This window comes from Phragmites australis, chromosome 17 (assembly GCF_958298935.1).
Source record: "Phragmites australis chromosome 17, lpPhrAust1.1, whole genome shotgun sequence".
NCBI lineage: Eukaryota > Viridiplantae > Streptophyta > Magnoliopsida > Poales > Poaceae > Phragmites > Phragmites australis.
Genome location: NC_084937.1, coordinates 11,690,722 through 11,762,810, shown reverse-complemented (window position 1 = coordinate 11,762,810; position 72,089 = coordinate 11,690,722). Strand labels below are relative to the sequence as shown.

The 72,089-nt window shown below is 48.1% G+C and overlaps 1 pseudogene; it reads right to left on the bottom strand.

Moving 5' to 3' along the window:
• Nucleotides 1-16,605: 16,605 nt before the first annotated feature.
• LOC133896865 (obtusifoliol 14-alpha demethylase-like) lies at nt 16,606-68,024 on the bottom strand (annotated as a pseudogene).
• Between the last annotated feature and the right edge of the window lie 4,065 nt (nt 68,025-72,089).

Genomic DNA, 72,089 nt, shown 5'->3' with positions numbered 1-72,089 from the left:
AGAAGGGAGACGGTGCGGGCGAGAATGTGACCAAGAGTCCTCGCGGTCCGGTGGTGCCCGGGCTTGAAACGGGCCGGACCGAGCACTGACAGCCTGCCCCCGAGACCTGAGCTCCGGACTACTCGAGTAGCTCGAGCGATAGGATTACCCAGGGTACCCGAGGACTCGGTAGTGCTCGGGGTCCTTAAAAGCGGACCGAACACCACGACCACCACGAAGGGCTTCGATCAGACATTATCGCAAGCGTGCTACTCTTTTCTGCAAACCGCTCTGTCATTCTGGGAAAAAGTAGACACGCGGCAGGGTTTTTGCGTGCGAGGAAACCACCTCACCGAACAGATTAAGGTGCGAGAGCCCCCGAGAATGACTCGAGAACATAAATTTACTGAAAGCAGACTTGTCTGAATATAACCACTCACCGGACAGCTGTCGGCCCTCTGGCCCACCGATCTTGGAGGGATGTGCTTTCGAGCTCGGGTGCCCGGGAACTTAATTCTTTTAATGGGGCGCCCGAGCGTCCGGAGGCGCACGAGGCTCCTAGGGTCGGGTGATCTCGACCACCCATGCCTAAGTGGTAGGACCACCCGAGGACCCTTGGGGCCGACTAGGGACCGGGGCATTGAAGCCCTCGCGGCCGAGCTGCTAGCGATCGCCAGCCTGTGACTTAAGAGAAAAATGGGATTTCTTTGTCTGGTGCGCTCTGTTAGTGCGGTACTTGCTATAGACTGCTCTCGTTTTCAACCCGAGACCTCTTGAACACCCAAACCGGCGGACAAGAGCGGGCAGAGGCATAACCCAGAGGTCCTATGGTTTGGTGGCGCCCGGGTATGACAAACCAGACCGAGCACCGACAGCCCGCTCCGGGGGCCCGAGCTCCGGACTACTCGAGCAGCTCGAGCGATGGGATTACCCAGAGCACCCCGAAACTTGGTAGTGCCCGGGAGCCTGTCACGACACCGAACACCACAGCCTACCATGCCGGACGTAAGTTAGCGGCGACTGCTCGCATGCATACCGATCGGGATTCTTTTATCAACGGGAAAAAAGAGAGAGAGTGAACTTTTTCTCGCACAACCGAGCACCTCACCAGACAGATTAAACATACGGAATCCAGAAAAAATATTCTGACACAGCGATTGCTTATTGAAATACTGAATGCGTAATATTTACAAGGTTGGGCGACAGCGACTTACCCAAGGGGCGAAGCCCTCGGACTGCTTGGGCGGGGAGAAGCCTCCGGCCTTGCTGACCTGAGCCGCGAGCACGACCATCTACGGGTAGAAGCGTCGGAGATGCTCGATGTTCCATGGATTCGGGAGGGGCTGTCCTTCCTCCATCGCCAACCTGAAAGAACCTGCCCGCGGGACCGCGATCACGGTGAAGGGACCTTCCCACACAGGGGATAACTTATTCATTCCTTCACGCGACTGGACGCGTCGGAGAACTAGGTCCCCCACCTCGAGAGACCGGGCCCGGACATGGCGCAGATGATAACGCCGCAGACTCTGCTGGTACCGAGCCGCGCGGACAGCGGCACGCTGCCGGCGCTCTTCCAGGTAATCCACGTCGTCACGTCTTTGCCGCTCCTGCTCACCCTCAGAGTATGCATGCACTCGAGGGGAGCCCAGAGTGAGCTCGGAGGGGAGGACTGCTTCGGCGCCATAGACGAGGAAGAACGGAGTCTCCCCGGTGGCGCGGCTTGGCGTAGTCCGATTGGCCCACAGCACGGCTGGCAGCTCGTCTACCCATCCCTTCCCGTGTTTAGCGAGCACGTTATAGGTTCGGGTTTTGAGGCCCTTCAGTATCTCCGCGTTGGCGCGCTCGACCTGCCCATTACTCCGAGGATGAGCGACGGAAGCGAAGCAAAGCTTGATGCCGAGATCTTCACAATAGTCCCCGAACAAGGCACTAGTGAACTGGGTGCCGTTGTCGGTGATGATCCGGTTGGGGACGCCAAAGTGGCTAGTGATGCCGCGGATAAACTGGAGCGCCGTGTTTTTGGTCACCTTGATGACTGAGACCGCCTCCGGCCACTTGGTGAATTTGTCGATAGCGACATATAGGTATGCATAGCCCCCGACTGCTCGGGGGAATGGACCCAGAATGTCCAAACCCCAGACCGCGAAAGGCCATGACAGGGGAATGGTGTGGAGAGCCTGAGCTGGCTGGTGAATCTGCTTTGCATGGAACTGGCACGCCCTGCAGCGCCGAACCAGCTCGGAAGCATCCTAGAGAGCTGTAGGCCAGTAGAAACCTTGCCGGAAGGCCTTCCCGACCAGCGTGCGGAACGATGAATGGCCACCGCACTCGCCCTCGTGGACCTCAGCGAGAAGATCGCCGCCTTCTGCCCGGGAGATGCATTTCAGGAGGACACCTCCTGCGCTACGCCGGTAGAGATCCCCATCTACTATGGCATAGCGTCTGGACTGCCGAGCAACCCTTTCGGCAGACGCCTCATCCTCGGGTAGGAACTTTTCTTTCAAGTACCCTCGGATGTCAGACATCCACGAGGCATCTTGAGAACATTCGGCGAGCACAGCGCACTCGTCGGACGGCGGCGCCCTGACGGGGCTTCCCACTGAGGGCACCGCCGGGGTCCCCTCAATTGAGTTCGAGGTTTCCCCTTCATCCTGTTCGGCAGGCAGGACGGAAGGCCGTGCGAGTCTTTCTTCAAAGACTCCGGCAGGGACACGCGCACGTGAGGAGGCCAGGCGAGAGAGCTCGTCGGCCAGAGCATTGTCGTGGCGAGGGATATGCCGCAATTAGAGGCCGTCGAAGCGTCTCTCGAGCTTCCTGACTGCAGCCACGTACGCCGCCATTTGAGGATCTGTGCACTGGTACTCCTTGGATACCTGGTTGACGACCAGTTGGGAGTCCCTTTTGACCAGGAGGTGACGAATCCTGAGCCCCACCGCAGCCCGGAGGCCGGCGATGAGACCTTCATACTCCGCCATGTTGTTGGATGCGCGGAACTGCAACTGTACGACGTACCGGAGCTCTTCACCCGTTGGGGAGGTGAGAACCACTCCGGCCCCTACGTCTTTCAGCGAGAGGGAGCCATCGAAGTGCATAACCCAGTACCCGGGCGCGTCGTGCCCAGAATAGGCAGAGACCTCTTCTGGGATGACGCAGGGGACGGGCGTCCACTCTGCCAAGAAGTCGGAGAGTGCCTGGCTTTTGATTGCCTGGCGACAGACGAAGTGTAAGTCGAACTCCGCCAGCTCAACCGCCCATTTGACAACGCGCCCGGTGCCCTCCCGGTTCCGGAGAATGGGTCCCAGTGGATAAGTGGTAACCACCGAGATCTTGTGCGCCTGGAAGTAGTGGCGCAGCTTCCGGGAGGCGATGAGCACGGCATAGAGTAGCTTCTGCGCCTGGGGATACCTTGTCTTGGCCTCCCGGAGGACTTCGCTGACGAAGTACACCGGTCGCTGCACCCGGTGAGCCCGGACGGCGGCTCCACCCGGGGGGCTACCGCAGCCCCCAGGGTTGGCGGCACGGTCGGGGCTGGCCGGGCACTCGGGCTCGACTCCTTGGCTGGGAAGAGCAGTGTGCTCGGGCTCGTCCCCTTGCCCAGGGGGAGCCACGAGGACAAGTGAGTGGTCGGGGGACTCTGGGAGCTGGGACCCAGCAGCCAGCCCCGAACATTCGTCGCGCTCCACCACCAGCACTATGCTCACGACCTGTGGAGTGGCTGAAACATAAAGTAGTAGGGGCTCACCTTGGGAGGGAGCCACCAACACGGGTGGCGAAGTAAGGTACTTCTTTAAGTCGCGGAAGGCCTGCTCGGCCTCCGGCGTCCAGTCAAAACGTCCGGATTTCTTCAGAAGCTTGAAGAGGGGGAGCCCTCGCTCCCCGAGCTTGGAGATGAAGCGCTCGAGGGCTGCCATGCAGCCGGCGAGGCACTGGACCTCCTTGAGTCGAACCGGGGGTCGCATCTGCTTGATGGCCCGGATCTTCTCTGGATTGACCTCGATCCCTCGGCCAGAGACCAAAAAACCAAGGAGCTTGCCCGCTGGCACCCCAAAGACACATTTCTCCGGGTTGAGCTTGAGGCGGGTAGAGCGGAGACTGTTGAAAGTCTCGGCAAGGTCCTCGAGCAGGGTGGCGCGGTCTCGGGTTTTGACCACGAGATTGTCGATGTAAGCCTCGACGTTGCGGCCAACCTGCGAGTTAAGAGTGATACGAATAGCGCGCTGGAAAGAGGATCCAGCGTTGCGCAGGCCGAAAGGCATTGACATGTAGCAATAAGTCCCCACCGGGGTGGTGAAAGCAGTTTTTTCCTCGTCCCCTATGGCCATGCGAATCTGGTGATACCCAGAGTTTGCATCTAGGAAGCATAAAAGATCACATCCCGCAGTTGAATCTATAATTTGATCAATGCGAGGTAAGGGGAAGGGATCTTTAGGGCAAGTCTTGTTAAGGTCGGTGTAGTCCACGCACATGCGAAGCTTGCCGTTGGCCTTCGGGACGATGACTGGGTTTGCTAGCCAGTCGGGGTGGAGGACTTCTCAGATGAATCCGGCGTCGAGGAGCTTGCTGACCTGCTCGTGGATAAACTCCTGGCGCTCTGGCGCCTGCCGCCGGACCTTCTGCTTCACCGGGCGGGCGTCCGGACGCACGGCCAAGTGATGCTCGATCACCTCCCTAGGGATCCCGGGCATGTCGGACGGTTGCCAGGCAAACACGTCTATGTTAGCCCGGAGGAAGGCGACGAGCGCGCTTTCCTATTTGCTGCCCAGGTCGCTGCCGATACGGACAACCTGGGTAGCATCTTCGCCCACCACGACCTCCTTCGTTGGAACAGAGGTGTCGGCGGCGAGTCGGGGTTTGGATGAAAAGGGTCCCGGGCCCCCTGTAGAGCCATCGACCTCGGCCTGCGCTGAGACCAGAGCCATGTATGATTGTTCAGCGCAGGAGACGGCGCCGCCGGAGTCGGCGATCACAGAGATAGAGCCTGCGGGGCCGGGCATCTTAACCGTAAGGTATGCATAATGCACGGCCATCATAAACTTTGCAAGCGCCGGACGCCCGAGGATGGCGTTGTAGGGGAGAGGGAGTTCCGCGACATCGAAGAGGATGCATTCCGTGCGGAAGTTGTCCCGGCTCCCGAACGTGACAGGCAACTCAACCTGCCCGAGGGGCAGGGAGTGCCCAGGGGTCACTCCACAGAAGGGGAGCGACGGCTTTAGGCGTCGGGAGGACACCTGCAGCTTCTCAAAAGCCTCTTTGGAAAGGAGGTTGAGGCCGGCACCACCGTCGATCAGCAGTCTGCCGACCTTAACATTGCAGATAGTGGGGTACACTACCAGAGGTAGCCGTCCCACGGCTGCAGTACTGGCGGGGTGATCAGCCATGCTGAACGTGATCGGAGCGTCCGACCACCTCAGGGGTCTTGTGGCCTCCTCGCTCGGGGTTGCCGAGCACACCTCGCGTCGCATGACCTTGATGCCATGACGCGAGCAGGGTGTGTAAGCGCCCCCGTCGATGAAGGCGACGGCATGCTCGGGCTCCTGGAAGCCGAGCTCGGGGTTGTTGGGGGCGACCTCAATATCGCCTCCTCCGCGGGACTCGTCGCGCTCCCTCTGGCACTGCTCCACGAGTCCTTTGACCGTACGACACTCCGTAAGGTCGTGCCATCTGGTCTGGTGTATGGGACACCATTTACCTGGCTCGGGCCCCGCGGGAACGGGGGCCCTCGCTGGAACAGGAACTCGGCCGGGGGCCGGGGCTCTTGCTGGAGCCGGGGCCCTTGCTGGAGCCGAGTTCCTGGTGGGTACGGAGGCCCAGGGAGGAGCCCGAGCAGGGGCCCTGGTGGGGCGTCGATCGACACCCGGCCGGCGCTCTTGCCAGTGGTCGGGCTCTTGCGGCTCCCTATGAGCAGGGATCTGGGCTGGCTCAATGGGAGCGGCCTCACGCTTCCTCCTCTTCTTCTTTTCCCGCTTGTCGGAGCGGGAAGAACTTGGCTGGTCGGAGGTGGGGCGAGGAGCATGCCACGCCCTGGGGTCTCAATCTCGTGCGTACCTAGCTTTTCGAGCATCCGCTCATCGCGGACGCCCTGCCGGAAAGCAACAATAACAGCATGGGGGGCCACTCGAGGAATGGTGTTGCGAACCTGGCTGAAGCGCTGTATAAAGTGCCGTAGCGTTTCCCCCTCCTGCTGTTGGACGGCGTGAAGGTCGCACTCCAAACCGGGGCGCGTAAACGTGCCCTGAAAGTTGGCCACGAACTGGTGGCACAAGTCATCCCAGGAGCCGATAGACCCTGGGGGTAAGTTCATAAGCCAAGAGCGGGTGGAGCCCCTCAGGGCAACATGAAAGTAGTTTACCATCACCTTTTCGCTGCCTCCGGCCGCTTGGACGGCCGTCGTGTAGATTTGGAGGAACTCGACGGGGTCGATGGACCCGTCGTACTTCTCCGGCAGCTCGGGGCGGAACTTGGAAGGCCACCTGACCCGGCGGAGCTCGGCGGTGAAGGCACGGCAGCCGGTGCCGTACCCCGCAGCGCGAGCGGGGGTCCTTGGTGGCGAGTGGCGATGAACCGGGGATCCCCGGTGGCCTTGGGCCGGGAGAGAGGAAGCCTGGTCCTCTGCCCCGACCCCCTGCCGGGTCTCCCGCTGACGCTCGAGAGTAACCCGGGCATCCTCGCGGCCCCTGCGCTCGTCAAGGTGCAAACGAAGGTCCCGGGCTTCAGATACGGCCAGGGGGATGGCACTCCGCCTAGAGACCCCTTGGCCCGTGCGGGTGTTGCCCGTTGAGGAGCCGACTCTGGCGGCACCATGCTGGGAAGTGGTGCGAGGACTCCCGGCCTGTACCTGACGACGAGCAGTGCCGACCAAAGCAACGACATCTTGGATCCACCGACCTTCCGGAGTGTTCGGCGTGGCCTGAACGGGCGGGTGCCTAAGGAGAGCATGTGCTGCAAGCAGCGCGCTCCCTAGGCTGGCCTCGCTGAAAGCGAGCCTGCACCGAGGCGGCACCCGACGTGGTCCAGAGGCGGACCTAGCGGCCGGGGTCCCGACCACCTACTGGGGGTCGGAAAGTGAGTCGGCAGCGGCTGCGGTGGCCCTGAAGGGCCCAGCGCCTTGATCCCCTTGAGCGGGAAGAACTGCGCCCGCGGATGGCGGCTGCTGCTGGCATGCAGCAGCGACTGGGCTCCTTCTGACGTTGGGCAGCGCTCCGTCACTGGAAGTGGAGCCGGAACGCTGGAGACGGTGCCCACCGGCCATCTTTTCCTGTGGAAAAAAGTGAAACAAACAATCCAGGGATATTCCCCCCTACCTGGCGCGCCAGCTGTCGGAGGGTGAGCTCCTGTCGTAGGGATCCCGAGAGACCCCTTTTTAGAGATTCAGCCGGGGGGATGATCCTGGATAAGCTTGTTTGGGAAATAAGCGGGAACGGAAACAAATGCAATGGCTGGTGGGAGATGATCGCCCTGATGCGAGAAAAATGGGTGCACTGGGGTTTAGATAGGTTCGGGCCGCACGGAGGCGTAACACCCTACTCCTGTGTGAGTGTTATATCTGCCCTTGAAGGGAATTCTTCAAGGATGTATCTGATTACAAGAGAGAGCCACTTACTGAGAGCTTGAGGCTCTCGTGTTCTAGCTTGGCTTGAGCTGGTTTGAGCGTCTACGTCCTCTTCTTCACATACCCACCGTCTTTACGTGTTCTTCATTCTTTCCTTTTATAGGCGCGCCGACCTCGACATATCCTGAATGGGAAAGAGGGGATGCGAATGCCAAGGTGCCACGGAGAAAGGCGTCATCATTTTGTCTTGGCGAAGTGACAGGGGCGGTGGAGAAATGCGGCGCGCATCCGACCACCCGCCACTGTGGAAGCCTCCGGGCGCCACAAAGGGGGCCCACCGGGCAGCCTCAGAGGTGCCCGGTGCGTCCACCCTGTCTTGTCTTTCTACCAGGGCAGGGTGGCCGGCGGAGCGCTTCGATTCTGGCAACGTTATCCCGAGGCACCCGGGTGAAACAGGACGGGACCCGTGCATTTAATGGACCCACGCCCCCCTGCCAGTGCATGGCAGGGTCTGACACTGGGGCGTGGGCAGCTGAGAATGTCAGGATGTCAGGATGTCAGGCCGCGCGTGCCTATTAAATGCGGCATTGGGCCTTTGACTGGATGACACCCCGACGATGGGACCCTTCGGGTCGTCGGATGACCTTGCGCGAACCTTCGGGGAACCGAGTCCTCGCGGGCCGCCACGCGCAGCCCCGAGCACTCTCTCCCGAGCACTTCGGTGGGACCTTCGGGGCACCGAGTCCTCGGGGGCTGCCACGTGCAGCCCCGAGCACTCTCTCCCGAGCACTTGGTGGGACCTTCGGGGCACCGAGTCCTCGGGGGCTGCCACGTGCAGCCCCGAGCACTCTCTCCCGAGCACTTGGTGGGACCTTCGGGGCACCGAGTCCTCGGGGGCTGCCACGTGCAGCCTCGAGCACTCTCTCCCGAGCACTTCCTTCCCGGTATTTGGGCTCTGCGGATCATCGGGGAGCTAGGGTGCTCGGGAACCAGAGGCGGCGGCCCCGAGCACCTTCTCCCGGGACTTAGCTTCTTCTTACCTTACAGGGTGGTGACATGTGGCGGATGGCCGGCCTGGTCTCGGGACTTAGGGACCCCTGGTTCCGAATACACCGACATCCCTACAATGAAGAAGAATCTAGTTAGCGGCTCCCTTTTCTGTAGAGACGGGTTTAAGGTTGTGTTCGAGTCCAATAAAGTAGTAGTGTCAAAGCATGAACAATTTATTGGTAAAGGCTATGAGTGCGGAGGCTTGTTCCATTTTTTCTTTTCTAATTTCAGCAGTAAATCTGTGAACCATATTTGTGGCAATGTTAATGATGATGCTAGTGTTTGACATTCACGGTTATGTTATTTAAATTTTGGTTCTATGACTCGACTTTCCAGCATAACTTTAATTCCAAATTTTTTCATAGTCAAAGGTTCTAAGTGCCATAGTTGCGTGCAATCAAAACAACCTTATAAGCCTCACAAGGTAGCTGAGGAGAGAAAGTTGGCACCTCTAGAACTCATACATTTAGATCTATGTGAAATGAATGGTGTATTAACAAAGGGTGGAAAGAAGTACTTCATGATGTTAATTGATGATGTGACTAGATTTTGCTATGTATACTTGTTAAAAATGAAAGATGAGGCCCTAGATCACTTTAAAATTTATAAAGCAAAAGTTGAGAAGCATCTAGAAAGAAAGAGCAAAAAAATTAGGTCGGATCATGGTGGAGAGTATTTCTCTAGTGATTTCGACTTATTCTGTGAGAAACATAGGATTATTCATGAGAGGACACCTCCCTATTCACCTCTATCAAACGGGTTTATCAAAAAGAAGAATCACACACTGACTGACTTGGTTAATAACATGTTAGACACTATAGGATTATCTAAGGTTTGGTGGGGAAGGCTTTGTTGACTTTGTGTCATGTCCTAAATAGAATTACTCTCAAGGATAAGGAGAAAACCCCATATGAAGAATAGGAAGGGAGAAAACCATCACTTTCTTATTTGTGCACTTAGGGATGCTTGGAAAAAGTCAAAGTACCAATAACTAAAAAGCGCAAGCTCGGACCTAAAATAGTGGATTGTGTCTTTCTGGGATATGCTCATCGGAGCATTGCTTATAGATTTTTAGTGGTTAAATCTGAGGTACCTAACGTGCATGTTGATATAATGATGGAGTCTCATGATGTAACATTTTTTAGCACATATTTCCTATGAAAGATTTACATAGCATGCCTAGATTATCATCTGAGATAATTCTTAAACTCACTCCACCTCTTGAGATTATTGAACAAACACATGAGCAATAGCCTGAGGAGAATGACAGTGATGCTCCTAGGATGAGTAAGAGATAAAGGACTGCAAAGTCTTTTGGTGATGATTTCACTGTGTACCTTATGAATGACACTCCTATGTATATTTCAAAAGCATTTGCAAGTCCAGATACAAACTACTAGAAGGAGGTTGTTCAAAGTGAAATGGATTCCATCCTAGTAAACGGGACTTGGGAGGTCACATAACGACCATGTGGTTTCAATCCTGTGAGTTGCAAGTGGGTGTTCAAGAAGAAGCTTAGGCCTGACAGTACTATTGAAAAGTACAAGGTTTGGCTTGTGGTCAAGGGTTATACCCAAAAGGAAGGCGAAGACTTCTTTGACACTTATTCACATGTTTTGAGATTGACTACTATCCGAGTGCTACTTTCCTTAGTTGCCTCACACAGTCTTATCATTCATCAGATGGATGTTAAGACAGTTTTCCTTAATAGAGAGTTGGTCGAGAAAATTTATATGGAACAATGTGATGGGTTTGTAGTAAAAGGTCAAGAAGGCATGGTATGTAAGTTGTTGAAGTCCTTGTATGGTCTTAAAAAAGCTCTAAGCAATGGCATGAGAAGTTCGACAGAACTTTAACATCTGCGGACTTTTCGGTCAATGAGGTGGATAAATGTGTGTACTATCACTATGGTGGGGGTGAGGAAGTTATATTGTGCTTGTATGTTGATGACATACTGATATTTGGGACAAACTTGATGTGGTTAATGAGGTCAAGTCTTTCTTATCTCAAAGCTTTGATATGAATGATCTGGGTGCGGCTGATGTAATCTTAAACATCAAGTTAATCAAATGAGAGAATGGGATTACTCTTACACAATCTCATTATGTTGAGAAGGTCTTGAGCCACTTTGGCTACCAGAATAGCAAGCCTTCTCCAACACCTTATGATTCTAGTGTGATACTTCGAAAGAATAAGAAAAGTGGCATGGATCAACTGAGGTACTCTCAGATTATTGGATCATTCATGTACTTAGTTGGTGCTACAAGGCCTGACATCTCATTTTCTGTGAAAAAATTAAGCTGGTTTACTTCTAACCCAGACGATGAATATTGGCGTGTGCTTGAGCGAGTCATGCGCTATTTGCTTGGTACTATGAATTATGGTTTTCACTATTCTGGGGACTCATCGGTACTAGAGGGTTATAGTGATTCAAACTGGATATCTGATACTGATGAGATTTATGCCACAAGTGGATATGTATTCACTCTAGGTGGTGCTGCTGTCTCATGAAGGTCTTGCAAACATACCATCTTGACGAGGTTAATTATTGAAACAGAACTCACTGTGTTAGATTCAGCCACTATTGAGGCAGCATGGTTGTGTGGGTTGTTGATGGACTTGTTTGTTGTTGAGAAACCAGTATAGGCTATCCTTATGAACTATGATAATCAGATGGTTATTATCGAAGTAGAAAGTTCTAAGGATAATGAGAAGTCCACAAGGCACATAAAGAGACGATTGAAGTCTGTCAGGAAATTGAGAAACTCCAGAGTGATAACCTTGGATTATATCCAAACAGCTAAGAACCTGGTAGATCCCTTTACAAAGGGACTATCATGGAATGTGATAGATAATACATCAAAGAAGATGGGTACAACCCATGCGAGTTATACAATAGTGGTAACTCAACCTATGTGATCGGAGATCCCATGAATTAGGACTTAGGAAGAACAAGATATTGGTCTAACTAAAGGACAATACCTTTGTTTTTGATCCACTCGAGTGAAGATGCAATACTCTCAGAGATCTATAAGGTAGGTTGGCTATTGCCTTAATGTGTTCTATTGGCCTTAAGTAGCGAAGATGCTAACCTACAGGGCATTCTTGAAAGAACACACATATATGAGCCTGACTATTGGTTGCAGTCTATGAGACTTGGGTGATCTCTAGTAAACTCATGAAGAGACCATAGAGTATTACATATGCTCTATCCGTAGGGTAGCCTACTAACAGCCAAGTATCAGTTATGACTTTAAGTGAAACTTGTTTGCACAAAACTTGCAATTCAAGGCGCAGTCCATTGTTCAAGTTATGAATGAGTGTAGCTTGATGCTCTAGGGGGATGTTCAACTTAACAGTCTCCACTGAAACATCGGTATATCAAACAACAGTGGAAAATTGCAATTCTCTATGGGACTTTGAGATCTAGTGGGGGATTGTTAGAATTAGAGGGGAGGAGCCCATATAATAATTCTCAATAAATCTTAAAGTCCCATATTGTGGAGAGACGGCCCATGATGAGGTTCACCATCTATTAGTATCATATTGCTAATGGAGATGGGGGTGGAGGGTTCTCTGTGTATATATGTAAGGACTCCCACCTCATTGGGCAAAACATAAATAGACTGCTAATTGACAGTAGCCCTTAAATTAGAAATGCTCTCATTATGTGAGTTTGTATAAGAGTTAGGGTTTTCCTCTTTCTCTTTTTTTTGTGCTGCTGTTGTAGTCTACTATATCCTAGCATCGGTGTGCACTGGCAATCAGGAGAGCAGGTCTCTGAAACCCTCGCTCTTGAGATCCTGCACTGGGAGAGGGTGAATAAGGTTTTAAGGAAGCGCTCTGCGCGACTGCTCAAGTTCTTCACCACGGCTCATCTTCCTGGTCGATTGGGCGTCATCCGCTGTCATCATCAACAAATTCAGTGTGTCATTTGTAGAATCGATCGTGCCGTCAACACGGTGCAACCAGCATCTTCAGTAACCTCCATAGCAGAGAAACAGTGCATAAAAACCATGTTACTCATACTTTATTTTCTACGGTTCCTAATTTTGAATATAGTAGATCTAGGCATATGTAGTGCTTTCATGCACATGACTAGATTATGCTCTGGTAATATGAACATGTTAGTTTATCAATTTACGCTCATGAATTATTTATGGATTAAATTAAACCTAAAAGTGCCATATATTCCAACATGATCAATAGTACAACATTGTGTTCTAATTAAAAGCAATTTGATCACAAGGAAAGCCAGAATCGCCTTCACGAATTTTATTCCTATGGTGATCCCACCATAGCCACAAAGCACTACTACCTTCAGTTGTTCCTCAATCGGAAAGCGCCAAAGTTTGAGATTCATTCTGATCGGCAGGCTATTATGAGCAAACCTCCATAGCAACATCTTGATTTTACTTAGGCATGGTAGCAGTCATATAGAGCCGTCTTCTATCACCAGAACTAGTAACAGAGTTCATTAGTGCATTGCTTGAGCCAAATTCACGGCCCTCCTCCCTCGACAGCTCTTGGATTTTTTTAACGATTATAAGGTGACGCACATGCACACACCACTACGCACGCACACCATACTCACACACCAGCAAGTGTGCCCCTATCATGTCTATAGATGACAATGACTAATGGGTAACTACCATATCTGGATAACCTAAGGTTTTTCATAATTTTTAGTGCATATATCTATCTTCAGGAAGGAGATATCTGGATAAATGGAAACTACCCGTAGGTACCCAGGGTATCGCGTAAATAGGAAAGTTTATCTCTAAGAATAGGAAGGAAGACTCCAGATGACGTATGACGCCCCCTATATATACGGAGCCTAGGGACCCTGCGAAGGGACATGAGCCAACAAGCGACACAAGACTACAAGACATTCGACTAGGTTAGATCTATCTAAGCTAGCCACGCACCTCCTTATAACAGTCTTAGATCAATACATGACAAACATGATATAAAGTTATTATCCTAAGTGAGGCTCAAACCTGTCTAAATACCCCAGTTGTGTTTATTTCATTCGTCTACTCGAGGAATTCCCATCTATTCTACAAATTTGGTGGTTCACCAATCATCGACAACTGGTGCTATCCATGGAGATCATGACAATATGCGTTGAAGATTCTGTACAGGACATATCGTCCACTTCACCTAATCCTGCATCGAGGATCGGTTTTTTGGATGAGGGGTTCTACAATAACATCACCCCTCCCACCGATGAACCGGTGATTGATCAGATGAATTTCGATGAGAATCTTATCGATGATGATTCTAGCGATGAGGTAAGTCATTTTATGGATCAATGCACCAAAAACTATGTCATCAAGTTCAAAACACTTGGCTGCTAAGACAACTGTGAATGCCCAATTCACCATAAGTCAGGATATTCACACATACCTTCTGACAACATGGATTGTTGAGATACCTACCCAATGAATTCTGATGAAAAATCCATAATGGATCTAGACTTCGCCTCTAGTAGAGGTCATCCCTAAGAAGTCTTCACCATCGGAGAAGAGGGTGATAGTAGGGTGCAGGGTTTACAGTCTCCTAACCATCAGCAGGTGACATGGCATTATAGATCTGCAATGGTGCAGAAGCTCCTCCTTCTACAAGAGATCCTAATGCATCCTCCAACTACAGATCTGACAACCCCCATCCGCAAGGACTGGATGAATTCGATGACTGGCACAACCAAAGAGGCTCTTATCAGAGCTGAGAATTATCATCTAGCTCTCACCGAGAATAGCTCTAATCAGGGGAAGTCACACAATGCCCCTTTTCGAGATGGATCGGGCTCAGAGAGGTGTAATCCCCGGAACAAGGCATCTTGGGATGACAACCGAGCGCCCAACCACCCCAAAATCTCACCAGTCAAAGGTCATCCGATCAATGACTTGCGTAAGGTTATTGATCGGTGGAGGCACTCGAGGACACCCGATGTGGCATAGTTTGCCCCTTGACAATTTGATCAGGGGACGTCCTAGCACCGTTCAAGACAAGGTCGATCCCCGACCCTGTAGGTAAAACACCTGAGGCCACTGGGACCAAGCAAAGCGCCATCAACGAATACCTGGCCTTTTCTCCAAATCTATGAAACATAAGTTGGCCGACTAGGTTCTACCCTAGGTCGATCGAGAAGTACAATGGGAGCACGAATCCTATTGAGTTACTCCATATCTATACCGCGGCCATCCAGGTGGCTGGTGGGGACGAGAAGGTAATGGCAAATTACCTTCCCATGGCCCTTGAAGGGGCAGCCAAGACATGGTTGACCAATCTATAGCCGGGGATAATCTACTTGTGGGAGCAACAACTTTGTGACTTGTTTCAAGCTAACTTCTAGGGTACGTACATTCACCCCAGCACGAAAAATGATCTCTACAGTTGCGAGCAGGTGGAGAACAAAGCCTTGTGCGAGTTCGTATGATGCTTTAGCAACACCCAAAACATCATCCCCAAGATCAGCGACTATGATGTCATCCAAGCGTTCACTCAAAGGGTAAAGAGCTGGAGATGCATTGAAGACATTGTCAGAAAGGAGAGCCCGAGATGATCAAAAAGCTCATGAATATCATCAATAAGTCTGCCAAGGCTGAGGACGTGCTCCTCTTGTTAAGGAAAAAGCCCAAGGCATCAAGCGTCCTCAACCTAGGCTCGACGACGACACGATTAAGAGCAAGTGCAAGAAGAACACCAAGGAAGGTAAGGGTAAGAAAGCTAAATCTAATGAAGTTTTTGCATATTTGCTTGACACTCATTGAGACAAGAATTTTGGTTCTTCCGGTGCAAGAGCTTTACATCAGGCTCTAGTGAACTTGACGGTAAGCCTTGGTGCGACCTTCACCCGACAGAAAACCATAGCCTCCATGAGTGCCTCCTCTAGAAGAACATGGTTGAATGTCAAAATCTCCATCGTCTAGGATGACTACCCAGAAAAATCCGTACGGTTAGGCCGCTTCCTGGTAGTAGTAGAGACTCTAAGTGCTGATCAATGGAGGGAGTTCCCTGAACATCCTCTTCATAGGTGCACTCCAAGTGATGCAGATCTCCTGATCTACCATCAAACTATTATGCAAGCCTTTCACAATATAGTGCCTGGATCTTCGGCCACTCCCATCGGTCAGATTTTGCTCTCTGTTACCTTTAGGAAGCATGACAACTTCTACACATAAAAAATTATGTCCGATGTGGTAGACTTCAAGATGGCGTACAATGCCATCTTGGGACGATCAAATTTGGCCAAGTTAACGGCCGACGTGCATTATGCTTACCAATGCATGAAGATCCCGAGACTCGAGTGAGTCATCACTGTCCAGGGCTGCCCAAAAGCAAGCCTGCGCTACGACAAACGGAGTCTGGATATGGCCACGTAGCATCAACCGGACAAGGAGACGAAAAACTCAAGGCCTAACGTGGTCGTGAAGTTCCACAGTGAAGTCAAAGCAGTTCCTTTGGACCCAGCTGAGCCCTCCAAGACCGTTCAGATCGGCTCCAACTTGTGCTCCAAATAGGAACTCGCACTCATCACCTTCTGGACAAATGCCGACATGTTCACATACCAACCGTCTGACATGCCCAATATCCCCATAGAGGTGATTGAGCACAAACTAGCCATCCGGCCTGACGCAAAGCCTGTCAAGTAGAAATGTCGGTGGTTCATGCCCAACCAGAAGGAAGCCATCAAGGAGGAAATCGAAATGCTCACCAAGGCAGTATTTATTCGATAGGTGGATCACCTTGAATGGCACGCCAACCCCGTCATGGTCAAAAAAATCAAACAACAAGTGGAGAATGTGTGTTAACTTCACCAATCTCAACAAAGTCTGCCCCAAGGACACTTTCCCTCTACAATGAATAGATCATATAGTCAACTCCACCTCTAGCTATGACTATCTAAGCATTCTCGATGCCTATCTAATTATCACCAGATTAGCATGCATCTAGAAGACAAGGAGAAAATCTCCTTCATCACTACGTTTGGAGTCTATTGCTATATCAAGATGCCCTTTGGACTAAAGAATGCTAGTGCCACAAACCAACGGGGAATCCAGGTAATGCTCCATGACCAGGTCGGACGGAATGTTGAGGCCTGCTTCGATGATCTTGTCATCAATACCAAAAAGAAGGAAGATCTCATCTCCAACCTGTAAGAGACATTCAACAACCTGCATAAGAATCGAGTCATGCTGAACCCGGAGATATGCGCAGTTGGAGTCGATGTGGGGAAGCTACTCGATTACCTGGTGTCGTACCGAGGGATCAAAGTCAATCCCGAGAAAATCAATGCCACTGAAGAGATGCAACCCCTCAAGAGAGTGCGAGAAGTTCATAAACTAATCAGGTGTAGCCATTTTATCTTCTGACTCAGAGACCGAGATTTCCCTTCCTCAAGCTACAATGACAACATGACAAATTTTAATAGTCAAAAGATGCAGATGAGGCATTCAAAAATCTAAAGAGGTATCTTTCGTCTTCCCTGTGCTAATCGCTCCCAACCCAAGTAAATATCTTCTATTATACATTGTGGCTGGACCTCATGCTGTGAGTGAGGTATTGGTGGTGGAAAAATAAGTGTCGGACAAACAAGAGAAAAGTCAGCAGACTGTGTACTACATTAGCGAAGTACTCCACGGTCCCAACGAGCGCTACCCACAAGTGCAGAAGTTGTTATATGTTTTGTTGATGGCCTCTCGTAAGCTATGACATTATTTTCAGGCTCACAAAATCATTGTACCCTTAATATTCTCACTCGGTGAGATTATCACTTGGGGAATTTAACATTCGCTTCGTGCCTTAGACAGCGATCAAGTCGCAAGTACTCACGGACATCATGACCGAATGGACAGAACCAGATTAGCCCCAGGACAATCACAGTGACTTATCGGATATATGGACTCTATTCTTTGATGGATTGCTTACGCTTAAAGGCGTGAGAGCTGGGATTATACTGATCTCTCACATGGGAGAAAGTTTGCAATATGATTTGCATATTGATTTTCCGGCCACGAATAACGTAACTAAAAGTACTCGTGTGTACGTAAATCGTGGGCATCAGAATTTGAATCCTGGTGGGTGGAGCAGCGAAATCGTTCCCTCGTGCCTCCACTATTGCACTAAGACACTCTTGAGTTATTGATTTGTATGACGAGTTTATAGAAAAAAATACCTTTGGGAACGTAATGCCAGGCCAGGAAATCATCAATCCCTCTCTCAACAGGATCATAGTGATCGGTTCTTCATCTTCATCGTAAAAATTCTCATGGATAAGCTGAAAGTCCCACTGTCCCATTACAGGATTAATGAGATCAGAGACTTTAATGAGAATGTTGTTCCTCCTGAGGGAAAGAATATGTCTCTACCATTTTTTTAATAATAGAAGTACAACTTCTGACCTCTGTATCAATAAGATATCAAGATATTTAAGATAAACACAATCATTTGTTAAAAATAGACACTCAAAATTATGTCCAATAAGACTCAAATTTAGATGATCTAGCCATATATCTACACCCTCAACTAACTGAACTAGGCTCAGTTCCTATTCTCCTCAACCTTGCCCTCAACACCCATGGATCTCACCATATGTTTATTGTTCTGCCATCCCCAAACTTGCCAAATTACGCACCTCCTCACAAACTCTATTCAAAAGCATATGACTAGAAGGAGATGAACTCAAGCATATGCAAAAAAAAACACTCTCTTCATTAAGCTCAGAGGAACACCATCTTTTGGTAGATTACAAAGTGTTTTTCTCACAAAAACTCTCATCTAAACATAGGCTAAGCACTCCTCACTCTCTCTCCACACAACACAAGTGACAGGCTCTCAAAAATCTCCAAAAACTCTCCAAGGCTCCCTTGTTTCCTCCAGTCATACCTTTCTATTTATAGGCCTAGGGGGTTTGCTTAACCCTTAAGCAATTCTGTCCCTAAACTGCACTTCCATTACAATGCACTCCCACCTACCATCGGGGATAGTTTCGTCTAAATTTCCTCCGCCATTTTAAAGGTTGTGGTGGCTTCATGACTTAGCTTTGTCTTGAAATAAGCTTCGTAATGATGTCACATGCACTCCATCCTTCCACAGTTTTTGCGGCCAAACCGGAAAACCACCTCGTATGCTTCTCAAAGTGTGACTCATAGCCACTTGCATACACCTTATGCAAGCTTCCCGATGATGGCACGTATACTCTGTCTTGCAATCTTGACCACTGGCAAGTCAATCCTACTCCTGATCTCTCAGGGCACCATGTCACTTGCACTAGCATTGATGTCAGGATGTCCGATGTTCCATAGGTAATATGATAAGTCAATTTGGTGGGGCTTCGACATGATGATCCAAAGGCTCCAATCAAAACAAATCAAGAACCCTCGCAACCACTACATCACTACTCTGTTGTTATCAACCATGCCACGATGCGGTGACCTCTCCAAGAAAGATTTTCCAGCCAGCAAATTGAGAACACAAGCAAGAACAGGTAGATGCAATTTGAATATTGCTGATTACCAATGAAGTACTGTTCAACAAACCAAGAAATGGCAAAACTGTCTAAAACAGAATAATCTAAGCTAAACCCGAGCCTAAATAATGATGGCTACTATATATTTATAGGGGGATGTGAGGAGGTCGACCTAGGATTGTGCAACCATAGAAAGAGGCATACACAACCTGGACTCCAACCCCGACACGATTACAAGACCCAACTAGGTCTAAAGCAGTGGCATAGCATCTTATTTCTTTGACTCTTACTAAACTATAAGAAATATTTGGTTGAGCACATATCCATTGGAAAGGGCTCATCGTAAGCTTTTCAGAATGTCCAAAATCACCTAAAACGGACTTCGTATGAGAGAGTTATACCTGTTTTACTGATTTGTTGTCCTGAGACTTCACCACTACCATGATCATGACTTCAACCACGATCACGACTAGAGCTCAGCCTCGAATCCAAGTAGACTTAGCCTTCAAGGGGTGACATCTGGGTAAGGTTTTGGTGCTTCTCCCATTCTCCTAAGCAATAAAACATCATAAGAATTTAGTAGTAATCTATCCAAGGAAGCATGAATAGCGAGAAACAAGTTCACCTTGTGGTTTAATTGTCGTGCACGTGCTCTTGTAATTGGACCTAGTATGATTTAAGGATTATTTGCGGTATTGATCGTATTTGAAGGAGTCATGGGCTCAGCATCCTCCCGCTCTTGAATTGAAGTTGTCCTCAACTCAAGCTCTTCTTCTTCTCCCAAGTAGGGCTTCAAATTCTGAAATATTAGATGTGGGACTAACCCGAAATCTATAGGTAGGTTCAATTTGTAGTTTTTCAATTATCTTAAATGGTCTATCAACTCTAGACATCAACTTTGAGTTTCTTAGTTCTGGTAACCTATCATTCCTCAAATGCAACCAAACTAAATCACTCGGTTCAAATTTTATTTCATTCCTACCTTTACTTCTATCAATCATATACTTTTCACTCATGCTCTCTATATTCTTTTTAGTTGTTTCATGCAACTTAAGAATAAATTTAGCTCATTTCTTACCATCTAAATTAAGTCTTTTAAAAGTAGGCAAAGGTAGTAAATCAATAGAAGCACAGGAATTAAATCCATACACTACCTAGAATGGACTTACCTTGGTGGTGGAGTGTACCAACCTATTGTAAGCAAATTCAATATGTGGTAAACACTCTTTCCACATCCTAAAATTTTTCTTTAGAACAACCCATAACATGGTCCAAGTTGACAACCTCTAGTTGACCGTCGGTCTTGGGATGATACGTAGTAGAAAACAGCAGCTTTGTCCTTAATTTATTCCAAACTGGTCTCAAAAGTGACTCAAAAACTTTGTGTCATGATCCGAGATGATAGTATTAGGCACTCCATGTAGTCAAACGATTCCCCTGAAAAATAAATCAGCTATGTTTGTAGCATCATCGCTCTTATGACAAGGTATAAAATGTATCATTTTAGAAAATCTATCCACAACTACAAATATGATATCCCTCCCCCTCATTATCCTAAGAATTCTTAAATCAAAATCCATAGAAATATCCTCCCATAGTGCACTAGGAACAGGAAGATGCATATAAAGACCATGTGGATTTAAGCGAGACTTAGCTTTGTTGCAAGTGGTACAACATAAAATGTAACGCTCGACATCACGTCTCATCTTTGGCCAATTCAAGTGGGCGGCCAGCACATCTTCAGTCTTCTTTGCTCCAAAGTGTGCCATCAATCCTCCTCTATGCACCTCCTGTAACAACAAAAGACAAACAGAGCTAGCTATAATGCATAGCTTGTTAGTACGATAGAGTAATCTTTCATTCAGCACATATTTATTCCATGTTTTCACTTCTTTACAATGTTCAAGCACTTATTTAAAGTATAAATCAGCAGCAAATAAGTCCTTAATAGTCTCTAAACCAAAAAAGTCTCTAAACCAAAAATCTTACGATCAGGTTGAGATAACATGATATAACGCCTAGAAAGTGCATCAACAATCACATTGTCCTTTCCTTTCTTATGCTTTATGATATATGGAAAATACTCAATAAATTTGACCCATTTAGTATGTTGTTTATTCAATTTATCTTGACTCCTAATATGTTTCAGCGATTCATGATCAAAAGGTATAAAAATTCTTTGAGCCAAGATAATGTTGCCAAGTTTCAAGCACATAAACTAAAACATACAATTCTTTATCATAGATAGAATAATTCAGATTTGGCTCACTTAATTTCCCACTGAAATAAGCAACATGTTTACCTTCTTGAATTAACACACCGCCAATTCCAATCCTGCAATCATCACACTCTAGCTCAAAGGTCTTACCAAAAATCAGGAAGTTGGAGTAAAGAAGCATGGGTAAGTTTCTCTTTCAACAACTTGAATGCTTTTTCTTGTGCAGGTTCCCATTTGGAAACCACTCATTTCTTCGTCAATTCAATCAATGGGGCAACAATGGTGCCGAAATCCCGCACAAAGTGCCAATAGAAACCCGCAAGACCATGAAAACTTCTCACTTAAGTAATACTCTCAGGGGTTGGCTAGCTCTTTATGGCTTTAATTTTTGCTTTATCCACTTCTATTCCCTATGGAGTAACAATATAGCCAAGAAAAGAGACTCAATCCGTGTAAAAGATGCACATCTTGAGGTTACCAAACAAACGTGTATCTCAAAGCATTAAATATGGAACATAGATGATCAAAGTGTGACTCATGTAACTTGCTATAAATCAAGATATCATCAAAGTATACCACGACAAATCTCCTAATTAAAGCACGTAAAACTTCATTCATCAATCGTATGAAAGTACTAGGTGCATGAGTTAACCCAAAAGGCATTACTAACCACTCATACAAGCCAAACTTAGTTTTAAACGCAATTTTCCCTTTACCTCCAAGTTTCATTCTAATCTGGTGGTAACCACTTTGCTAGTCAATTTTTGTGAAAATTATAGAACCACTCAACTCATCAAGCATACCATTTAGCCTAGGAATAGGATGAGGATATCTTATAGTAATATTATTGATGACTCTATAATCAACACATATACGCCAACTACCGTCTTCCTTAGGAACCAAAAGAATAGGAACAACACAAGGACTAAGTCTTTCTCATACGTACCCGCGATCCAAAAGGTCTTGTACTTGTCACTGAATTTCCTTAGTCTCTTCCGGGTTGGTCTTATATGCAGCATGGTTTGGAAAAGCTGCTCCCGAAATCAAATCAATTTGATGTTCTATTCCTCGAATTGGTGGTAATCCTGGGGGTACTTCAGCTAGAAATACATCCACAAACTCATGCAAAAGATTAGCAACAGCAGGAGGTAAAGAGCCAGATATATTATCGAGTGAAACTAAAAATCTTTGCATATCAAAGCATAGCATGGCAGCTCATTGTCATAAATTTCAACAAGGTCAGATTTTGTAGCAAGCATATCCCACCCTTTAAATTTAATTCCATCGGACTTAGAAGTCATTGTCACCTTCTCCTTTTTGGGTGCAAAATTTTGTTTCGCTACTTGCTGATTTTCAGATTCATGTTTATGCTCTTTTCTCTTATTTTTAGCTATCTCTTTTTCACATTTTACAATTTCAGCAGGGGTTAAAGGTAGAAAGGTTATTTTCTTTCCTTTATACATAAAGATGTACTTATTACTTCAATCATGATGTGTTGCATCTGTATCTAACTCCCATGGTTGACCTAGCAAAAGAGAGCATGCTTGCATGGGTACTACATCAAAATCAGCACAATCATGGTATGAACCAATAGAAAAATGCACCCTAGCCATTTGCATTACCTTTACCTTACCGTTATTTTTGGACCATTGAATATGGTAAGGGTGAGGATGGGTTCTTATCGGCCTCGATGAAATTTAAACTTACCAAATTGTTATAGCTCCCTACTTCAATAATGACGCAAACACATTAATTCTTGACTACGAGGAACATCTGAAATAGATTGTGGTGTTGTAACTGTTCTGCTTGCTCCATTTGAGTGCTTAACACTTGCTGCACAATGAGGGTCCTATGGCAGCAGCACCAAATTCTTCCTCGTGGTTGATATCCATCTCGTGTTTGTCCTCTTCACCTGCAAGGTTAGCTGTAAAAGCATATTTATCCTCAATATCACTAGCATGCACATATCCATCATCCTCTGTTGCAATATACGCTTGCTGACTTGGGCAATCATTCATGACATGGCCTATTCCCTTACATCGGTGGCAAATAATCTCAGTCATGCGACCAGTCGAAGCAACCGAAGAAGAGCTCTTCGCTGGAGCCTGCACACTAGAAGATTTGCTTCTTGTTAATGTCGTCATTAATAGTTTGTCGATGATCATCCAACAACATTATGAGTTCTTCTCTCAAAACATAATCTTTTGCATCTGATATTTCACCTGCCATGGTTAGTAGCAGATAGAAGATAACAAAATATATTATCCCTATTGACTACTAGGTGATGGAAAGTGAAGTGGAGTCACACACTCTCAAGTGTCTTACCATGCTCTTGCAAGGGTTCTTACAAATCACAGCAGTTGGCACAACCGGTGCCTGGTTCGTAATACCTTATCAGTGTGATTGAGATAGTTGCAAGGGAAGAAACCGTTCTGATCGAGAGCAGGTATAGCTTGGATAGGCAGATTTAGTAGCAAGGAATAGCAATAATTGAAAACAGATTAGCAAAGCTAGATAAGAGTCCATAGTACTCGTCACAATTGTTGGCCCGAACACGTTCATAGAACTATCTCAAGCAAGCCAGAAACTATGGAAAGCTTATTCAGAGGACTACACATCTCTACTAAATTCATGATCTCAAATACATTGGATCAAAACTAGGAATACTCCAAAAGCCGATTCGGACACTTTCAACCATTATACAAAGCTTAATCCCCCCAAGATTAAATTAGGTACCACATGGAATATGTCGAACAACGCTAAGACTTGGCCACAAACACTTCTCACCAAGGCCGACAACAACAAAGACTTAAATCTAAAACACCTTTTAGATACCTGGACTCGTAAAACGAACTCTCAACACAAACCCATCCCCGCACTAAGTACATGGTTTGAGCACTCGACACAACAATGCTTTTAGCATCCTCTCTTGATAGTACGACTATCAATCCTATAACCCGCCCTCCCACCAAACTTTTTGAGATCGACAAAACTAGAAAATCTATTCTAGTTATACTTTTGCCTTGAGCAATCCCATCTGACTTGATGAATATATTATCCAAGCCCTGATGCTTCTTCTAGACTTGTCATCAACTTGTCACTTGAGATTGATGACGATACTCATCCTTGCTTCCGATTTTGATCCTCACTCGATCTCTGGAAGCTTAATGAAGCTATCTTGATATCTTCCTATGCACCAAGCATATGAGACTTCACTCTTCACATCATCTTCATATGCTTCATGACCAAGGCATGAACTACAGGCATCAAACATATAAATTATCCACTAAGCTTGTCTTGCTCTTGCTCTTCCAAATTGACACATTGATTATCTCACTTGAACTCATGCCTTCTTATGGAATCTAACCCCAACCCACTTTAAAGTATAAAACACATGGGTTAGTCTATAAAAACTAATTGATAATCTCATACCTTTACTTACTTGATCTACACAAGTAACTTAGCTTTCATGCTTATTGTCAATTTTATTGAGCTTCTCCTTCATCTCATGAGCATCACTTAGAGCTCAATCATTTTGATGCTTCTATCTTGGTCACATGGCATTCCTCAATAAATCTATGCTCAATCTTCCATGTATCACCTGTAGAACAACCTACTAATAATTTTTAATATAGTTATTAGCCCATATGTATTGTCATTAATTACCAAAATCACACTTAGGGGCTAAATAAACCTTCACCACTGAATCATCCGGTGAATCCTTCGATATATACGGGACCATTCGACTTGTGTAAGATCATCTTCCACTGAACCGAAGGAAATCCCTTTGGAATTTACTGCGACGATGCCTCCGATGTGTAGCCGGACCATCCGGTGTGTACAACCTGAAATCCTTCTTCTGAAAAATACTCTGTCACAGCCAACTTAAACTTGTCGGATCATCCGATGTGTACAAGCATTAAGGCCTGCTTCTAAACAAATACTCCAGTGTCTACAAGCTCCTTAGTGTTGAACCATCCGACGTATGGAGTTTTTTCCGAACTTGTCCAATTCAAACTTCTTTATGTTCTATCTTGTTTCTAACGCATCCATGGGCTTCTCTAAGCTACCTAGTGCTATAATTTCACAAGTGTGCATTCAACCAAATCTAGATTCAACTAAGTCAAGCTACTACTCAAGCTACTTCTCTTAGCTACTCTAAGTGTTCTTCATCTCATTATGACACTTAGAACTATAAGGTTCTTAATCTTGATGTTCACATCCTCTGATTGCTCAACCATCAATTAAGGGACCAAGATCACCCAATAACATTGTGAACTAATCTTTTAATTGTCCTTCAAAACAAACTTGTTAGTCACAATAATATAGTTATCATTAATCACCGAAATACTTATCACTTACCTAAGGACCTAGATACTACATAATGATTTTTCTACGGAACCATCAGTGTTTGGTTCAATATTATAGATGATTTTTGTTTGAAACCAGCAACATTTGGTTCCATATTATAGACAGTGTTCCTTCGAAATGATAACATTTGGTTCCATATTACAGATGTCTGGAATAACCATGACACCATCTATGCATATATTTGCTTACTGGCTGCTAGCCCTGCCCCTGCATACATACAAATATCATAGCACCCATACACATACATAGATCAACTTTATGCTATGAGAATCATTGCGTCTTGGAAGTTAGCTTGACCTCTTATCTTTTCCTTTCCTTTTCTTTCCATGCCATTTCCTTTCTCTGTGTAAAGATGGGTATGTTTTCGATCCCTATCTTAAGCTGAGAAGCTTTAGGGATGCATCCTCAATTTTTTTGTTTTTCAATTATTTTTTCATGTGAATGTTTTTAGCCATGTCACAATATTATTGATATCACATGTGTATAACACGTGTGTTGCTAGTGTTTATAAGATGCACAAACGACGTGAGGATACAACTCCACCACTAGGGTTCAAATCCTGGTGCTCATGATTTACGCGTACACGAGTATTTTTAACGGTATTATTTACATACTCGCAGGTGCGTGAGTGTGGTGAGCATACGTAGTGATATGTGTACATGTGCGTCACATTTTAATCGTGAAAAAAAAAAGACATGCGGAAAGTCATCCAACCCTTACTACCTTGCGCGTGTATATAAATGTAAGGGTCACTGAGACTATTGATGACCCTAGGATGGAAGGACTCTACAATCTCACTACTATAGTCGATGATTTTTCTTTTTAAAAGACGTGGTGAGACATGTATGTGCCTAAACTTAATTCGGATAAAATTTGTCGGGAACCAAACGGGACAACAGCAGTTCGAATTTCAGACAAATACGGGAGTATTCCGTGTGGCATCCCGGCACAACCTGAGCTGTGGCCCAGCTGTGCCTTGGCAACCAGCAGCGTATCCAGTGGGGCTCAAGACTCCTCTCCCAAACTCACTTGGAAGTTCTTTTAAGCCCCACTTTAATTTTTAGGTACGGAAGAGAGAAAAAAAAGAAGAAGAAGAAGAGAAGAGAAGACGAGAAGAATTAAAAAAAGAAAAAGAGAAGAAAGAGAAGGAAAAAAGAGAGAGAAAGAGTCCTATTTCGTAGCTCTAGATCTACCACCATTCACTACTGCCTTATTGCTATGGGCGTGGGGTGCTCCATAGACCATGGCGCGCATGCATCGGCACCATGGCATGCACGGTGGATGGATGTCGTACATGCGGTGCAACATGTGCCTTCCGGATTTCCAACGGGGGCACCGTGCAGGGTGGTGGATGAATGGTAAGGATGAGATGTTCGATGCTCAGGACTCAGGACACTCCAGTTGGCTGAATCGGTGGTCGAACGAACGGGATTTTACAGAGAGCAAATGCTACTAGCTAGCAACATAGAGTTTAGCACAGAGTGCAAATGCAAATGCTCAGTTTAACTTTCGTTGCCGTCAGAGTAGAAAATGTTTTTGAACCTTTCACGAATCATGGGTAGAACAAATCAAGCGTAGTATCGTAATATTAATTATTTCAGGCAAGGTGAAGGGATGTTTACACAAGAGAATGGTCAGACATAGAGTTTGTTGATCGGGATCCGCTGTTGGGGCGAAGAAAATGCAGAGATGCTACAGTAAAATATATCAGGAGGGATTGCAAACAGTTGTATTCTTGGCTGATAGATTGGATCGGCTGATACAGTAACAGGCGACACAGTACAAAGCCGCTCTGCAGCAAGCTAATGACTGTTACTACAGTATTTTGTACTGTTCGGCACATTGATTTACTGTAAAAGATTTATTTTACTGCACACATAGTTGCCCTCTGCATTTTTGCAGAGGATCAGAGTTTGTGCTGTTTGAGAAGCAATGCTTTAAAGAAACCTTGATTGTGCTGCCACCGAGATGACATCTTGTACGCATGGCGGCCCTGAAGCTCTAGATCATGTAGTGGGGTCCAGAGGATTGGTAACGTTGTCGCTGTTGTTGCATACTTCGTGATACCGCTCATTCCGAGCTGAGCAAATGAACACATGCTTATGCATGATTCGTTGTACACTAGCTAGCTTTATAAATCATAATTGCCACTGCAAACACTACTTCATGTCAAATTGGAGAGAAGACATAGTAGTGCTAGCTACTCCTGGCTGCCAAGGGATATCAATCCTTGTGTGCTGGGCACCGTCATGTGGTGGAGCACCGTAACATGCGGTGAATCTAGGCAGAAGGCAGAAAGAAGGCAACGGAGTTTTTCCAGAGTCAGAGTTTAGATCTAGTGTGTATCTAGCTAGATAATTAGTTTAAAATTAAAGTTAGATCAATTGGGTGGTCTACACTTGTTATTCTTAATGTTTTTTCTACATCTAGATGGCTTGATAGTAGTGAGGCTTGTGAGATCCTCCAACCGACTTTGTAGAGTGGCTACAAGCGTTGTGAGTAGGAGTGGCTTGTGTCGGAGCGACAAAACACTACCATAGTGAAGATGGTGGTGAGCATCTGGGTGTACCTAGTAAGAGACTCACCGTTGTGTGTGTAGAGCACTAACGGCAAGAGCCACAGAGTTATCCAACTAATAGATTAGCCCTTGCAAAGAGCTCCAACGTGGACTAGGGTTGAAAGATAACCTATTGATACCACGGAAAAAGTTAGCGTGCCAAGTTTACACTTTCTAAGTCATTTACAATCCATACTTATTTATTATATCATTTAATTTTCATATTTACCTTTTATAAAATTGCATGTGTAGTTATTAAGATTGGAACCTAGAGTGCAAATATTTATTGCGTTAGAGTAGTAAAGGGCGGATTCAACAAGCCCCCTACCCCCGGAAACACTTCAAAGCCCTAAGACTTTTGGGTATAAAAGAGGAAGAAGAAGAGAAGAGGTGGAGGAAGAAGAAGAGAGAAAAGAGGAGAGAAAAGAGGAGGAAGAAGTTGAGCCCTTAAAATTTGGCTCTGGATCCGTCACTGAGAGTAGTCATACTAGATAAATATAGAACACATTTAAATAGAATTTCATTTAGGTTTATCTTTTTTTTTTAGCCAATTATTTTTAGAATCTTTAATTCAACTCACCCCCACTACTATAGAAATGATTTAGTAGGACACCCCTATACAGATGGTTTTGTGGAGCCGTCTGTGCAAAGATTATCACAGACGGCTCTAAACAAGATCTGTCTGCGATAATGACAAGACCCCTCCGAAAATGGTGGGACGCTTTTAGTACAAACGGTTCATATTGGGAACTATCTGTATTAATATTATAGATAGCTCCAATTACGAGCCATCTGTAATAAAACCAATATCATAGACGGCTCTAAATTGGAGCCGTCTATAATATTAATACAGAAGGCTTGTATTTGGAGCTGTTTGTAATAAATAGGATATCATAGCTGGTTCCAAACAAGAACCGTCTGTATAATTAATACAGACGGCTTGTATTTGGAGCTGTCTGAGAAAATGGTTGGGGGGAGGTGGGACAATTTATTACATACGGCTCCAAACATGACGCCGTCTATACTATTACAACAATACATCATCTCCTACCTCCAGATCGAAGCAGAGCAGTGGCACTGAACAACAACGCGTAGCTTTTGGAGGAGAGGGCGAACAACAGCGTGTACTTTTGGTGGAGAGGACGATTTTGATCAAAAAACTTGTTAGATTTCGGTGAAAATTTGAAGATTTATTGGTATTTGTTTCTCCAAGGTAAGCATTATGTTCTATTTTGGTTTAGATTGTCTTGATTTTGGTTTGGAGAGCTAGCTAGATCTAGATATAGATTTTTTTTCATAATGACATAGTTTTGTTCTATTCATTAGACGATGTAGATTTGTGTTCTAATTTAGTCTTGAGAGATCAAATATATCTACATCTAGACTTAGATGTTTTTTCATGATGATCTACAATATATATTAGTTGTTCTAGGTATATATGAAGCTCAAAGTATAGATAAAGGTTTAATTATATGATACTATAAATGACTAGCTTTAATCTAGTGTTGCAGATAAATTTTGGATTTTTAATATTAAAACATAAAATTTTCAATAACTATATAGTATTTAACGAAAAGTTTTGAATTAATGTTTGCCCTTATTTTTAGGTATTCATGTATATAATATAACGGTAATCATTAATTTTTTTTGAATTAATTTTCATTTGTATGGTTCGTTCATGCATGCATGCATGCATGGTAGCTCCATTTTTTTGAAGAAAAGCTTGGTTGTTCTTTTTTATTAGGTTGATTTGACATTAATTTACTTCATACATTATAGATGGATCGTGGCTGGATGTACGGTTCTCGTACGAACTAAGTGTACCTTGATGGTGTGATGGCTTTTCTGGCAGCTGCCGAGGAGGATCGATTGGAGAAGGGTGTTGAATTTATACATTTTCTTGTTGCAATTGTAGAAACGAAAGATCCTTTCTTAGACAGAATGCAGCCCTACAGATCCAAGCACACTTGATTATCGGGGGCTTCAAACCGGACTACACGTGTTGGACCAAACATGGTGAAGAGCAGAATGTGTTACATGAAGACATTGGTATCGTCGAAGAACCCGAAGTCGACGTAGGAAGAGAAGATGATGAGGAATTTGGTGGTGCTGATGATGATAATGGTGCTGCAGGCGACGATGATAGGTTGGATCAAATGTTGTGCGATGTAGACATAAACTTGAGTACTCAGAGAGGCTTTAACAAATTCATGTGCTTGATCGAGGACTCAGAGGAGCCGTTGTTCCCTGGATGCAAACTGGAATACACAAAGTTGTCATCCGTGCTTGAATTGCTTAAATTGAAAGCAGGCGATGGTTGGTCAGACAAGAGTTTCACGATGCTATTAGAACTCCTATTGGACATGCTTCCAGATGGAGACGAGCTGCCCAAAAGCACATAGAAGCAAAGCAAGTTCTTTGTCCGTTGGGGATGGATGTAGAAAGGATACATGCATGTCCGAACGACTATAACCTCTACCGTAAAGATCTATCAGACTTGCATTCATGTCCAGTGTGCAAAGCATCTCGATACAAGCGTAATAGTCAATCAGATAATGGCGAGGTGAAGAAAGGAATTCCTGATAAGGTGGTATGGTATCTGCCTATAATTCCGCATCTTGAGCATTTGTTTGCGAATCGAAAAGATGCCAAATTGTTGTGCTAGCACTCGGAGGGCCGCAAGCAAGATGGAAAGCTAAGGCACCCTGTCGATTCACTCCAGTGGAGAAACATCGACATGATCTTTGATGACTTTGGTGTAGAACTGAGGAATATAACGTTTGCTTTGAGCACGGACGGGATGAATCCTTTTGGGACCATGAGCAACAGGCATAACAGTTGGCCAATTGCTCTCAGTATTTACAACCTACCTCCTTGGCTATGTATGAAGAGGAAGTACTTGATCATGTCCCTGTTTATCTAAGGCCCAAAACAACCTGGGAACGACATTGATGTATACCTAAGATCATTGGTGAAAGATCTAAAACATTGTGGAACGAAGGGGCACAAGTATAGGATGCATACAAAAGAGATAATTTCACGCTACGCACCTTGTTGTTCTGCATGATCAATGATTTTTCTGCACTACGTAACCTTTCGGGCCAGAGTAAACAAGTAGACACAGCGTACCCTCATTGCTTAGATGGTACCAGGAGTATGTGGCTGCACCACTCGCGTAAAACGGTGTTCATGCGCCACCGTATGTTCCTTAACAGGTATCACCCATACCACAATATGAAGGAACAATTCGATGGAACGAGGGAGAGAGATTTATGTCTCAGGCACTATAGTGGTCAAGAGGTGCACAATATGGTTAAAGACCTCGATGTTGTGTTTGGAAAGGGGAGTAAAAAATCTAATAATACCGGTGGCATGTGAAAGAAGAGATCGATATTGTGGGAGCTACCGTATTGGAAGCACCTTGAAGTTCGCCACTGCATCGACGTCATGCATGTAGAGAAGAACATATGCGAAAGCTTGGTTGGTCTTTTACTTAATATTCTAGGTAAGACGAAGGATGGCCTAAACGCAAGACTTGACTTGGTTGATTTGAAGATCAGGCCCGAGTTGGCACCTGAGCCCTCTGAAAAAGGTAGAACGAGGCTTCCTCCTGCCTGCTATAACCTGAAAAACACTGAGAGAACCGAACTATACCAGTGCTTGCATGGTGTGAAAGTTCCGTCCGGTTACTCCGCCAACATCTCGAAACTTGTTTTGATGCAAGATTTGAAATTAGTTGGCATGAAGTCCCATGATTGCCATGTGTTGATGACATAGCTGCTTTGCATTGCAATCCAAAATATCCAGCTGACCTATCTCCGAGACACAATCACCTAGTTGTGTTACTTCTTCAACACAATTTCTCAGAAGATCATCGATCCTGAAATACTTGATGTTTTACAGGAAGATGTGGTGAAGACACTGTGTCATCTTGAGATGTACTTTCCTCTGTCATTTTTCGATATTATGGTACATGTTATTGTTCACCTCGTGAGAGAGATAAAGATATGCGGCCCAGTATTCCTACATCAGATCTACCCGTTTGAGAGGTATATGGGAATTCTCAAGAAGTATGTACGTAATCGATCTTGTACAGAGGGTAGCATCGTCCAAGGATACACAACAGAAGAGGTAGTCGAGTTCTGCATTGATTACATGGAGCAACTCAAACCAATTGGTGTGCCCATGTCTCGCCATGAGGGGAGACTGGATGGGAAGGGGACCATAGGTAGGAAATCAATCATTGCTGACTTTGCCACGTTATCTAAAGACCATTTCATGGTCTTGCAACACATGGCTGAAGTATCCCCGCATATTGACATGCATAAGGATGTCCTACGCAGAGAGAATCCAGGTCATACGGAGGCTTGGATCACAAAACAGCACAACCACAGCTTCAACAACTGGTTGGCAGCGTGATTCAGCAATAATAGTTCAACAGAGGACAATATTGACTGGTTGGCAAGATGGACAAGTCACAAAGTCATGACATTTGAAGCATACGATATAAATGGGTACACCTTTTATACCAGAGCACGGGATAGTAAGAGCATGGTATAGAACAGTGGTGTGCACATAGATGCCTTCCAGGACAAACGAGGGGTTTGTGCATACTATAGGTACATAGAGGAGATTTGGGAACTCGACTGTTGGGGGTCGTTGTTAAGGACCCCCGACGGCCCCTTGGCTCTGCTAGCCCATGCCCATAGACCCACGCCTCCTGAATGAAGCTTTTGAACTTCCGAGCTTCGGAGTAACCATCTCCTAGAGCCATGTATCCCGAAGCCTCCATCTCTCAGAGCCATGCCTCTCGAAGCCTCCATCTCCCAAAGCCATGCCTCCCAAAGCCTCCACCCCCTGGAGCCATGCCCCCTAGAGCCCTCATCTTTGAGGCTCAGGCAAGCTTCCCAAAAGCTATAGGGTGAGTCGGCAAGCCTCAAGAAAGATTTATCAGAAGGGGAACACCAGTCATCCTTTACCTGCAAGGATGTGACCAGCATTAAGTACCTAGGCTAGTGGACGCCGTCCTGACACCCCAGTACGATGGAGGTTATCCTGACACACCTGGCAGCGTGTCGTCGGGCCGCAATTGGTGACCAGCTCACCTCTTAGGGTGTAGGAACCATAATAGTAACCATGGTAGATATTTATCTTTTATGTAGGGTAAAAAGTAGTTATCCAGAATAAGGCCATGTAACTCGGCCGGGTCCTGGATATTTTGCATATAGCGATAGCTTGTATGCTATGCTACGTATAACCCTATAAATAGGAGGCCATGGTCGTCTGGGAGAGGAGAAGGCAACACACAGGACACAGAGGTGCACAAACACAAAGCCACGCTGTGATACCCCTCCCCCCAGACTAATCTATTTTTCTACTATAAATATATTTGTGGTGTTCCTTTCTCTCAAACTTCATCTACAAGCTTGAGTCTCCTCCTTAGAAGAAACTCTCACCGTACTTGCTGGGGCAAGACGATCTCTTGCTCTAACATAGACTATGTACGTTTCAAGATTCCCCTCTTTCGGTGCCATTGGGTCTCAAGTGTTAAGATAGACAAGTACGGAATGACTACTGTCAATCTCGAACGTGCCGCATACAAAGACGAACCATTTGTACTCGCCAAGAAAGTTGTCTAGGTCTTTTATGTGCAAGATAGGGTAAATTCAAAGCTTCACGTAGTCCTTCAGGGAAAAAGAAGGATTATCGGAGTTGAGAATGTCATGGACGAAGAATAGTATAATCAGTTTGATGAGTACCCTCTTGGAGATGGCATTGCCTTTAACAAAGAACAACTTCCGACCGGGGCCGCTTGCTATCTGCGTGTCGATCATCAAGAAGGGATGATTGTTAAAGCTATATGATGTTACTCGATTGTTACGTACCTATATATTGCAATGTAATATGTAAAAAAGAATTAGTTATGAATTTACTTAGAAATTTGATCTTATTAATTTGGAGTTCATATGAATTATTTATGAATTTTGCTAGTTTTAGTTCAATTTAATATTTAGGTTTAATATTCAAGTTAAATTTTTTGTTACAGTAACAAGAATAATACCTAAACCATGTGATAGTACAGATTTAATCATAAATTTACATAAATTTTTTGCCTCATTTGGAGTATGTATGAATTATTTATGAATTTTGCAAGTTTTAATGATTCTAGAAAATCAATAGTAAAGATAGTTTTATAGTAAAAGTCATATATACTAATATATGTACATACGACTTTTACTATAAAACTGTATGTACTAATATATTAGTACAGACGGGTTAAAGTTATAACCAGTCTGTAATATATTAGTACAGATGCTTTTTACTATACAACTGTCTATACTTAAGCTGCTATATATACCGTTCCGTCCAACCCGCGTTATACTAAGTTCTCCGAAAAACCCTAGTCGCCTCTCGTGCTCCTCCCAGCCAGTCACATCAACTGTGCTCCTCTTCGTGGCCCTCCTCCCCGTCAGCCCTTCTCCCCGATGAGTCCTCCCCGACGGCCCTCCTCCCTGACAGCCCTCCTCCCTGGTGAGTCCTCCCCGATGGCCCTCCTCCCGGCCGATGATAGCGACCATGCTCCTCCCCGTCGGCCCTCCTCCCTGGCGAGTCCTCCCTGACAGCCCTCCTCCCCGACAACCCTCCTCCCTAGCGAGTCCTCCCCGACAGCCCTCCTCCTCAACAACCCTCCTTCCGGCAAGTGCTCCCCAACGACCGTGATACTCCTCGGTGAGTTCCGCTGACCTTCATGTTGTGTTGGCATTTGTGGTCCGCCTGTCTTCATGCCGTGTTGGCTTGCTGTGGTCCGCCAGCCTTCGTGCTGTGTTGGCTTGCTGTGGTCCGCCAGCCTTCGTGCTGTGTTGGCTTGCTGTGTTGGCTTGCTGTGATCCGCTAGCCTTCGTGCCATGTTGAAAAGGTGTGGCTTGCTATGGTCCACCGGCCTTCGTGCCGTGTTGGCTTGCTGTGGTCCACCAGCCTTCAAGTCGTGTTGGCTTGTTGTGGTCCGTCGGTCTTCGTGCCTTCTTGGAGAGGTGTGGCTAGTTGTGTTCTGTTGGCCTTCGTGCCGTGTTGGCTTGTTGTGGTCCGTCGGCCTTCGTGCCGTGAGTTGCTTGCGGGTATTGCTCTGTGATGAGTAGTTTAATTAAGATTGGGCCTTTTATCTAAGTACGACAGCATTTAAGCCTATGGTTCAGAGTTGTTATGGTTTAGAGGCAGCTTGTTAATTTTGTTTCTGTATGATGTTTATACCGATTCAGTTTGTCGGAGGGTTAACTCCTGTCGCAGGGATCTTGAGGGACCCCTTTTTAGAGATTCGGCCGGGGGGATGATCCTGAATATGTTCGCCGGAGAAAAAAATGAATATGAATACGATGGCCGGTGGGGTGGAATGATCTAGTGCGGAACGGAGTAAATGCACTGGTGTTTAGATAGGTTCAGGCCGCACGGAGGCGTAACACCCTACTCCTGTATGGATACTATAAACGCCCTGAGAATGTCCCTCAAGGATGTTGCTGGTTACAAGAATGTTTATCTATCTTAGAGCCTGGGGCTCTTGTTCTTCGGTCTGCGTGTATCTGCTGGCTTTGGGTGCTCTCGATCTTCTCTTCTCTTCGCTGCTTAGCTAGCTCAGAGATTTCAAAGCTTCAAAAACTTCTTTTTCTTGTGGATGATTGATACACTTCAGAGCCTCTCGAAAACTCTCTCCCTCCAAAAAACCCCTCTTTGTTCGTGCTGCCGGCAGCTTTAAATACCCGCCGGCAGTAGCGTGCCCCAAACGGGAGGGGGGCACGAGTTCCAAGATACCATAAATGGAAAGGGCATCATCATAGCCTCTGTGTGAAGTGACCGGGGGTGGAAAATGCGCCCCACGCCCGGTCATCCGTCACCATAAATGCACTGGCAACGGGCGCCGTGGAGAGGGCCCATCAGGCAGCCGCAGAGCGGCCCAGCGTCTTGTTCTCCTGCCACGAAAGCTCGGCAGATGGAACGCCTCGGCCCTTACGATGTTATCCCGAGACGGGCCGGATGGCACGGGATGGGACCCGTGCATTAAATGACCCCGCACCCTTCTACCAGAATGTGGCAGGAACTGACACCGAGCGTGGCGGGAGCAGTTGGGGGTGACAGGCCACGCTCGCTCTTTAAATGCGGCCTTGGGCCTTTGACTGGCTGACACCTCATCAGTGGGCCCCTCAGGGGCCACTGTCAGGGGGCTCTCTGAGTCGTCGGGGAACCGAGTGCTCGGGGGTCACTGTTCACCTCCCCAAGCACTATCTCCCGAGAATGCCCTTTCTTGATCCTCGGGGAACCGAGTGCTCGGTGGTACTGTTCACCTCCTCGAGCACTCTCTCCCGGGCATGCTTGTACGGATCCTCGGGGGACCGAGTGCTCGGGGGCCGCTGCACGCAGCCTCGAGCACTCTCTCCCGGAACTTCCTTCCGTGGGTCCTCGGAATACTTGGGTGTCCAGGGGGCCACCGCTCGCGACCCCGGGCACACTTCTCCCGGTACTTAGCTTTCCTGGTCTTTCGTGGTCGCCGGGGGACTCGGGTGCTCGAGGGTCACCGTATACCTCCCCAAGCACTTTCTTCCCGGCACTTAGACTTCGCAGATATCGGGGAACGTGGGTACTCGGGGACCACTGACTGTGGCCCCAAGCGCCCTCTCCCGGGACTTAATCTTTTTACCTCGCGGGGAAAACTCTGCGGGATGGAGCCACGTGGCGGACTGCTGGCCTGGCCTCGGGGTTCGGGGACCCCTGGTTCCTGATTCACCGACAGCAGCCCCCGGGCCCATTGGCAGGCGATGGCCCAGAGACTGCGGATGGACCCTTCATCGTCAACGAGGCCGAAGCCAGTACCGACGCCACGCGGCGAGCTCTTAGATAGTGGCCCTTCCGGTCCGGGCCTTTGGTATGGCCCAATGGGGAGCCGAACGGATGCGCGTCCAACCGACTCCCGAGGCGTGTGATGACGGGACGGGCGACGGGTGATAACGAGGTAGGCGGTGCGCGTGGCAATCGCGCAAATCGAGGAAAATAAGCCTGGCAACTACTGACACCTGCACGGCCCGAGGGAGATTCGCCTGGCGGTTGCGCTGGCCGAGGAAACTGTCCCGTCGAGCGCGCCACGGCAGGCAATGTTTGAATTTCCCTGGGGTATAAAAGGAGGTGGGGAGCGAACCGCCCCCCTCTTTATGCCATCTTGCGATCAAACTTTTGCCTTCCTTGAGCTCCTGAGCCCTAGACTTTCCTTAGGCGATCAGAGCACCCCTCTTCCCCCACCGTCCACATCATCCCCCACCCTGACGAGATGTCAAGAGCAGGAGGAAGCCGCCGCGACAGGACTCCTGACAGTGTGCTGCTGGAGTCCCGTCTTGTGAACGAGGATGTGGTGGACAAGGTACGGAAGCTGATGGTGCCCGAGGTCCAGCGGGGGGCCTCAGTGGTGACGCCGGTAAACTTCCCGCCAGCGACGAACCGGCCGGGGTGCATCGTCCTCTTTACTTCCTTCGTGGCGGCCGGACTGGTGCCGCCATTTTTGACATTCTTCCTTTAGATCCTTGATACGTTCGGGATCCAGTTGGTGCACCTCAGCCCCAACTCCATTGTCATCCTGGTGGTCTTCGCCCACCTCTGCGAGATGTTCGTGGGGGTGCCGCCGTCGGTGGCGCTCTTCCGGCACTTCTTTGTGCTGCGATCGGCCGGGAAGAAGAGGGGCCTCTCCACCGAGGACATCGCCGGCTGCTGCAACTTTCGGCTGTGGGACGGCCTGGGGGAACAGTACATTCCCCAGATGCTGCGGAGCAAGTGGGAGGACTGGCGGCACGACAGGTTCTACGTCGATGTTAGCCCCCATGACCATCTGACCCTACCGGACATGGCGGCGGAACCCCAGAAGGTGACCTGGGAGGTGCCGCCGCAGGCGGACGCGCGGATGGCGCCGGTCCTGGAGCGCATCGACTTCCTGTGCCAGGCCGGGCTTACTTCAGTGATGGTGGTGGCAGACTACCTACGCCGCCGCCTGGCGCCACTGCGGGAACGGGCCCGGCCCTGCTGGGTGTACACCGGCTCCCAGGACATCACCCGAACCCAGATCGGCGCGGAGTGGAACCTGGACAAAGCGGTGCTGAGGGGCCTGCTCTGGGTGGTGATCGGGGTGGACGACCTAAGCCGAGCAGAGCTCCCCTGGAAGGAGCTAGCGAAGCTGCCGAAGTTCGACGCCCAGGGGCTGATCGACCGGCCGGGTGGCGCTGCAAGCGAAGCTGCCGGAGTTCGACGCCCAGGGGCTGATCCACCGGCCGGGTGGCGCTGCAAGCGAAGCTGCCAGAGTTCGACGCCCAGGGGCTGATCGACCGGTCGGGGCGCCAGAACCCCGGGACTATCCAGATTCCCAGGGTGGACGAGGCGGCCGGCGAGGAGGCCGCAGGCGATCTGGCGCAAACCGGTGGCCTGGGCGCCGCAGGCAGCGAGCCGCAGGCCAGCGGTGGGGCTGGGCAGCAGCCGCCAGGCCGGAGGAGGAGGCACTACCGCCAGCGGGGCAGCGACAGCGCGAGGGGACACAGGGAAGCGCCCCGGACTTTTGTTCCTGCGTCGACGTCCTCGCCGTCGCCGTCGCTTGGCGAGGAGGAGGGAGGCCGGGACGGCCAATCATCCAGCGCGGGGCCGTCGGCGGGGGCGGCATCTACGGTTCTGGAACCAGACCTTGATCTGCTTGGGCCTGGTCTGGAGCCCGGAGACCGCGCGGCGGCCCCGCAGAGCCCCCCGCAGAAGAGGAGGAGGGAGGACTCTGGGCCAATGCCATCGGGCCCGGGGTACAGGATCCCGGAATCAAGGTGGCAATACCGAAGACCCAAATCCGCGTAAGTTCCCCCCCCCCTTTTTCATGAGCATGCCTTGCCCGGAGTGAGTTTGGAGACTAATCTCGTTCTTCTTTTGCAGGCCGCCTACGGGCGCCGCCGGAGACCAAGGACAGCCGGAGGCACCGAGGCCGGCTCCAGCCCCCGAGCCAAGCGCGCCGGCGGAGTCAGAGCCGCTGAGCACGTCGGCCGAGATGGAACCACAGGCGCCGCCCAGCCCCGAGCGGGTGGCAGCGGCCGCGCTCGAGCAACCGGCGCCGGCTAAGCCCGCCCCGAGCGCGTCGAGTGTGGGGCGAACTACCTCGTCATGGGCGGTGCCTGCATGGAAGTTTTCGGGTACCCCGAGCCCCTCGGAGAAGGCTTGTAGGGGACCCAGCGCCCAGCCGTCGCCCAGCCGTCCAGCCGACCCTCTCCCAGTCATGCTAGGAAGCGCCCGGGAGGTGATTGGGCGACTGGAGGTGGCCGTGGCGGGAGAGATTACGCAGCTTCAGGCGAGCCACACCACCCTTGCCGCGGAGAGGGAGCGGCTTGCTGAGGGCAGGCGCCTTTTTGAGGCACACGTCGCCGCGGCGCGCACCGTCAACGAGAACGAGCGACGGAGGCCGTGCTGGAGGAGGAGGAGCAGGAGGCCCTGGAGGGCATTCGCACGGAGGCCGTGCGGGAGCAAAAAGAAGCCGCCCGCCTGGCCGAGGCATCGCAGCAGCAGGCTGCCGAGGCGCTCGCCAGGGAGAGGCAGGCACAAGCGCGGGAGGAGGCGGTCCTGGCCCGCGAGAGGATGGCGGAGGCCTCCCAGGCTGACATGGCCCACCAGAAAGGCGAGGCTGACCAGATCCGCACTGAACTCCAGCGTCGGGAGGAGGACGTCCCGATCAGAGAGACCGACGTCAGCATCACGACGGCGGATCTGGAATCCCGGGAGGAACTGCTGATCCTCCGGGAGACGGAGGCCACCGAGGCGGTGCTGGCCTGAGCCGCTCAGGAGGAGCGGGCCACCAAGTGGGAGTCGAAGCTGACCACCCGCGAACAGGCCCTCTCCTCCCTTGCAAAGCGGGTGAAGCAGGCTGAATTCCAGGCGTCCGGCGCCAGTGCGGCCGGCGCGGCTGGGGGACAGGGCCTCGAGGAGCGGCTGCGGAGCATGACGGAGGAGCTCAAGACCGCCAAGACCGAATGGGCCAACGTGAAGCTGATGATGGAAGACATCCTTCGGCAAGCGCAGAGGTCCGTGAGGGTGGCCGGGCTCAGGCGAGTCCACGTGGAGGCGAAGGCGACGGGCATCGGCCACATCGCCCTTAGCTTCCAAACAATCAGCCAGCGCCTCGAGGCGCTCCCCCAGGCCGTCCAGGAGCTAGCCGCCCGGGAAGGGCGAGGCTTGGCCTAAGCGGTGGCCGAGCAAGCCGGGACCCAAACTTCCCGCTGGAACCAGCTCGGGAAGGAGTGGTCGAAGCCGAGGAGGAGGCCGCCCGGGAGGCAGTTCGGGGCGCCGCCGCAGAGGTGGCGGCCTGCTTCACGCAAGAGGCGCCGCCGACTCCGGACCTGGGGAGCAGCGGCGAGGGCTCCGACTTAGATTAGGCTTTTGTAGTTTTTTTTTCTTTGACTTGATGTAAATATGGGAGTGATCCCTCAGAATAGCTGTCCTATTTTGTGAATATAATGGAAGCCTTTCTTTGGGGTCGCAACTGCAGTGTTCTTCTGAGTGCTTGATGAAGTTTCTGTTCTTTTCACTTGATGCCCCAAGGAGTACTCAGTCGGACCGAGCCTGACCTTTCCCTCCCCGAGAACGAAGTCGCCCCAACCACTCGTTGCCCGAGCAGTGAGGCCTTCTCTGCGCTTTCAGCCCCCGAGCCCTCGCGAATCCGCAACGGCTAAGTCAAAAGACAAAGGCACGAACTTCCTTGCTCGGGAGATAGATCGATCCAGCATGGAGCACACCATGACCAGTGAACACTTTCCCACTCTGCGACCACTCAAATAGGTATACTGGAGACACGTGCGGGCAGGAATGCGACCAAGAGTCCCCACGGTTTGGTGGTGCCCAGGCTAGGACGGACCGGACCGACCACCGACAGCCCGCCCCCAGGGTCTAGGCTCTCAATCGCTCGAGTAGCTCGAGCCGTGAGATAACCCGAGAACCCCAGAGGCTCAGTAGTGCCCGGGGCCTTTTAAGCGGTCCGAACACCACGGCCACCATGAAAGACTTCGGTCAGACATTGCCGTACGTACGGTACACCTTTCTACTGTCCGTTCTGTCATTCCGGGACAAGCGGACACATGGCAGGGTTTTGTGCGCGAGGAGACCATCTCGCCGAACAGATTAGAGTACAAGGGCCCCGAGGACAACTCGGGAACAATATATTACTGAATGTAAATTCATATGAATTTGACCACTCACCGGACAGCTGTCAGCTTTTCGACCAACCGATCCAAGAGAGGCATGCGCTCTGAGCTCGGGGTGCCCGGGAACTTGGTTCCCACGGCTGGGGCGCCCGAGCACTGGGGGGTGCAAGGGGGGCCCAGGATTAGGCGATCCCGACCGCTCATGCCTGAGTAGTAGGACCACCCGAGGACCCCTAGGGCCGAGCAGCGACCTGGGCACTGAGGCCCTCGCGGTCAAGCTACTTTCTGTTTTGACTATCGATCTGTGACTTGAGAAAAATAGAAAAATTCTTTGCTTGGTGCGCTCTGTTAGTGCGGTACTCATTATAGACTGCTCTCGCTTTCGACTTGAGACCTCTCGAATATCCAGACCGGCGGATAGAAACAGGCAGAGGCATAACCCAGAGGTCCTATGGTTCAGTGGCGCCCGGGTATGACAGACCAGACCGAGCACCGATAGCCCGCCCCTGGGGCCTAGGCTCCGGACTACTCGAGCAGCTCGAGCGATAGGATTACCCGAGAACCTCAGGGACTCGGTGATGCCCGGGAGCCTGCCACGACACCGAACACCACAGCCTACCACAACAGACGTAAGTCAGTGGAAACTGCCCGCGCGCATACTGATCGGGATTCTTTTATCAACGGGGAAAATGAGAGAGCGAACTTTTCTCGCACAATCGAGCATCTCACCAGACAGATTAAACATATGGAATCCAGAAGAATGAAATTTTGACATAAGAATGGCTCATTGATTTATGTATTGTATTGACAATTTTTACAAGGTTGGGTGACTTACCCAGTTAGTGGTAGCCCCCGGTCAACTTGGGCGAGGGGGGGGGGGGGAAGCCCCCGGCCTGGTTGACCTGAGCCTGCATACATGGCTATCTACGGGAAGAACTTGCGCAGGTGCTCGATGTTCCACGCGTTGGGGAACGGCTGCCCATCTTTTGTAGCCAACCAGAAGGAGCCTTCTCGTGGGACACCGATCACGGTAAATGGGCCTTCCCACATAGGGGACAGTTTATTCCTTCCTTCGCGCGATTGGACGCGTCGGAGAACTAGATCCCCCACCTCGAGAGACCGGGCCCGGATGTGACACTGATGGTAGCGCCGCAGGCTTTGCTGGTAGCAGGCTGCTCGGACGGCAGCACGCCGCCGGCGCTCTTCCAAATAGTCGATGCCGTCGCGCCTTTGCTGCTCTTGTTCGCCTTCAGAGTAGGCATGCACCCGAGGGGAGCCTAGAGTGAGCTTGGAGGGGAGGACCGCCTCAGCGCCGTACACAAGGAAGAAAGGAGTCTCCCCTGTAGCGCGACTTGGCGTGGTCCGATTGGCCCATAGCATGGCAGGCAGCTCATCGATCCACCCTTTCCCATGCTTTGCGGGCACGTTGTAGGTCCGGGTTTTGAGCCCCTTCAGTATCTCTGCATTGGCGCGCTCGACCTGCCCATTGCTCCGAGGATGAGCGACGGAGGCGAAGCAGAGCTTGATGCCGAGGTCTTCGCAGTAGTCCCCGAACAGGGCACTTGTGAACTGAGTGCCATTGTCGGTGATGATCCGGTTCGGGACACCAAAGCGACTGGTGATACCGTCGATAAACTGGAGCGCCATGTTCTTGGTCACCTTGACGACTGGAACCGCCTCCGGCCACTTGGTGAATTTGTCGATGGCGACGTAAAGGTACTCATAGCCCCCGATTGCTCGGGGGAATGGACCCAGAATGTCTAGCCCCCAGACCGCGAAAGGCCATAACAGGGGGATGGTTTGAAGAGCCTGAGCTGGCTGGTGAATCTGCTTCGTATGGAACTGGCATGCCCTGCAGCGCCGAACCAGCTCGGAAGCATCCTGGAGGGCTGTAGGCCAGTAGAAACCTTGCCGGAAGGCCTTCCCGACCAACGTGCGAAACGATGCATGGCCACCGCACTCGCCCTCATGGACCTCAGCGAGAAGCTCGCCGCCTTCTGCCCGAGTGATGCATTTAAGGAGGATGCCGCCTGCGCCACGCCGGTAGAGATCCCCATCTACTATGGCATAGCGTTTGGACTGCCGAGCAACTCTTTCAGCAGAGGCCTCATCCCCGGGGAGGAACTTTTCCTTTAAGTACCCTCGGATCTCGTCCATCCACGAGGCATCTCAAGAACTGCCAGCAAGCACAGCGCACTCGTCGGACGGTGGCACCCTGTCGGGGCTTCCCACTAAGGGCACCGCCGGGGTCCCTTGAATTAAGCTCGAGGTTTCCCCTTCGTCCTGTTCCACAGGCAAGACGGAAGGCCGTGTGAGTCTTTCTTCAAAGACTCCAGCAGGGACGCGTGCACGGGAGGAGGCCAGGCGAGAGAGGTCATCGGCCAGAGTGTTGTCGCGGCGAGAGATGTTCCGCAGCTCCAGGCCGTCGAAGCGCTTCTCTAGCTTCCTGACTGCCGCCACGTACACCGCCACTTGAGGATTCGTGCACTGGTATTCTTTCGATACCTGGTTGACCACCAGCTGGGAGTCTCCCTTGACCAGGAGGCGACGAATCCCGAGGCCCACCGCGGCTCGGAGGCCGGCGATGAGGCCCTCATATTTTGCCATGTTGTTGGATGCGCGGAACTGTAGCTGCACGATGTACCGGAGTTCTTCACCCGTTGGGGAGGTGAGAACCACTCCAGCCCCCGCGCCTTTCAGCGTGAGGGAACCGTCAAAATGCATAATCCAGTACCCGGGCGCATCTTGCCCGGGATATGTGGAGATTTCTTCTCGGACGACCTCAAGGACGGGTGTTCACTCTGTCACGAAGTCAGAGAGCGCCTGGCTTTTGATCGCCTGGCGGTTGACAAAGTGCAGGTCGAACTCCGCCAGCTCCACCGCCCACTTGACGACACGCCCGGTGCCTTCTCGGTTCCGGAGGATGGGCCCTAGTGGGTACGTGGTAACCATCAAGACCTTGTGCGCCTGGAAGTAGTGGCGTAGCTTCCGAGAAGCGATGAGCACGGTGTAGAGCAGCTTCTGAGCTTGGGGGTACCTTGTCTTGGCCTCCCGGAGGACTTCACTGACGAAGTACACCAGTCACTATACCCGACGGGCCCAGGCTGCGGCTTCACCCGAGGGCCTGCTACAGCCCCCGAGCTCGGCGACGTGGTCGGGGCTGACCGGGTGCTTGGGGTCGACTCCCTGGTCGGAAGGAGCCAAGTGCTCGGGCTCGACCCCCTGCTCGGGAGGAGCCAAGTGCCCAGGCTCGACCCCCTGCTCGGGGAGAGCCAAGTGCTCGGGCTCGACCCCCTGCTCGGGGGGAGCCACGAGGACAGGGGAGTGCTCGGGGGTGGTCGAGAGCTGGGACCCAGCACCTAACCCCGTGCACTCATTGCGCTCCACCACCAGTACCATGCTCACGACCTGAGGAGTGGCCGAGACGTAGAGCAGTACTGGCTCGCCCTCGGATGGGGCCACCAGTACGGGTGGTGAGGTGAGATACTTCTTCAGATCGTGGAAGGCCTGCTCGGCCTCCGGTGTCCAGTCGAAACGACCGGTCTTCTTAAGAAGCTTGAAAAGGGGGAGTCCTCGCTCCTCGAGTTTGGAGATGAAGCGCCCGAGGGCCACCATGGAGCCGGCGAGACGCTGAACCTCCTTGAGTCGAGCCGGGTGTCGCATCTGCTCGATGGCCCAAATTTTCTCTGGATTGGCCTCGATCCCTCAGCTGGAGACCAAGAAACCGAGGAGCTTGCCCGCAGGCACCCCGAAGACGCACTTCTCGGGGTTGAGCTTCAGGCGGGTAGTGCGGAGACTATTGAAAGTTTCAGCAAGATCATCGAGCAGGGTGGCGCAGTCTCAGGATTTGACCACGAGATCATCGATGTAGGCCTCGATGTTGCGGCGAACCTGCGAATCAAGGGTGATGCGGATAGCACGCTGGAAAGAAGACCCAGCGTTGCGCAGACCAAAAGGCATCAACACATAGCAATATGTCCCCACCGGGGTGGTAAAAGCAGCTTTTTCTTCATCCTCTATGGCCATGCGAATCTGGTGATAACCAGAGTTTGCATCTAAAAAACACAAAAGATCACATCCCGTGGTTGCATCTACAATCTGATCTATGCGGGGCAAAGGGAAAGGATCTTTGGGGCAAGCCTTCATTAGATTGGTGTAGTCCACGCACATGCGAAGCTTGCCGTTGGCCTTCGGGATGATAACTGGGTTCGCCAGCCACTTGTGGTGGAGGACCTCTCGGATGAATCCGGCGTCAAGGAGCTTGCTGACTTGCTCCCGCATGAACTCCTGGCGCTCGGGCGCCTGCCGCCGGACCTTCTGCTTCATCGGGCGTGCGTCCGGGCGCACAGCAAGGTGGTGCTCGATCACCTCCCTAGGGATCCCGGGCATATCAGACTGCTACCATGCAAACATGTCGATGTTAGCCTGGAGGAAGGCGACGAGCGCGCTTTCCTATTTGCCGCCCAAGTCACCGCCGATTCGGACGACTTGGGAGGCGTCTTCGCCTACCACGACCTCCTTCGTAGGAACGGAGGCGTCGGCAGCGAGTTGGGGTTTGGATGAAGAGGGTCCTGGGCCCCCTGGGCGACCTTCGACCTCGGCTCTAGCTGAGACCAAGGTTGAGTATAACTGCTCGGCGCAGGAGACGGCGCTGCTAGTCTCGATGGACACGGAGATGGGGCCCGCTGGGCCCAGCATCTTAACCGTGAGTTATGCATAGTGCGTGACCACCATGAACCGGGCGAGCGCCGAATGCCCGAGGATGGTGTTGTAGGGGAGGGGGAGCTCCACGACGTCGAAGATGACGTTCTCCGTCCAGAAGTTGTCCTAGCTCCCGAATGTCACGGGCAACTTGACCTGCCCGAGGGGCAGGGAGTGCCCGGGCGTCACCCCGTAAAACGGGAGCGACGGCTTTAGGCGCCTGAAGGGCACCTGCAGCTTCTCGAAAGCCTCCTTGGAGAGGAGGTTAAGGCCTGCGCCCTCATCGATCAGCACTCTGCTAACCTTCACATTGCAGATGGTGGGGGACACTACCAAGGGTAGTCGCCCCACGCCTGCAGTACTGGTGAGGTGGTCGGCCAAGCTGAATGTGATCGGGGCGTCCGACCACTTCAGGGGCCTTACGGCCTCTTCGCTCGGGGTCGCCGAGCACACCTCGCGCCGCATGGTCTTGACACTGTGGTGGGAAGATGGCATGTACGCGCCTTCGTCGATGAAGGCGATAGTGTGCTCAGGCTCCTAGAAGCCGAGCTCTAAGTTGTTGGGGGCGGCTTCGTCGTCGCCACCCTAGCGGGGCTCCTCGCGGTCCCTTTGGCGCTGCTCGATGAGGCCCTTGACCGTGCGGCACTCTGTGAGGTCATGCCACCTGGTCTGGTGAATCGGACACCACTTCCCCAGCTCGGGCCCCGCAGGATCAGGGGCCCTTGCTGGAGCAGGAGCCCTTGCAGGAGCCGGAGCCCTAGGAGGGGCTCAGGCCGGAGCCCTCACGGGTGCGGGCCGTTCGGCGTGCTTGCCGGCGGTCGGGCTCCTAGACCGGCCCAAAGGCGGTGCCTTGGGCTGGCTCGACGAGGACAGCCTCGCGCCTCCTTCTCTTTTTCTTTTCCCGCCTGTCGAAGCGGGAAGGACCTGGTTGATCGGCGGCGGGGTGCTCAGGGTGCGGAACGTGCCATGCCTGAGCTTCCACCGCCTTGGCACACTTGTCGGCCAGCGTGAAAAGTTCCGCAGTGGTCTCGACCTCGTGCGTGCCTAGCTTCTCGAGCATCCGCTTGTCGCGGACGCCCTGCCAGAATGCGACAATGACAGCGTGGGGGGTTATCCGCGGGATGGTGTTGCGGACCTGGCTGAAGCGCTGAATAAAGCGCCGCATCGTCTCCCCTTCCTGCTGCTTGACGGCATGGAGGTCGCACTCCAGGCTGGGGCGCGTGAATATGCCCTGAAAATTAGACACGAACTGGTGCCAAAGATCATCCTAGGAGCTGATAGATCCTGGGGGTAAGTTCATAAGCCAAGAGCGGGCAGAGCCCCTCAAGGCAACATGAAAGTAGTTAGCCATCAACTTTTCGCCGCCACCAGCCACCTGGACAGCGGTGGTGTATATCTGGAGGAACTCGACGGGCTCGCTGGACCCGTCGTACTTCTCTGGCAGCTCGGGGCAGAACTTGGTGGGCCATTTGACCCGGCGGAGCTCACTAGTGAAGGCACGGCAACCGGTGCCGTACCCTGCGGAGCGGGCGGCACCCTTGGGCGGTGAACGCCGGCGAGCCAGGGAGCCCTGGTGATCATGGGCCGGCAAAGAGGAGGCCTGGTCCTCGGCTTCAGCTTCCTGCCGGGTCTCCCGCTGGCGCTCGAGAGTGACACGCGCGTCTTCGATGCCCCTCCGCTCGTTGAGGTGTAATCGGAGGTCCTGGGTTCCAGAAGTGGTCAGGGGGGCGGCGCTCTGCCTGGAGGCCCCCCGGCCAGCGCGACCGCCACCTGACGATGGGCCGGTCCTAGCGGCGCCACGCTGGGAGGTGGCGCAGGAACTCTCAGCCAGCACCTAGCGGTGGGCCGTGCCGACTAGGGCGGTGACTTCCTGGAGCCAGTGGCCCTCCGGGGTTTCCCCCGCCGCCTGGACTGGCGGATGCCTGAGGAGAGCGTGCGCCGCAAGCAGCGCGCTCCCGGGACTGGCCTCGCCGAAGGTGAGCCTACGCCGGAGCGGCGCCCGGTGCTGTCCAAACGCGGACCTGGCGGCAGGAGTTTCGGCCACCTGCTGGGGGTTGGGTGGTGCACCGGCGACGGCTGCGGCGGCCCTGCTGGGCCCAGTGCCCTGGTCCCCTTGAGAGGGGAACACCGTGCGTGCAGATTGCGGCTGCTGCTGGGACGCTGTGGCGACTGGGGCCTCCTAAGCGAGGGTCTCCATTTCCCCGCTGGAGCTGGAGCCGGAGCGCTGGAGGCGATGACCACCGGCAATTTTTCCTGCAGAAGAAAACAAACAAACAAATTCAGGGATGCTTCCCCCCTACCTGGCATGCCAGCTGTCTGTCATACCCAGTTTTAACGGCCAAAACCAGATGCGGCTTATGTGTGCCCAGGATGTTCAACACACATAAGGACGTCACAGGTGAAGTAGCAAAAGCAATACTTTTATTAAATAAACGTTAAATTCGTACAGCAATTGACATATATTGTCTTCTATGAAGATATCTGCAGCGGAACAGAAGCACTGGTGCCCAACAACACCGCAGGCAACCGACCGGGAGACACGCGCCTAGAACGTCACAACCTCGTCTTGATAGTCTTCAACATCTTCACTCACTGAGCAGCAGCATACATGTCGCATGGTGTAGGGAAAATAGCAAGTGTGAGCACATAGAGTACTCAGCAAGTGGGGGAAAGTAATGATATGTAGGCTTATATCAAGAATAGGCTAACAAATGGTATATTTGTATAAATGCGAGTGTTGAAAACATATTTGGACTCAAAAACATTAAGCAATTATTAAGTGAATGTAACCCACACAATCCAACACGCAGCATACAAGGCTCCCCACCATGCACACCATAACCGTCTAGTACTCCCTGTACTATAACCAAAACCATCTAGTACTCCCTGTACCAAAACCATAACCACAACCATCTAGTACTCCCTGTACCAGAACCATAACCCACTAATCATGTGAGGATCCAAGTCTCTCATATCCATGAGCACGGTTGTTATAATAGTTTTACACTCTGTAGAGGTTGTCCAGCTTTCCCCACGAGTCAGTGAATTCCATGTTGCCATGTTCGCGAAACACTTAACACACGCTAGTGGTGTGCCGTCAAGAATCACTGTATGACACTTTCCACTAACCAGAGACTAATCCAGTATGTATCTGCCCACTAGGTTTCACCGCCAGGCTTTACGCAACCTAAGCTCCTACCCAGAAGCCCCCTTTTGTGCTGACCCAACACACACTGGATAGACTCTAATTAGTATGTCACGCCTTACCCATATCAGCCTCGTGGTTGGTATGTTACTTCTTCGGTTGTCACTCCACGAACCGGTCCTTACTTAGGTTACTTGAGCAAACACTAAATCAACATCATAACCATGACAACCATCAAAACTACTTTGCTCAAGGCCTAAGATTCCATGTTGCTAGACCATTAACAAATTAACCATCAATGTTGTATATGTTCATTAGTCAAGATTATGACACTTCTCAACATCCCAAAAGCATGGCTAAGCAATCTACCCACAAAGGACACCTAACCATAAACCATCTATGTTCCAAGGGATGATAAGGGAAAATCTAGGGAAAACCCTAACATAGGTGACTACCCATCATATTGACACTGCATGCAGTTTTGTAAAACAAAACATTTAGAAACATAGGTTCAATATGATCAAGGACACTTACCTTTTACCCAATGCTGCTCAGTGTTGTCGAAATCTTGGTCTTGAAGTCCCTCGAACTGCTCCAGAATGTTATCAACTAATCGCGAGAACTACCGACAAACAACATAAAGCAAACACTAAGAACAACATACAAACATCATTAAAACACTTTAAAAACACTATGGTTGGATAGGGATGATTTTAGGAACATTTAGACATAAGAATCGCCTAAATCGGAGTTAAGATGAAAAAAGAACAGCTTTCGGGAGATGGATTAGACTAAAAAAGAAAAACTGATTTTCCGGAACTATCTTCCTGTGGAAAAGGCTTTATTGCACAATCACTGTGTCAGGCTTGACAACATTATTGTGCAAGATTCAAGAAGTGTAGGGCAGACTAGACTTCACTGACTAGGCTAAGGAGAATGATGTGGCGTTGAATTGGCATGCTATGCAAGTACCATGTTGGATTAAAGAAGGGATATACTGAGATCTAGTATCGACCACCTATGATGGATCAAAAGGGTTGAATGTTGCACTTCTAGGTTAGGGATACTACTGGACTCTATGTAGAGGTTTTGTCGAAGATGGCGATTGAGCACGTGGCCACAAACATCGATGTCAGCTTCAGTGGTATTTTAATGAAATGAGGGAAGCATGGCATAGAACGCGGAAAGACTAACTCAGCGGTATGGTTGATTTTGGAAGGGGTCATCCGAGGTAGCGGCAAAACAGCGATGACTGCTTCTAGGTTTGGTGGTGACTGCGAACATATGCAGGAACAAAGATGCTCGCGATCCAGGAGATTGGCTATGGAATTTGAGGAACCATTTGAACAAGGATGTTCATATAACCCAGGAACACAATGTTATAGCATGGGTTTTGGGTAGATCATCCACTGAGAGGAAGAACGATCAGCACAGATGAAACGGTTGATGGCTGCGACGTGCTGTGGTTGGCAATGGCGTCTTGGTCGTGTCGCTGCACAAACGGGGATGGGCTCCTAGGGTAACGTAGAAGACTCCATAGGACACGCCGTGACGTAGTTGGTGCATCCATACGGCTTTTGGATTGACGGGGAATGCGAATGCAAATCCGGTGCGCGTGCAGAACACGTCCAGAAACCGGACAGCGGGTATGTCGGCCTTGATTGCGGTAGTTTGGCTAATCTACTGGCCAAACCGGTTGGTTGGGGCGTGGGGAACATCATGGGACATGTACCGCTGAAAGGGCTTGGTGATTTGACCTCTGGTCGATCGGGAACATCGATGCCAATCAGCTACAGCGCGGTTGTCTCGCTGCTGTCCGCAACGGTGACGACCATGACGGCATAGATCGGGCTTTGGCCGGGGCTAGGGCTTAGCTAGGGACTTAGTATGATGCTAAAATAGTAGTAAGGGAGGAGAAGAAGGGGTCCTCACCTTGCTTTGATGGTGGAAGAAGGAGGATTCGCGGAGTAGACGACGTAGCGTATCACGGGCGATGGCGGCGGCGGCTCCGGCGAACGGCGGCACTCCGGCGACTCACGGACAGGGCAGCAGCGACTTCTAGGGCTTGGAGGCGTGGAATAGGGGTGGAAGAGGGCGTGCAACTCATATATATAGGGCTAGGGACGGCTGGCTGAGGTGGAGTCCAAACCGAACACGGATCGGATTCGAGTTTGAGTCGGTTACGATTTTCTTTTTCGTAGCTCTGTATTCCGAGGATGATATCTCCATCGTCCGGATGCCAAATTGGACGTTTCTTGATTCTAAATTGTAGTACGCAAAAATATCTACAACTTTTGTAGTCATTGGAACTTCTGAAAACGCCATCTTGATTTCGAAAAATGCGCCACAAGATAAACTGCTTGAACTCGGACTTCTCTGCGCAGCACTGATTTCGGGGGCCATAACTCCCAGCTCCATTATCCAAAAGAGGACTTCCATAGGTTCAAATCGAAGATCTCGACGTGAGCTACAACTTTGGTATTGTCAAGATTTGCATTTGAGGTTGTTTTCAACTCCGAAACGTCATGGAAAGATGAGGTTGTTCAGGACTCCGCGAAAATTTGCAGATTTCGTGGATCCTTTGTTGGGCCATCTAGAAGACTTGGCTAAGGGTTTGGACTTGAACAAAATTGAGTCCAAAGACACTTTAGGTATATATAGGGTTTAGAAAAAAAACTTTGCAGAGAAATTTGAATAGGATTTGAATTTGAATTGAGTTTGGAGTGAATTTAAGAGAAACAAAAAATGAGGTTGAACAAGAATAGGACTAGATAAGGAATTTGAATTTAGATTTTGGGTAGAATTTGAGAAAGATGAGAGATTAACTTTAAACAATGGTTTGGATAAGATTTGAATTGAACTAGGGAAGAATCAGGTATGATCAAGGATTGAATAGATGATGAATTCAAAGATTTTGAATTCCAACCATTAAGATCCTTAACTTATTCACTACTGAGTTTTGTAAAAACCTTTTCAAAATCTTTTTCACTCAAAACACCAAAGAGAAAAAAAAAGGAAAAAAGAACTCTAATATATTTACCTGGCTCCTAACAAAACTCAGCATGCAATGCATAGAAAATAATAACCTATATTGATTGATTGATTAAGAAAATAGGTTTCAAACCTATAATACTGGGGAAGCTATTCAATACTTTTGGAAAATTTTAGAAATTTGAGAAATCTGAAAATCAGGGTGTTACAAATCTACCCCCTTAAAGGAATCTCGCCCTCGAGATTCAGGCTGTTCGGAAAAGAGACAAGAGAACTTGGTCCTCAAAAATTTCTTCTTGCTTTCCAAATTTCTTTTTTCTTCTCAGTGTTAACCTCATTGCCCAGGCATACTCTGCTAACCTTGCTTTTGACGTCTTTCGCAACTATCTCGACAAATCTTAATTGATTACCCTGAGTATGTTTGATTTTGTCGGATATTCCATTCCTTGTATCTTCAACGGTTGTAGTTGTCTCTGATGTACTATTCTAAATTTTTTGACATGTGTCACATAAGACCATATACTTTTCTACACCACTCTTGTTTCCATACTACCGATAACAATCCTTGAGATCATGATACATCTTAGTGCTTTCTGGTTCCTGAGAATTCCGTAGCTTTAGCATTCCTAGGATCTTCTCATCTGTTGATTGACCTTGGCAGACCTTCTTATCCTTGATGATCTAGTAAGCCATATTCTAATTCTGAGAAAAGAGTACTTGTTCTTAGTAGTCGCTTCTATGGTCAGAGTGCATCTTTTGGGTACTGTCCTTCCTTTGGCAACCTTATTACCTTTGCTGGCTAGCTGTTTCCAATATCTGTCTTTAGATTCCAGAACCACGAGATTAGCTAGGAAGACTACCCCTTAAAAAGGAGCGAACTTCTCTGACTTACATTTCCAGTTCTTGAGAAGTAGATAGTCATGTAGCCTTTGACATGGAATATATCACTCTCTTTTTTTGTGTGTCTACTGAGCTTCTGTGAGCTTGATGGGATCTCGTCGATCTTGGCTATCTTGAGATACAACTTGAAAGTCGTGACAGTCAGAATGTTGAACTGAGATCTTCATATAGGACTTGGGGTTGATCCAGTTCCGTGCAGGGTGCTTCATGGGACATCCTTAGACCTAGCGCGTAGGTTCTCCAGAGTCGACACACACCTTAATATCATCAGGTACAAGGATCCTTAGGGGACATCCATTGGCATAGCGTCTTTCTTCTTCACAGCAAAAACACACCTTCCTTGTAGGGGTACTCTACAAATTTTCTCTTAACCTGTGAAACTTCCTCGTTGACATAACAAAGTGCTTGTCCGGGAGTGGAACGTAACCAAGAACTATTGTTTGTTTGATGGTCTTCAAAGGATTTCTTCCTCATCTTGGTGTTGCCTTGCTTTCCACGCTCATCTTCTACACCCAGAGATTCAACGATCTGTTGCAAACTTTCTATATTCTGAGCCATATTTTGAAAGATTTGGGTCTGTGTCTCCAAAAATTCTTCCTTGTTGAATTGACGTGGCTTCTACTGGATGCTGCTATTATTGTTGTTGGTACCTTTACCAAGCTAATCTTTCTTTGTGTTCACCATCTCATCAGGATTGAGGAAGAAGGTTTGGCAAGAAGAGAAAGGACTAGAAGGAGAAAACCCAGCTATACTATTAACTATAAAGATATATAAGGAACACTGCTGTTACCAAATGCTAAAGCATCCCACAACGCATTCTAGCACTCAAACAGAAAACCCAAATCACACAAGACACACCACACAAGCACACACTACCAACATCGCTCTAACGCTTCCGAAGAACAGGGGAAAATCCTCCTATAACTCGAAGAACTAAAACTGGGAGAAGCGCAGAGGCAGATCTTCATGTCTTCAGTGTTGTGGTAGATGAATCTTCCTTGTTATGATGGATCTTCATCTTTATCATATAAATCTTTACTCAAGGTAGGAGCGCTAAGAGAGATCTTCAAGTGCATCGTCCTCGAACAGAGTAACTCGGACGGTTCAACAACTAAAAGTTTCAAAAGGGGAGTGTTGGAAATTTATTTTTCTCAAAAGAGTGAAATAGGTAAGTAGAGAGAGAAACTGAGAGGTCAGAAAAGCACAGGGATAGTTTTTTTCAAAATAGGCTTTTAAAATATGACCTTATGGCACGATCATTCTATCTAGGCTTGCGTCCTACGGTCAGTATGGCTCTGATACCACCTCTGTCACACCCGGTTTTAACGGCCAAAATCAGATGCTGCTTATGTGTACCTAGGATATTCAACACACATAAGGACGTCACAGGTGAAATAGCAAAAGCAATACTTTTATTAAATAAAACGTTAAACTCTTACAGCAATTGACATATATTGTCTTCTATGAAGATATCTGCAGCGGAACAGAAGCACTGGTGCCCAACAACACCGCAGGCAACCGACCGGGAGACACGCGCCTAGAACGTCACAACCTCGTCTTGATAGTCTTCAACATCTTCACTCACTGAGCAGCAGCATACATATCGCATGGTGTAGGGAAAATAGCAAGTGTGAGCACATAGAGTACTCAGCAAGTGGGGGAAAGTAATGATATGCAGGCTTATATCAAGAATAGGCTAACAAATGGTATATTTGTATAAATGCGAGTGTTGAAAATATATTTGAACTCAAAAACATTAAGCAATTATTAAGTGAATGTAACCCACACAATCCAACACGCAGCATACAAGGCTCCCCACCTTGCACACCATAAGCATCTAGTACTCCCTGTACTATAACCAAAATCATCTAGTACTGGGGAAGCTATTCAATACTTTTGAAAAAAATTAGAAATTTGAGAAATCTGAAAATCAGGGTGTTACACTGTCGGAGGGTTAACTCCTGTCGCAGGGATCCTAAGGGACCCCTTTTTAGAGATTCGGCTGGGGGGATGATCCTGAATATGTTCGCTGGAAAAAAAATGGGTATGAATGCGATGGCCGGTGGGGTGAAATGATCTAGTGCGGAACGGAGTAAATGCGCTGGTGTTTAAACAGGTTCAGGCCGCACGGAGGCGTAACACCCTATTCCTGTATGGATACTATAAATGCCCTGAGAATGTCCCTCAAGGATGTTGCTGGTTACAAGAATGTTTATCTATCTTAGAGCCTGGGGCTCCTTGTTCTTCGGTCTGCGTGTATCTGCTGGCTTTGGGTGCTCTCGATCTTCTCTTCTCTTCGCTGCTTAGCTTGCTCAGAGATTTCAAAGCTTCAGAGCCTCTAGAAAACTCTCTCCCTCCGAAAAATCCCTCTTTGTCTGTGCTGCCGGCGGCTTTAAATACCCGCCGGCAGTAGCGTGCCCCGAATGGGAGGGGGGGCACGAGTTCCAAGATACCATAAATGGAAAGGGTGTCATCATAGCCTCTGTGCGAAGTGACCGGGGGTGGAAAATGCGCCCACGCCCGGTCATCCGTCACCATAAATGCACTGGCAAAGGGCGCCGTGGAGAGGGCCCACCGGGTAGCCGCAGAGCGACCCGGCGTGCCCGCCCTGTCTTGTTCTCCTGCCACGGCAGCGCAGCAGACGAAATGCCTCGACCCTTACGACGTTATCCCGACACGGGCCGGATGGCACGGGATGGGACCCGTGCATTCAATGACCCCACGCCCTTCTGCCAGAATATGGCAGGAACTGACACCGAGCGTGGTGGGAGCAGTTGGGGGTGACAGGCCACGCGCGCTCTTTAAATACGGCCTTGAGCCTTTGACTGGCTGACACCTCATCAGTGGGCCCCTCAGGGGCCACTGTCAGGGGGCTCTTTGAGTCGTCGGGGAATCGAGTGCTCGGAGGTCACTATTCACCTCCCCGAGCACTCTCTCCCGAGAATGCCCTTTCTTGATCCTCGAGGAACCGAGTGCTCGGGGGTACTATTCACCTCCCTGAGCACTCTCTCTCGGGCACGCTTGTACGGATCCTCGGGGGACCGAGTGCTCGGGGGCCGCTGCACGCAGTCCCGAGCACTCTCTCCCGGAACTTCCTTCAGTGGGTCCTCGGAATACTTGGGTGTCCAGGGGGCCACCGCTCGCAGCCCCGGGCACACTTCTCCCGGTACTTAGCTTTCCTGGTCGTCGGGGGACTCGGGTGCTCGGGGTCACCGTATACCTCCCCAAGCACTTTCTTCCCGGCACTTAGACTTCGCAGATCATCGGGAACTTGGGCACTCGGGGATCACTGACTGTGGCCCCAAGCGCCCTCTCCCGGGACTTAATCTTTTTTACCTCGCGGGGGAAACTCCGCAGGATGGTGCCACGTGGCGGACTGCTGGCCTGGCCTCGGGGTTCGGGGACCCCCGGTTCCTGATTCACCGACACAGTTCCTTTAGCTACTGTCAGTTTGAGTTATCTAAGTCTGTTCATGTTTGTGCCCTTTGTTGATCACAACAGCACTGTCCATTAATCTTTTGATCTGTGTCCAGGCTCTATTTGCTAGTTGAGAATTTAGATAATAGCCCAATCGATGATGAGTTCAATAGAACAATTAGGGGGCAGGATACCTAATATCTTGGGGCCAATTGTTATACATAATCTGAGCAATTTTATACATGTTTAATGCTTACTGTCAAGTCCTGAGGTACACATGATGTCTATTGATGTCATTGTTGTTTTACAGTTATGTTATTTCTATATCATGTGTATAGAATTCTGGAGATATATGATCAAGTCAACTAGTGTTGCATGGTAGTCTGATAGGCTCAAAGTCTCAAACAATTATGGTGGCTAAGACTTTTCTGGTGTATAAATGTTTGTTCTTGATAAAGAGGAGCAATGTCATGCATCTGGCTTATCTTGTGAAACAATATTTACAGCTGAAATGACATATAAATATGAATTGGAATCATTATTGTAATGTTAAATTGTTAATCAGCACAAAGATTTAGAATTATAGATAAGAAACATATCTTAGCTTCCTTTTTAAGATCTGAATGAATGAAGATTGAATGCATCTATAGAATATAGGCCATCTTAAATATAATTGGAAAATTCACAATCCCTCTTTTCATGATACAGCTGCTAGAATCCCTCTTTTCATGATACAACTCCCGGAGACTAGAGAGAGAGAGATGTGCCTTAGCCTCAGTGAGACCTATCCATGATACAGCTGCTAGAAGTGACCTAGTTAAGCCTAATAGGTTGGAAGTGGAACATTACAAAAGGGATGGACCTAGTTAAAACACATACCTTGATTCCTTTTCTTTCCTCTATTTCTGTGAATAATCTTCTACCATTATAACAAGTTCCTAATAAGTATGTGACTTTTCCTATTTTGAAGATGGCGTCTAGAGATGAACTTGAACTGCCTCTGGTCTCTCCTCCTCAACAACAAGAGGGGGTTACTGCTCAACAAGATGCGGAGGCCACTTCTCAAGAGAAAACAGAAGAAACTCAGGCATAGAAGCGAAAGTGAGGTGGCCAAGACAAAAACAAATGCCCATGGGCCACTACACCATAACTCACGTCAACGAGGTCGGCATGCCAATAAAGCCTCAACAAGCTCAGGCGGCATTCCGTAGAGCATGCACCTCACTTGGACAGACAAGGGTCAGGATAACCCACCTAAACTAGAAGGATGTGCCGCAGAGCAAGAAAAACATCTTGAGGGAAACAATTAAAGCCCAATTTGACTTCCCTGAAGGATGCTCCTTGGAGGACATGGAAAGACAGGCAATAGCTAAGATGGGCAAGGCATGGAAGACCTTCAAGAGCGAGCTATATAACACATATGTGAAGCAGGATCTCATACCCAATAACATTGTTTATGGGTACTTGGCGGATCAATGGGCAGAGTTTGTGGTGAGGTGCCAATCTGAGGAAATTTTAGCATCAGAGTCAGGTTAACAAGGCACGTCAGTCACGCAACACGCATCCCCACAGACTTAGCACTGGTGGGTACATGCGCAAGGAGTTAGACTGGGATAAGGAGGATGAGCAGGCAGCTCAGGAAAACTACTCCACACCATTTTCACAGATCCTAGAGAGGCGGGCTCGGAATTGGTTCCGAGAAAGGGTTGTACGCTCGGCTGATGGTTCCGTCACCTTTAGGAAGTAAGAAACTGAGCAAGTGGCTCAAAGGATCCTGCAACTTTTAGAAGAATCCACTCAAGGATCATTCCAGCCATCTCGAGAAAAGGACATACTAACCTCGGCTCTGGGGAATAAAGAGCACCCGGGTCGCACGTGTGGCATAGGTGCTTCCGTTCCATGGAAGTTGGGATTCCCTGACGACGTCGATTCATATAGGAGCTGAAGGAGAAACAACGCTGAGCGCGAAGCAGCCGAGCATGAATGGATGAGAATGGAGATTGTCGCTAAGGTCGAAGCAAGGATGAAAGAATAGATGGATATGCTTGTAGAAATGATGGAACAACGGGTTGAGGAGCGAGTTCGAGCTATGAGGCAGCAGGATGCAGCCATGTCACTTGAATCTCCATCGGCTCAGCATCGGAGCAACTGCACATCTGCACCAGATAATGCTCGAGATAACATATTCGATCAACATGACTTCCCTATCGACAGATTTGAAGGTGACCCCCCCCCCCCCGGTCGATGACATTCAGAAGGTGGTCCCTAGCGAGAGATACCCCATCGACGACATAGAGGCAGCCTCTAAGTGCAAGCTCCTACTGCCCACCACTGTTTGCTCCGATAACATCATTGAGGTCGGCGCGGACTTGGCATTCCCATGTGGCGAGGAACAGACGATTCACGGACTCCCGCTATAGCCTGGTTACGCTAGGGTGTTAGTGGACATGGTGTACACGAATTACACATCCCTCCCACTTCCTATTCCCCCAGAGGACGACATCAGGACACTTGGGGAGGCCGTCCACTCCTTCATCCAGTGGCCGAAGAAGTTTATAACACTGGTTGCCCCTCCACTACCTTCGCAGCCTCTATCTCCAGTACGCGACGGTAGCGACTTCTCTTTTCGTCATGCTCCATCAAAGGTCAAATGTCCTTGTGCACCACATGAGCAACAAAAATTTTCTAGTTTTCTAGCAAATCTGGCCAACAGTCCGCCAAAACGGAACCTCCCGGAAAACGCAGAGCCAGCAAATAGAAGGACAAGAAGGAGGTAGAAGAGGAACCTCTGTCAAACACCTACGTGGCAGGCCAGTCGTTACTGAGCAAGAAAGTGTTAGAGCAATTATGCTGGGCAAGTATGATTCTACACGACCTATACATGAAGAGGTTCCATAAGGAGAAACATCTTTCTCCTTGTTTCAGCGCAAAGTACTAGCGACAACATTTTCTGGAACCAGCTAGAACCTTCCTCGTGACCTTTGAGGATTTATTCCTCCTCTACCATCTTGACAAGCTGGATGTCGGTCTACTGAGATGTTGGATACCGTAAGTATTATTAATCGCGGTCTATGCGTAATGAACCACATAACTCATTGATACGCTCATTCATCTACATTACTCTTATGTGTAGACTTATGATTCAAGAAGCCAGGAGAGAGAATCCAAGAATCGAATTCCTCGACCCACAGGTCGTATGTGGGTCAACTATCACTTGGTCTCCGGGGAAGGTCGAGAAATACGTCGCGGAGGCCATGGTCTCTCTCTGTGGATCGAAGGACCATATTCTTCTACCGTACAACTACTGAGATCATTGGATGCTAGTTTGTATCTATACACACAATCAACACTGCATATACCTCGACTCAATTTACTACAACCCAGAGAGGTATTTAGATCTGACAGACTTGTTGACAAGTTCGCGAAGTATGTTTCTGTCACGTCCAAATTTCTTAATCATGCATTTAAGCAAAATTATGCTTTTTAAGCATTATGCTTAAAATTTTGTGTAATGGTACTGAAGCGCTAATGCACTTTATTAGTAATCATTTGAATGAGAGAAAGAAATCCGGGAGAGAAAATGATTGAATTCGCAACGAAAATAGACCCTTTTCACTTACCTGTGGGCCCCACATGTGGCCCACCCTCCAACCACTTAAGTGGGCAGCCCCCACCTGCTCTCTCTCTCTCTCTCCCACCTGCTCCTCTCACTCTCACGTGCAGCAGCAGCTGCAGCTCCCCCTCCCACTCAAGCTCTCACTCCCTCTCTCCATTTTCTTCCAAAATCCTAGCTCAAGTGAAGGATTTGAGGTATGCATATGGTACCATTGCATTATAGAGCTCATAAGCTACTCATCCATCCAATTTATTTTCGTTTTCTTGAAAGATTCGAACCGAATTTGATGTCTTTTGGTGTTCTTGGTTGAAGCACAAGGAACACTGGAGTTCTTCGATTTCTCTCCATTTCCTCCACTTCCCGACAGTCACCCAGCTCCACAAGCATCTTGAGTAAGTCTCTTAGGCTCCCCATAGCAAGAATTCGTGGTTTGGTTGATCGATTTTGAGTTTTAGCAAAGTTCATGAGTTTTTGAGCTTTTGGACAAAAATGAGGATTTAGATGAGATTTGAGCTAAGAATCGAGTTTCTAGGTTGATGAGTGAATTCTAGACTCCATAAACCATCTCAAACATGTTCCTCTTTAGTTTGAAAAAGATCGCAATTCGATTTGGCAATTTTTCCCCAAAATCAGAGAAATTCTGGGCAGTGTGGAGTATCCGCATAAAAGTGCAGATAGTCTGCAAAATTGCGAAGGTTCCGCACCAAAGTGCAGATGGTCCGCACTTTCTGGAAAAATGGCAATTTGAATTGTATTCAAGATTTTCTTAGGGTTAAGCTACAAAGTTAATCTAGAACCCTTGGTATGGTATATGCTCAGGAGTATGTAGCATAGATTCAAGTTTGGAGTTAAATCGATCGACGAATCATCGAAAACACATTTTTAGCCCAGGTCCGGAGTGTCCGGACAAAAGTACGGAGGGTCCGCATATGTCCTGAGTATCTATTCTCCGGATAGTTCGGAGTTTGCCTGAGCGCAATGTCCGGATGTTCCGCATAATTTTGCGGATAGTCCGCATATATCCGGAGGTTCTGGAGAATTCTCTGGAGGTTCCGCACTTTTGGCAACTTTTCAGATTGGTTTGAGTCCCAATTTTGTTCTAGCTCGCATGTTTGCACTTTTAACATGTTTTGCGCATCTTATGGCATGCATTGTTGTATTTCATCCATACTCATGGCATTGCACGCGTTATTCTTTTTAGAGAACGCCGATCTGACGATCCCGGAGGTCAAGTTCGATCCTGACGCACCCCACCTTTTTGATCTAGGGTAGCAAGGCAAGCAACTAACATATTTCACCCATGTCAAATTTGGAAGTCTCAATTGATTAATATGCTTATGTATGTATGCATGTGCCGGGTACCCTTGGGTAGAACCTATGCCAATTGCATCTTTCTACCTTGGTCAATTGTTCAAGTAATTTCCTTGTAGCCTAAAGATGTTGTTATGTCTCGGTACGAGTATGATATACATGCTTAGCAATGCTTAGGTCTTTCAGTAGAAGTCGAACGACGGTGTTCTCCATTGTTTGCGAGTATAGGGATTACTATTGATTATGAATACATGCTAATGATGAGATGGTTGGTCAGTGGTGAGTATGAGACGAGATGTGGGCAGTGTTAGGGGTGTCGTCTGCCTTGGTGGAAAGTCCAAGGGGCAGGTCGGGAGAGGAAACCTGAGCACCATAGACAGCTTGCATCGTTTAAGGCCGATCGTCGGGGTTATTGGCTTTAGCACTTACCTTACTCACCACATGCCGATCTAATGGTAAGGCGAGCCGAATACCTTCGCAGTTGTGGCTTTGTGGGCGTGAACATCGACGGTGTGAGCGGACGGGCTTGTAAGCGGTACTAGTTTGCTCTAGGAGTAGTTCTAGTATCGTCGTGCCGAGCGATGCATGCCCAACACGGTTGGAGCTGGTTGGGAAAGGTTGTCACGAGTACCCCCTTGTGTGCACTTTGGCCAGTGGCACAAGCCGAATGGTCCTCATGTCGTGTGGGTCCAGGAGTATCCCCCTACAGGGTGTATAAATAGTTTGAACTGCCGCGCTCTCGGTCATGAGCATGCTATTATTTCATCTGCACCAGGCCGTAGAGTTTTCATTGTGGATTTGTGGTTCAGGTTTGTGATGGTAGTATGGACATGGTGGCTATGTGGGAGTGGTCAAAGTTGGTACTTGTTATACTTTTGATTCACATGTTGATTACATTTACTTATGTTCGGTTGGTGGTGCATGGTAGTTCCATATATATTGGTTAAGTTAGTTGCACACACATATGTCTAGGTTACTTACCGCTTTAATTCACTTAGCCATGTTTAACCCTTGCTACTAGCTAATGCATGATCCTTGGAGTCGAGATATGTATACGTGCTCTATATTGTGTAAGACTTGCAAGTACCTTCGTACTCAGGGTGATGCCCTTAAGTTGATGCATGTTCGTAGGTCAGCGAGGAAGAGGCAGCGTTTGGCTACTTTGTGCCTGCCGATCAGGGTGGCGGACAGGAGTAGCACACTCTACTCCAAACTTAGTGTTTTGGTATGGAGCCTAAGGGCATGTGGCTCCATATCCTTTTGTTGTATAGTTTTCTTCCGCTACGTAGATCTTTGGATAGTTAGGAGTTGAGGGGTTTTTTTCTCCTCCTAGCTCGCTTTTGTTATAAATTGTTGGAATCAGTTGCATGCTTAATATTTGTAATATAAATGTTTATTACTTGCTCTTTATTAAGCTATGTTGTGATGTACTATATGGAGGCATGTGTTCCGATCCTTGAGCATAAAACACGTGCTGGGACTACCGGAATGGTATTCGGGTTAATCGTCGAGGTTGGATTATAAATAATGATCCTCCTGATGATTAATTTGAATACTGGTTGGACGGTTCCTCACAGTTTCGATGGATGGGATTGTACAGAGAGATAAACCCTCGGCAACCCACCAACATCAATTCCCGGTAATAATTCCTCCATCTCACATTAATTTACCGTTATAATATGCATTCCATAGAACGAAATGTACCGTGCACAAATTTCTGCAGTGTCACAGGCAACTGCAGGGCACCAACCTCGGTGGGTTCTGTTTTGCCCAATATATATTGTAAATCGTTGGCTCTAGTTCACCAGTATATCCGTCAGTTAGTGTAATTATAGTATATTAAAATATATTTTTCATCGTTGTGCCTAACTACTTAAATTTTCTTCTACGAACGTATAAATTTCCTATAGGTAACCTTGTGAAGGACAGCCTAATGTATATTCAAAAACGGCCCATCCATTTTATACTTACGGAGATCATAAAGGAGACCGGCAAATTTTATGATCTGAAAACTTTGTGACTTTGTGACTTTGTAATGTTACGAGGCTTTGTAATATTGAATTTGTGATATTGAATGAAGATGTTCGATTTACAAAGCGTATGGAGTTTTAATGCAAATGATCTGCTATGTGTATGACATACTGTTGTGTGTATTTTGTTGTTAATATGTCAGTTACATTCAGTAATATATGGATTATGTACTGTATATATGATAGTACATACGGTTTTAGGAATACAACCGTCTGTACAAATAATTTTTATAATGGCCTCTATTATCTAGTACAGACGGCTCAAAATTAGAATCATATGTACTGTCTCATAGTACAGACAGCTCTAATAACAAGCCATCTGTACTATTACTATATCACAGACAGCTCGAAACTTCGAACCATCTATGATATTACATAGTACAAACAGCTCTTATTTGGAGCCATCTGTATTATTACTATATCATAGACAGTTCAAAACTCGTCTATACAAATCTGATTTGTACAAACTTTTTTTCACAAACGGTTTGAAAAACTATCCCGCACGGAGTTACCGAACCATCTGTAAAAATGATTTTTTCAGTAGTGCCCTTTTAGGACAATCACCGGTCCTTACGTAGTGACAAAGTTGGAAGCTGCCCTGTGGCCAAAAGCACTGAAAGAGAACAACAACGATATGGAAGATTGAAGCAATTTCCGTATAAATACCCTTAGCTACGAGACACTCAAATAACGGATGGTGAATGTGCCAAAGTCAGTACAGAATTGTCTAGTTAAGTCAGACACATGTGATCGTTTAGATAAATTGATCAAATCTCTAAATGAGTGGCACGAAACAAGAAGACTAGGAGTTCATTTGTTTGTTTTTTCTTACATCATGTATGTCAGCATCAATGCATCATGTCCTTTATGTGTTTAGTCGATCTTCCAAGAGAAGTTGCCATTTCATTTTCCATCTCTCCAAACATATGCATATTACACAAGGCAAGCATAATATATACAGATTGCCTTTACTTTCCCTTTAGGCTCCAATGCTAACTTGGTCTGGTCAGTCTCGGGGAAAGGAGAAACCAATTTGAGCTCAAAGTTCCTCAGTAAATGGCTCCATATCACCTTAATTTGCATATAAGCGTAAGCTTCGCCAATGCAAGCATGCCTTCACCCACTAAAAGCCGTGTATGAGAACTTGCCACTAACTCTATCCTCCTCTCTTCCCGGGCCAAACCGGTCCGGGTCATATACATCAGGGTCCTTGTAAATGTAAGATAAGTTGCTATTCGATGGTATGCCCTCGGGATCTCATATTCGTCGCCTTCTTTAGTCCGTACTGTGAAATTCCTGTGTGCTTTGCGATAAACCGCTGCCGTTGGAGGGTGCATCCTTAGTGCCTCTTCGATAGAACGATGTAGGGTGTCCATTCCCAGCAATAAGACGTCGTAGTCTATATGGTCCCCATCTTTTTGAATAATTTGCTTTTGCTCCTCGACAGCAGCCGTCGAGCACCTTGCATGGCTGAGGAGGCACACTCCGGTCCATGTACTAGCAACGGAGCTCGTGTGCATTCCAGCAAACATCAAGTTGAGGATCAGCTCGATGACCTCCTCTTCGTTCGTGGGACGGCCATCTTTGTAGTTGGAATGTATCAAGTTCTGCAGCACATGCTCCTCGACTCGGTTTGAGCTCTTGCGTGATCTCACAATCTTGGTAAACATTTCTGAGAGCTTGACACGCGCTTTGTCACGCCAATAGTTTCCTAGAGTTGGAGCATATGGGAACAATACAGTAGTCAGGCACAGGCCGTTATCAGAGAGCTCATGGAACAGTGTGTAGACCTCATGGAACATCTTCTCCCGAACCTCCCTTCCGAGTAGGCTTCTGCTTGAGCTCACGTTTTAGATCAACTGCGCCGTGTGTTGTTCCCATTTTGAAAAGTAGTTCTGTAGAAAATAAATGGTCACAATCTAAGTTAAGTGCCTCATGAGCACATAGTAGCAAATATGCACGGGGGCGAATGCATAAAAGAAGTTATATGGCTTTAATATGATAAGCTATTTCGATCTACACTTCCTTCCATTGTAGATTTGATCTCCACTGTCCAACCCTCACAACCACATAACAGGCTATCAGTGCCGGTTCAAAATCGTCATCAGTGGCGGTTCTTGAACCGGCACTGATTACTCGGTGCTGATAGTCACCGACTATAAGTGTCGGAAAGTACTATCAGTGTCGGTTCTTAATTGGAACCGGCACTGATAGTCGGTTCCAAAAATCGATGTTCCGAAACAAAAAAATGAATTTTTTTTACAACTAACCAGTGACCAAGGCCCGAGCTACCCAACACGTACACATTGTTGCCGCGTTTTTTCACGCATGTATGTTCCGTTGGATTCAAAGTCGCGACCTCCTCCCTCGCATGTACATTCCTTACCATCTCGACTATCTCTCATTCCTGGTAGCACTATGAGATATTTTCCTTTTGACCCCTCACGTTGAAAGTTTGTCATAATTATTTTGGCATCTAAATTACTTTAAATGAAAAAGTTATTAACTATAAATTTATAGTCTCGTCGAAAGCTGTAATTTTCGTATAAAGTTCATCTCCATGCAACACTGTATGAAAAAGTTATGAATTTCGAAAAATCGGTTGTCATCAACTATCAGTGCTGGTTCTTAGCGCCTCAGCCATTGTTCGATCACGAGAGTTTAACAACTGGTATTGATACATCTTACGTGTCAGTTTTTGTACAACCGACACTGATAGAGCGCTATTTATGACATATTCTGTAAGTAGTGTCTAGCTCACACTTTAGTTGGAACCTAGCATGTGTCACTCATGCAGGAAATGACGCTATTCTCTGCACTGAATATGTATAGGTAACTTTTTGTTCCCTTTTAGATGTCGTTTTAGTCTATAACATATAGAATTAGTAGCAATTAATTCTTCCACATTTGACATGTTTATCCCTAAACCCTCATGATTGCTCCACTTCCAATTAATAGCACTCAATCCATCATACTCGTCAATCCCAACCAAACTTCCAATACTCCCACCAGTCACCAAAAAAAATGTCATTGGATATTATCATGGTCACCAATACACTACTTTGACTACTAATTACTAGTAGAGAATTTATGCAAAACATTCCAAAGTTGTAATATTTTGAAACTATTTTTCAAGACAAATGTAGCTACACTATTTTCAAAAGTTCTATCAAAATATCCAAAAATATATTGGTGGTGAAAGTTTGAACACGTTGATTGCACGCTACCCAAAATGACATTTTTGTGACAGGAGGGAGTAACTTTTAATACGGGCTCTTTAGGCAAACACCACATAGAAAACCTAAAACGACATCTATTGAGAACACACCAAGTTACTAAAAAGATATCTATTTTTTTTAAGAGAAGCTTTATTAACTCTCATCATTATATCATGGTGATACAACCGTACAAAGAGTATGTCCCTGGTCTCTGCATTTTGGGAGGTAGTAGTTAACTAACGATAAATATCTGGCTTTCACCCTCAATAGTGAAATCAGATATCTTACACCATAAAAAAAGAAAGGTCATGTACACTGACTCATCAGAGGGGACCTTCACTAGTAGCAAAACTAGTCTAATTATATATAACTCAATTCTATCATCTTAGTATCATTCTCTCAAGTGGCTAATGAATCAGATGATTAAGTCTTAGGATTAGTTCAAATGATTATAAATTCTAAGAGAAACAATATTTAACCAGCGCATTATTAGCATATAATATTGTGTTGTTTGCAACATCTGATAAAACTTAACAGAAAGTGCAATATCAAAATATAGGCATGGTCATTTCATGCTTACCTCCACCTCTTGAAGCATAGGATCCACTTGGCTCTTCAACTTCGACGGTTTTATTGCATCATTGTAGAAGCGTGTCTGCTCATATCGTGTGGCGATATCTACGCCATAAAGAACCTCTTTGCCAAACATGGGCACAGTGAACTCGAGAATTTTACCAAGACTAATCTCTGACTCTAACCCTTGATAGAAGTGACCTAAGACCTCTGGCCCAACCAAGGATGTTACCTTCTGTCCAAAGAAACACTGCTACAATAAGGCTTAACAGTGCCGGTTGAAAATCGGCTTCACTACCGGTTCATCAACTGACACAACACACTCGGCACTAATAGTTGGCAACTATCAGTGTCAATTGCCCATCCGGCACTATTGGTATTTTCAGATAATAAAAAAAATTCCGGCGCCGACGGGAGCGGCATCCGAGCCGGTTCAAATGCTGCTCCTGTCGCCACTGCCGTCGGCACTGCTGGGCACACCTGCAAATGCAGCGGCTCGAAGGTTGCCGCCACAAAAAAGCCCACGACAACCAATTCGAGTCCCAATTCGACGATAAAAAAATCTCTTTAGACTATCATCCTCAACATCCAATCCATTGCATCGCCGAGCCTAACACACGTCATCACATGAGTACAGATTACAGAGCCGACTGCCACCACCGGCGGTGAGCAGCTGGTTCACCCACGCGCCCTGGCTGGATCTTCTCGGGGTCCTCCGTGGCCACCAGCTTCATCTCGCCCTTTCTCTCCAACGCCGACTACGCCACCGCCTCAACACCTGAACTCGCATCACGAGCCAACAACTTCATTAAGCATCACAGCTAGCCGGGACTGACGACGGACACATAGCTCAAGAACCAGGAAGAGCTTCATAATCGCGTACCAGGAAGGAGGGTGATGTCCTTGACAATGGCACAAATCTTATCGATGCATCCATTGCAGTGGAAGTGCATGGGCACCTTGAGCAGGAAGGCCCTCGCCTTGGCGCTCTCCTCGCCCTTCTTCTCCCCATCGCGGCCGCTCTTCTTCCCCATCGTATCGCCAGTCGATGTCCTGTCACACTAGCTAAAATAGTCGCAGCACAGCAAGTAGATCAGCTCAGCTCGTGTGAGCTGCAGGGCAAGCAAGGGGGAGTACAGATTGGTGACTGAGAGTGGAGCGGTGCGAAGGAGAAGGAGATGGGGAGGGGAGGAGGCTTGCGGTGGGAGGGAGAATGTAATACCGAATTTTTTTTGAGAAAAAAAGAGACAGATTTGACCAAAAATTTGACTTTTTGATCTGTTGCTCGTATGGACGATCGGAGACCGTGGTTGCGTTCATCTCGTCGAGACGAACCCATTTTGCTATTCATATGTCCGTTCTGGGCACTTTGTGACCCGTAGCAAGCCCAATAAATTTAGATCGTTCGTTGTTTAAAAAAAAAAAGATAAGTATCGGCCGATCCATCCAAACGTCTCCACCGTTTTCCTTTCTCTCTCTCTCTCCTTGTTGCTAAGCACGCTGCTTGCCGAGCTCCTCGCACAGTGCACTGCGCGCCGCGTGTGCCGCGCGCCGCGTCCTGCCGCCTCTGCACCGTGCTGCGCCGCCGCGCCTCCTGCTGTCGCCGGCCTGCGCGCCGCCACGCCACCTGCTCGCCGCTCACCTGTGCCGGCCATCGCCGCTGCTGCGTGCGCTGGGCCGCCGCTGCCGCTCCTGCGTGCCGCTGCCGCGCGCCGTTGTGCTGCCGTGTAAGCCGGCCGCCGTGCCTCTATGCTAGCAGCTGAGTGAAACAAGCAAGCAAGCAACAGCCGGCCGAGCAAGGAAGCCAGGAAGGAAGAAAGAGAAAAGAGAAGAGAAGAGAAGAAAAAGAAAAGGAGAAAAGGAAAAAAGGGAAGAAAGAGGGGGAAAAAAGGGAAGAAAAAAGAGGAAGTTGGAAATTTCGTAATTTCGTCGGATTCGTCGTCAATCCTTCGAAGGTGATTCCTCGGTAATTCCTAGACGTTTGTGGTTGGGTTGAATCAAATCAATCAATTCATGTCATATCATTTCATGTGATCAATAGTCTGATTCGTTTCGATAATCGTTATTGATCCAAAGATACGACATCCGAGTCGAAACATTCATTTCTTTCAATGTAGCAAAGTCTAATTAGTGAGAATTTTGGTTCGACTCTGAATTGGAAATAGTGTATCATTTTATGTGATACAGTTTTCTGTTCAGTTTTCCGAAATATAGGCATATATGTGACGTTTTCAGGCGTAGGATTGACGTTTCATATTTTATGTGTTTTAAATGTGTTTTAGTGTTAATAATATACCTATACAGGTGGTACTACTTCCGGACGTTCTTGATCGAAATTTCTTCGTCGCTTTTGGTAAAAGGCAAGTAACGTAGGGGTGTGATTCCGTGCTATGTTTATATTCATGTCTTACTTTTTTGCAAATAAAATTGAAGTATATGGCTTTTTTCTAATTCATTCAAATCATGGATGATGTTGCATTTGATTATTTAAATCCATGCTTCTCTTATTGATTTGGATTGTACCATTGTCATCATGAATCAGTCTGGTGTTTTTTTTTATCACGAGTCATTCAAAAAGGAAATTAAGAATTAACGTCAATTCACATGTATACATATGCATTTATGCACTTCATATGGTGATAAAGGCCGATCACTACCATCGTGCGTGATTCGTACCGGTACACGGAGTTGCATGAGAAGTTGGCATCGTCTAGCTCTCAAATGGAGTTGCATCATGGCATTCATACATTTTTTTTATGATATCTGGAGAATACAGAATTCTGGGAGTTGAATGCCATATTTTTGTGGGAGACTGGGTTGGAGTCTGTCGTTACTTTCTCGACAAATACTCTGAAAAGATATTCTCTTTAAAACCATGTGGTTTTTTTTTTACGTTGTGAGAAGAATGTTTTATTCCCTAATACTTTTGAATTGAGTGAGATGTGTTTATATTCATAGCTGTTACTTGCTGAGCTCGTCTCACCCCCTGTTAAATCTGAATTGAGTGAGCTCGTCTCACCCCCTGTTATATTCATACTGAACAGTTCCCCTTCCAGGAACATTCACTCTGCATATGTGAATCACCACACTTGAAGCACACCAAACCAAAGCCGGGTTTAACCACTGTATGGAATGGGGTACTGGTGCCTGGAGGATGCATCTGAGAGGGTCCACCACGGTATGGTTGGTGACGTTGTTGTCCCTTGTACTTCTTATGGATGGGACCACCAAAATGACTCTTCTTCTCTTCTGGTCCTTTTATGTAAGATTGCTGCAACTCAACACCAGAAGCTTGTTCAACCATAGAGCGAAAATCTGTAACAGCAAAAGCACCAAGCACATGACGGATAAAAGGCTTCAAACCCTGTCTGAAACGTCTGGCCTTCTCTACATCATCGTGGGCTACATGAGGTACAAAGCGCACAATTTGATTAAAGCCCACTTCATACTCTGCCACTGATTTCTGACCTTGTGTATAGTTGTTTAAGTCAATTTGCATTTTATCCAGAAAAGTAGCTGGATAAAATCTCCTCTCAAATTGCCTGACAAACTCAGACCAGGTAAGATCCCCATGGGCAACAGTCCTTGCTGACTGTACACCTCTCCACCAGATCTGGGCTTCTCCCTTCATCAACTGTATCACATATCTAACCTTGTCTCGAGGCAACACATCAAAAGCATACAGCTGCATTTCTATATAAGTAAGTCAATCTGCAGCCTGAATTGGAGTCCCTGATCCATCAAAGAAGTCCAATTTCATACTGACCCATTCACAGAGCGTTACCCCACTAGTAGCACCCCCTTCAGATATGTCACGTGCCACAGCTCTAGCAGCAGCAGGAGTATTTGGAACAGCCTGCCTCAATACTCTTAATTCTTCTTGTATCTCCTTCATAGTGGTCATTAGCTCCGCTTGACTGATACTTCCTGGTTGAGAGGACTCAACCTCAGCAGCCGATAACTGCGCATCACTATGACTTGGGACTGTGGCACGACTACGACCTGCCTCGTTACCTCGACCACGACCTCGCACCTTTGGCGGCATAGCTACAAACACCACAATGGATAAGTAAACATGCACTAAACTGCAAACATACTTCAAACAAATGAACTAAAGGGAATATAGCGGAACAAGGCATATGAAAAGATATGCAAACCCTTTCCCATCCTACATGTGCAAGTGTGTCAAGTTATTAACTTCTTATCCTAGAACCTAAAGCCTAGGCTCTGATACCAAGCTGTAACACCCTACTTTACAACTAAGCATAATTATATGAAAATAGGAAATTTTGGCAGCATCTCCTCTATAGGGAGGTATAACTGACCACAAAAGAGATCACAGGCAGACAATATATGATATAACCAGCATATATATAGAAATCTTCACAACGCTACCAGCGTTGTACCACAACATATACCAAGCAAACGATAGACTACCACAAACACAACTTTTAAACACCGGTTGAGTTATCAACATTGTGATGAGGTAGTGTGTGCAGCTACCAAGATCCATCCCCAAAATGCACGGCAACATCTAAACATACTTGTAAAAGATTTAACAGGGGGTGAGACAAGCTCAGCAAGTAACAGCTATGAATATAAACATATCTCACTTAGTTCAAAAGTATTTGGGAATTGAACATTCTTCTCATAACAACAAAAAACACATAGTTTTAAAGAGAATAGCCTTTCAGATCATTTATCGAGAAAGCAACGACAGACTCCAACCCAGTCTCCCACAAAATAATATGGCATTCAACTCCCAGAATTTTGTATTCTCCAGATATCATAAAAAAATG